A 72,089-nucleotide genomic window follows, 5' to 3' on the forward strand; every position below is an offset into this window, starting at 1 on the left:
GTGGAGGAAGGAGTCACAGCAGCACAGTTCCAACTCCATCCAGACCTGCATTCCAGCTTTCTGTGGGTTCCTTTTTTTTTTTTTTTTTTTTGTCAACTTCTTAGATGTCTGTTGGCAACTTTAGATAGGTGAGAGAAAAGACTCCCTACTAAGGTTCTTTCCAAATGTTCACATAGCTGCTGTTCAAAAGGATGGAAAGATACAAAATAAGCCTTGTTGACTTTATTTCCCTTTTTAAAAATACTTTATGAGTGACAAATTTTAAACTAATTACAGAATAAATAGAATTTCAGTGTAATTATATGCCAAGACACTTAATGTTCACGAAAAACTTTTATAGTCTACACATGTATTTTAAAGTTATCTTGAAAGAATGATACATAGAGGGACCCCCAAAAAAGGTCAAATAATACACAGCTGCAGATTCTAGTCTGCCCACCTAACTTGTCTAACTTCTCAGAGGCGATCATTATCATTGGTTTCTCGTAAACGTATAGGTAAACGTATACGTATACAAATGTTTACTTACAGAATACCTTTGTTTTACACAAATGGCAGGATGCTATACCCAGTTTCCAACCTTTTTCTCATTTAATTACCTTGGAAAAATTTCTTGCCAATACTACAATACCTGTCTCATTCTTTGCATAGTATTCCATTTTTATATTACCCTTTGCTGTCTACTAGCTCATTAATCTTATTTTGTATCCCTTTGTCTTACTTTGTATCTTTTGTCTATGTGGAGCGGTGAGTTGCTTTGCTGGCAGAGGAAAAGAATTCCTTTGTGAATCAGGTCAAGCCCCCAAACCGTAGCCAAAGAACAGAGATGAACTGCACCTAAGGGAGAAAGCGTGGAGAATGACTGATCTGGTCACAACTGTTAATTCCAGTTCTGTCACCCAGCTGTGTAAACCTGCACAATCACTTAAGCCATCTAGATTGATAAAATGATTTCTAAGATCCCTTTCAGCAATGAAGTTCTAAGATTTGGAATTCCTAAGAAGTTGCAGCTAACATATCCTGTTTAATATTTTACACATTAAAAACATCTCATTTTGTCTCAATCAGGTCAGCAAAAAAGATAAAATTATTTTGCATTTAAACACTCTACAGATTATGATCAAGGAAATAATTTTAAGTCTTCCCAAAGTGTTCGCTATTAGTGTTCTAGATATAATTTAATACTGCAACAAGAGCCATCTCGTCTGAAAGCTAGCATCAGCCATCAACTGTCCTTGCCCTGAATTACCTCTTTGTATTTTTGCAGCAACCCCAAAAAGTACAAGTTTAAAGATGAGGAAAATAAGCTTCATAAAGATTGTTATGGGGCGCCTGGGTGGCTCAGTGGGTTAAGCCGCTGCCTTCGGCTCAGGTCATGATCTCAGGGTCCTGGGATGGAGCCCCGCATCGGGCTCTCTGCTCAGCAGGGAGCCTGCTTCCTCCTCTCTCTCTACCTGCCTCTCTGCCTGCTTGTGATCTCTCTCTGTCAAATAAATAAAATCTTAAAAAAAAAAAAAAAAGATTAAGTTATTTAACTCACCTAAGGTCTTCCAGTTTGCTTCCCAAATAAACTGAATTAAAATGAATATTCATGGAAGATTATCTCAGTTTTACTTCCAAGTTTCTACATGACTCTGGATATATACTTTGTACTGATTCTCTTACTGGTTTTTAAAAAATGAAAACCAAGGAGGGTTTATTTAAAAGCTGACTGTAAGTACTGTTAAAGCTAACAGAGGTTTTATCTTTTTTTTTTCTTCCCAAAGGAAAAAGAATCATTAAAGAATTTCTTTACTTAATCTAAGAAGTAACCAAAAATGAAAAAAAAAAAAACCAACTAATAATTAAATTGAATGTAACAATTCCTTTTCTAACAGACCATCTTTTCACTTTCTGACCTGAGTAACTTTAATCTCTCTTCCTAAAGACAACTAGGAAGTTCAAAATAACTTTTTATGTATTTTTCCTTTCTTATTTATTATATTGTTTTTAATACCTGAAATTGATCCAACTCCAAACATAGGATATGAATGGATGAATTATTTTAACAGAGAAAATTATTTTCTTCATAATTAAAATGCACCAACTTGATGTACTCAGATTACTTTAGATGAGCACATTTGCATTCAGTAAATATTTCTAGTCTTTCTTCAATGACATTGTAATAGATTACTAGGTGCATAACAAAGAATGGCACAGAAACACATACAATGGCTCATTGTCTTCAATGATGACAACATTACTGGGATCTCTCCTGTATTTCTTCTTAAAAAAATAATTTCTCTAAAAAAGGGATAGGTGGAAAAGCATCTAGTGGGGAAAACTAACTGAAGTTTAGCTATAGGTATAAATTAAAATTAAGACAGATTTGAATATTTTCTGACATTGAAAAACTGAAAAAAGAGTCAGGACTGACATTGAGTGCCAAGAAAAACCAGGATCAGATTAAACATGTTTTGGATGAATCACAAAACTAATAATCCAAATCACTATCATCTGATCCAATCGTTCTAATCCTGATTATACATCAAAACCTATGAGGCTTACCAAATACAGATACTATACCAAACCCCAAATATACTAAATCAAAATCTACAAAGTTGGGGCCTAGACATCTGTGTTTTTAAAAAGCTCAAAAGGGGGTGCCTGGGTGGCTCAGTCAGTCATACAGATGTCTGCTTCAGTTCAGGTCACGATCGATCCCAGGGTCCTGGGATGGAGACAAATGCCAGGCTCTCTACTCAGCAGGGAGCCTGCTTCTCCCTCTCCTTGCTGTTCCCCCTGCTTGTACTTTCTCTCTCTCCATCAAATAAAATCTTTAAAAAAATAAAAAATTTAAAAGACAAATGTAGTAGATAATGGTTGTTCACCTTTTTCCCTAATCTGAATCCTGATTTAAAAAATGATCCATGCTGTCCCCATATATACCCCATGTGCCTCAGAGGAAGAGCATTCTAAACTCCTAGAGAACCAGCTGGACTAAGGATTATTCCATACCCTTTCCCAGTGACTAACTCAGGGATGGAGAGGTCTAAGCTCCTTTAAATCAATGAGACCCAAGGATTTGGTGGCAAATCCTGGGAAAGCTTTTGCATATTAAGAGAAGGCCCTTGGAATCCAGCCCGACTCCCCCACTGCATGTAAATGAAGATGCACGTGGCTCAAACTGCTACTGGCAATCATCCCATGACCACAAGGGTAGCCAGCCTTAGGATGATGCCAGTGCTGCGGTTGAAAATGGGAGGAAAAAAACTAGGGCTCTTGGTGATACCACTGAATCACTGGATCAGAACTACTAAAGCCCCATTCTATTAGCAGACTTCTGTATAATGATTCAATACACTTTATTAAGTCATTTTCAGTTGGATTTTCAGTCATTTGCATCTGAAAGCTCAAGTGGTCCCACCAAGGATAGCAGTCTTTGAACCATAACAATCTGTATTAAATAGAAACCACATAAACACCAATTCATATTTATTTAATCTACAAATGTCAGGCTTTTCCTTCCTATTTTAACAAGGAATGAATCTTCTAAAAAATAATTTATATGTGGTGATATTTTTCCAGTATTTGAGCTGAACTGTATTTAAAAGTTTGTATTCATGGCATCCACTTCATTATTTACTCAAAGTTTCGGCTATAGGCTTTATCTTGAATGTGTAAGACCATTCGCCGTGCATAGAAGTCCCTGTATTCCTCTGGTAATTCAGCCAGTGTTTTTAAAGCTCTGTCCAAAATTTGTGCAGCTCTTGATGCTGCTGTAGGATCTTTGTTTCCATAGGTATCTGTTTTGTCATAGCATTCAGATGGAAGGTGCTTCCAAAAGATATTCACTCCCACTCCAAACTCTTCAGAAATCACGTTATGGAACCATAAAGCTGGAGAAAGTTTAAAGAAAAAAAAAAGTTAAAAATAAAACCTAGAGTAAAAAAAAAAACAAACCCAAAATGTCAGCGAAATATCACAAATTGCATATAGCCAATGCAAAATTCTTGTAACTAGATCCCTTCGTTAGCACACTCCCAGCTTTTAACAGAATCATTTTAACTTTTATGAATTGCCAACCAATTTAAAGTGTCAATAACACAACCCTACTTTTAAAACCTTTGGAAACAGCAATTTTTCCTTTTAACTTGAAAGACATAATAAAGTTACATTTGTTTTGTAGTTCTGTAATTTGGGGCTATGTTTTGTGTTACTTGTTTACACTTCCTGAGTCATACAACCACATTAAAAATGTTTACTTTTTGTACACAGAACATTTCAATTATTTGAGGAGTATCTTTGACCTTTTCTGCCTCAGCACAATACTTTTGTTCTCAGATGTCCCATTCAAGCTGCATTTGGGTTTTTTTTTGTTTTTTTTTAAGATTTTATTAATTTATTCAACAGAGAAAGAGAGAGATCACAAGTAGGCAGAGAAGCAGGCAGAGAGAGGGGGAAGCAGGCTCCCTGCTGAGCAGAGAGCCTGATGTGGGGCTCGATCCCAGGACCCTGAGATCACGACCTGAGCTGAGGGTAGAGGCTTAACCCACTGAGCCACCCAGGCGCCCTTGCATTTGGTTTTCTAACTTGCTTAATTTTGCACTCATTGTAGCCTCCTTAGTTTTATACTTCTATTTGGAATGCAGTTATAAATGTCATATTTCTTTCGGCTCCTGTACAGTAAGTATATAAAACTAAAGCAAATATTTTGGTGGTGGAGAAGATGAATCAACTATCATATGATATAGCTAATTAATTCTTCACTTCCTCTAGAACGTTTATTTCTTTGTTTTCAATTGAGTCTAAATGTTTTCAGACTATAGGTGCTATAGGAATATGAAAGCACCATCACAATATAACCAAGACGAAATACTAGGAATGTAAATGGGGCACCGAGGTGGCTCAGTCCGTTAAGCATCTGGTCTGCCTTCTGTACTGTCATAATCTCAGGGTCCTGGGATGGAGCCCTGAGTGGGACTCCCTGCTCAGTGGGGAGTCTGCTTCTCCCTCTCCCTCTGCCCTCAAGCCTCAGTACTCTCTCTCAAATAAATAAATAAAATCTTAAAATACTAGTCACATCAAAAAATGTTTAATTTTATGAATGGGAAAAAGTAAGATTTACAAGATGCTAAATTTTAGAAACAAACTCATTCTAAGAGTGCTCTAGGAAAAACAAAAGCTTAAAATATTTTGATTTGCAAAACTAGTTTCAAACATGGATTTAATCTTAACTATTCTTTCAGAATCTTTTTCCTCATTCAACATAACATGAAAAAAGCTAACCATTCTGTTAAATTTAAATGCAAAGATGGGGGTTTTGCTTTTATTTCAAAATATATGCAAATGTTAAGTATTTCTGGCTTTTTTTTTTTTAAGTTTTATACAGAATAAGAGAAACTGCATAGCTCTTAACCATTCTCTGAAGATATGAAACCAAAAAATTTAAGCAATACTAATGGATTTAAAGACTAGTGTGTTGACTGTTTATAAAAAAATCAGAATAAGAAATTAATGTATCAAATTTTTATAGACAATCAATTATGTTAAAGACATTGTATCAGGCCCCTTGGAGAATACAAAGATTGCTAAAATACAGTTCCTTATCCTCAAGCAATTTATAATATAGCCCCAAATGGGATCATCATATTTTTATTAATACTTTTTTTCTTAATTCTGTCACTGAAAAAGAGGCATTTTTTCCCCTAAATTTTATTTATTCATTTGAAAGAGAGAGCACAAACAAAAGGGGGAGAGGCAGAGGGAGGAGAGGCAGACTCCCTGCTGAGCTAGAAGCCAGGTATGGGGCTCTATTCCAGGACTCTTAAGATCATGACCTGAGCCGAAGGCAGATGCTTATTCCATCTGAGCCACCCAGGTGAGGTATTAATGATTAAAAATGTATTAACTTAAATATGAGAAATGTGACTATACAAACAATTTGTTAACACATTCCTTTAATCTTAATTATGGTTTTTATAATCTTAAGGTATTCACTTTTGAATAATTACAGATGTTCATTACATCACTACTAAAAATGAATACCTAGTTATTGTACAAAGAAATTAAGTGATACTAATTCAAACCCTAGAAAATAATGCACACATAAGACATCATAGGTGTTGGGATTATAACAATTTGATATTTAATAAAATCTCTAATCTGTTTTGGCTTTGAAATACACTTACCATTTCTTGGCAAATACTTAAGTGACTTAGTTCTAAAATATGCAATTTTTTTTTTTTTTTTAAGATTTACTTATTTATTTTAGAGAGACAGAGAGAGGGAGGGGAAAGTCTTAAGCAGACTCTGTGCTGAGTGCAGAGCCCAATGTGAGGCTTAATCTCACAACCCTGAGATCAGGACCTGAGCCAAACAAGAGTTGGATGCTTAGCCCACTGTGCCACCCAATATACAAATATTTTAGAAATGATTAAAAAGAACAACAAGGTATAATCTTTTCCCAGTTATAAAATACCTTGTTTGATGTCATTTAACAACATAACTTAAGAGTATAATGTTATATTATAGATTGCTTTTGAAAAGCAAGATTGTTAATTTTATAAGAATTTGCTTAAGCAGGGCACCTGGGTGGCTCAGTGGGTTAAGCCTCTGCCTTCGGCTCAGGTCATGATCTCAGGTCCTGGGATCGAGCCCAGCATCGGGCTCTCTGCTCGGTGGGGAGCCTACTTTCCCCAGCCCCCGCCTGCCTCTGCCTGCTTGTGATCTCTGTCAAATAAATAAATAAAATCTTAAAAAAAAAAAAAAAAGAATTTGCTCAAGCATACTTTAAACACACATACACAGCTGTATATAAAAATCAACTTGTATAGGACAGAAAACATGTAACATACACTTCTGTACTCAAAAAATCATGTAATGGATGAGTGACAGAGCATAGATTTTATAAAAAGTAAATGAATGAGGTCTAGAAATCTTACCAGGAATGAATAATACATCTCCAGCTTTCAGGGAACATTCATACCTTCTAGCCTTGGAAAACAGTGGATATTTAGTTAAGTCTGGCTTATCTATATCCAGCACTTCTGATTTAGTACCTTAAAAGTTCCAAAAAAGAATAATATAGAGTAAGTAAAGTTAGCATTTCTTAAAAGGTAACCACAAATATAGACTTGAAAATGTATTCTTCTCTGTACCATTATTTATTGTATCCACAATGTAAGAACTGTTACTATTCTCCTGAAACCTAAGATGATTTTCAATGATCCATCCTTTATGACTGCTGACATTCATGTACTATAATTAAGAAAACCTGAAAATTTCATTGTTCATATAGCCTATCATTACATATGTACACATGGAGAACACAAATACTTCATTTAGAAAGAAGCCTTTAGATGTTTTTCTATGAAAATAAAGAGGTTTCCCAAAAAGTGTAACTGAACAGACTAGACTTCAGAAATACAAACCTAAAAGAGAAGTACCTGATAAATATAAATACTGGGCATCTCGAGGACTGAAGAGCACAACACGCTTTTTTCCTGTCACTTGTATTAAGAAGTTATCCATGACCTGAAGGACAATAAGAACTTACGGAGAAGCAATATCTAAAATTTAAATAAACAGAACCAATGGTATATTCCAAACAGTTAAATGTAAATCCTAGAGACTTGACTCACATTATCTAAAACACTTATACTAATATTCTAACAATGCAAACATTTGTACTGTAAATACAGCTGTACCTTTATTAAGGATGTTCCTGCAGCACCGCCTTAAAATGGAAAAGCCTGGCAAGCCATCAGGAAATCTGAGCACTATTTGCCCCTGCCCCACCACTCTGACACGGAGGCTCTCCTTGGTTAGTTCATACTCATCTATCAAGGAATGCTGTATAGCCAATATCAGGCAACAGACTGAAAGCACTTGGGAAATAACTACCTTTTCCCAAGGTAGTTAGACCTTGGGAAAACAACACAAGGTAACTGCTGTAATCAACCCTTAATTAAGTTAAAACTCTTTAAATATATATGGGCAACCATAATTTATTTGCAGGCATCTTCATTTCTAAATTATTTCTATAGGATTATAACCTGGCAAATTTTTCTTGATGTACTTATTAATGGAGTAATCTTAACTATTTCTGCACTTTGTGGAAAATGTTAAAAGGCAGAGATATGTAATTCTCAGCCAAGGAATTAAAATACATACTAAGCAAGATATATTCATAATTATTTACATATCACTTCTACCTAAGCAATTTTCAATACTAACCCTTTTCTTATGTAAACTTTAACTACATAACAAGCATTCCTTTGACTTATTTTTAATGTAAGAAAAGCTATATAGAATTCTATTATAAATCTAGATAAAAGTGATACTAGTTAAAATTTAAGTCACACAATACAATTAAAAATTTAAGTTACCACATCATTTTTTCACTATATCATTTATGTAAAACCTTTAAAAAATAAGTTAAGAATTTATGTTTATCTCATTTAATTAGTTATGATGTTAAAATCCTCCCAAGGGGTCCTCTGCTGAATTATAACATAAAACTTAATATAGCTTGATTTAGAGTTTTTTAAAAAATTATCTTTAGAAACCTATTAGGTATTGCTTTAGCTTCCTATACTCCTCTACCCAATACCAAACCATACACAATATTATACTTTTAATGTGTTCATAATATTTATATGCATATATTTAAGCAAGTAAAATTATAATACCATAGAGTAAATGATCAGGGGCAATATTCTATACATCTTCCTGCTCAACAAATACAGTGTACATTTCACATTCTCAAGGGATGTATAATCTAAGGCCATCAGAAATCCCCGAATTCTTATACCTGGAAATGGCTCTCCACAAACTTCTGCTTTCTCTTGAGTAACAGTTCCATCTAGTTACGTCTATCATTTCCACATCCTCATTGTCACAACCTTACTGCTTTTTCCACTTGTACAACTTTCCCCCTCATCTGATGGCCATTTTTCACATACTCAAAATCCGCTTCATAAAACTTAACACACACATGCACAAAATATAATAAATCAAGAACACTATCACAGAGCAATGCAAATGTGAGACACTAACTAGGCTACGGCATTAAATAATTTATTCCCATATCACCAACTTGCAGAGCCCCTGTTTTCAAATCTCATGTTTCAGCAAATTATGTCTGCAAGATCTTTAGGGTAATCTACAGAAAGTTGAAACTGTAAATGCTATGTCTCTAAAGACTAAATATCTACTGTAGCTTCAGATTTCTCATTAATGTAGCATACATCATAGTGGGTCCAAAGTTGTAATCCTGGTGAGCTAATTCGAAAAACACTGGAGAAGAACTGCTCCTCCTTGAAAAATTTTGGAAACTTAATATCTCCTTCCAGCAAAGGAAACTGCTTTCTGATATCTGCAACATCCTGCATTGAAAGAAACATGGTAAGAATTTTAACAATAATTGCAATTTTAATGTTAATAATAAATGCAATATTTATGTAATGCTTGTTTTATCTCAGACTGCCATCAGATCCCATGGTATTAAGGAGGAATGGGGTAAAACTCTGTTCACTGCTGTAAAATACTAGTAAGGGACCACAGTCAACACATGAGCTTTCAAATGAAGGAATAACAGACCAAGCAGCAGGCTGCAGACTCAACGCCATCAGGACCGTTAAGCTTAACATGCTTCTTTAATAGGTTCTTCCTATTTAGACAACAATCATACACTTGCCATCTACTCCAATAACAAGGATTTAAAATTTAGCAGTCAACAATCTGAACGTTATCAACTATGTTAAACCTGTGGATTTTACCGAGGGAAGAGGCTAAAAGAAGTTAAAGAACTAAATGGAGACAGAAAAAGGAAAAAACAGAATCTCACTTAATCATTTTAGGGACCATTCCCTAACACCGCACCATATTAATATGACTCTGAATACATGTCAAAGCTTGTATTAGTAAATTATTCAGTATTTTAATAATTAATTTAGATTATATTTTATTAGCTGAATGGCTATCTGTAAAATATAGTAGAAAGGATTTTTTGTGTTGAGACTAGAGGAGATGACTTTAAACACTAAGATACTATGGTCCTACTTAAAAACTAATCAACTTTTAATAATTTTACTTCTTTTCTTCTTTTAAAGATTCACTTACTTATTTTAGAGAGAGAGCGAGCATACACGCATGCAAGCAGGGGAGGGGCAGAGGAAGGGCAGAGAGAGAGGGGGAAAATCCTCAAGCAGACTCACTGCAGAGTGCAGAGCCTGACTCAGGGCTTGATCCCAGGACCCTGAGATCATAACCTGAGTCAAAATCAAGAATTGGCCACTCAGCTGACTGAACTACTAAGGCACCCGCTAATAACTTTACTTCTTATTCAGGGGCAGAAATCATTGAGAAAAGAATGGGAAAAAGAAGAAACAGGTCATATGTCAGGCAGTAAGTATAAAAACCACAGTGCCAGTTTAAATATATACATCCATTAGGTTTTAAGCCTTTGTTTTACATTCAGAATTCTTACCTTTCTAGGGTCTTCCCCAAGCGACCGTAGGTAGTACTTCTCATCCTTAAACACCCGAAAGAAAAGTAACATAAATATTCATGTAAAAATAATAGAAAGTAAAGACAGAGGAAATGAGTTTTAAAATCTAACCCAGTTGTTTTTGAAACAGTTCCGTCTTCTTACCCTTTCTACTAATGCTCTCTGGTGGCCATGTGAAGAAATGTCTTTATAGGCTGTGTGTAATAATGACTGGATCCATAAAATATTACATAAATATGAAAGGCAACACACACCTACTATATCTAAAACGCAATGCTTAATTTGCACTTTAAATTATTTAGACTCTTAACAGCAAGTCTTAAAAGAATTCTCATTTGTAAAACATACATGATCTCAAGGTATTGTTGAGGTCAATAACAAACTTGTTAATATAATGCAAATGTAGAATAGATGATAAATAAAATAATTATACTTTCAGTAATACATTTTTTTAAAAATCTGGAACACTGCATTTTACCAAATTAAGCCTACCATGGACATATAAATTCTCAAGCCAAATCCTTTACAGTCTGCTCATGTATGAATCAGAAATATGTCATTTCAAAAAAAAAAAGTCATTTCAGAGTAGTACATTTATGTTGATACTTGAATTGAAAAAACTGCCCATTGACCTTCACTGAGTAGTTATAAGAGGGAACTGTTTGAATTATAAAGCACTACTGTTGTTTGCATTTCCTCTAAGAAACAGGAGAACTGAGATGCTGGGTCAAGCACAAGGGCAATCCAACTCAAGAATTCTGCCTCTTTTATACCTACACTGACCACTATAACACAACATTCAAAAAAATCCATGTTATTTACTTTAACAACATATTATAAATCTATGACCAAAAATTTAACTCTATTCTCAGATCCAGTGTTTTTCTATTTTTAAGCAGTACCAGATAATTTCTATAAATTCATTATTGGCTAAATAGGTTTCAAAGTATGTTCTTCAAAATTCTAAAAGTTTTCTACCAGTTCTAACATTTCAGGATTGGAAAAAAAAAAAAAAAAAAGACTCATGAGGTGCACTGCTCAGAACCCCTTCAAGAAAGAATTCATCTCTAGCTGCAAAGAGTGTGATTATCTTCTGGCTGCCAGCTCTTAATTCTTCCAGGTCCACCTCAGCCTTTCAAGAGCCTTTCAAGGCTCTTCTTGGGGCAGCCCCAACCGCTGACTGAGCAAGATGTGAAAGGCTTAGACACTGCCACCCACACGAGACTCCTCTAACAGGCAGCCTTTGCTTAGGAGTTCCAGCGTGAGCTGGCAGAGTCCATCGATCTTGGTCACCGTCTGACGGCTTCCCCCTACCCAATCCCCCCCTTTCCTTTCAGAGGTATTATTCTCCAACAAACCTATCGGCACTCCTAATTCCATCTTAACACCTGCTTCCTGGAAGACTGAACTGACAGTCTATGTTCATCTTATTGACATACTTCCATCATTTTAAGATGTAAATATACATGTATAGTCAGCTGCCCTTTGGAACTTTCCTGTCCAAGGGTAATGTAATGAGCAGCACAGATTTAAAGAGCCATGAGATGTCAAGTGAAGTAAAAGAAACAAGAGACACAAGATAAAGGATTTATGTCTAAAGATTATGGAAAGTATATAAAAGAATATACACTGTTAGTTCAGGTATCTGCTTAACTGATTCCATTAACTCTGTGAGTTAATCTAATCATACCACAGAATCACATCTTCGTGGTCATCTAGTGTAACCACTACCTGTTGAGACAACTAGGAGCAGGCAGCACCTGTCACTACCAAACTGGCCACCAGCCCAGCTGGCTCAAACGCAGACAACGGCTTTATTCAAAGCTTGAAAAGCAGTTCATTTTTAAAATGTGCTTTTGAGATAACAGTGAATTTTTTAAAAATATATATATATAAGCCTCAATGGTTTTTTTTTGTTTTTGTTTTTTAAAGATTTTATTTATTTATTTGACAGGCAGAGATCACAAGTAGGCAGAGAGGCAGGCAGAGAGAGAGAGGGGGAAGCAGGCTCTCCGCTGAGCAGAGAGCCCGACGCGGGGCTCGATCCCAGGACCCCGGGATCGTGACCTGAGCCGAAGGCAGAGGCTTTAACCCACTGAGCCACCCAGGCGCCCCAAGCCTCAATGTTTTATCTCAAGCTATTTAAATTGAATTATTTAAAACTGGATTATAATGTAAATAAATAGAATTCTTCTGCATTTAATCCTGAACAAATATCATAACAAATACAACAGAAGTCACATTGATAATAACAATAATAAAATATAAAAGTAGTCTGATGGTCAATAAGATATGAAAATAAAGTTCTTTGGCATTTGAACTTTGCACATCAGACCAAAGCATTTTCTTTCCTTTTTTTTTTTTTTTTTTTTTTTTTACGGCGAAAGTGCACAAGCAGGGGGAGCAACAGGCAGAGGTAGAGGAAGAAGCAGGCTCCTTGCTGAGTAGGGAGCTCAATGCAAGTCTCAATCCCAGGACCCCAGGATCGTGACCTGAGCCGAAGGCCGCCGCTTAACTGACTGAGCCACCCAGGCACCCCAGAACAAAGCATATTCAAAGAAAGTATGATTAATCGCTAACATTTAGGGAGTAGTTTCTACATGTCAGGCATTGTGCTAAGTACTCTACAGATTTTATTTAACTGTCACAGAAACCTTATTAAATAGGTACTTTAACTGTTCCCATTTTATAGGTGAGTATACTGAGGCACAGAAAAATAATTTGGCCAAGTTTGAGATCTAATAAATAGCAAGACTAGATCTACTGGCATACAAAACCAAACCTTAAAAATAGAAGGCTACAGCTCTTTTATATCTAATATTCTTGTATAAGAAAATCCACCTAATATGTACATATTAATGTTTTCTAAAGAAAATAGGTTCAAATCAGTTACCTCTGAAATAAAGAATTCTTCATGCTTTTCTTCAGCTGCCCTCTGAACCAACTTATCAAAAGGTAAAGTTCTGAAATAAAGACAAAGAAGCCTTGGACTCAATAAATCAACTAGTAAATACCCTTATCACTATACATATAGGCTTGTCGCAGTTGTATATGTTTTGCTGTTTTATAATGGCTGTCATTTTATCATAACCTATTATGTGGGATTCTAAATTTTCAAAATTCTTTTAGGTCCTTTCTATTTGACCTAGATTGTCTAAAATTACAATTTTATCATAACCTATTATGTGGAATTCTAAATTTTAAAAATTCATTTAGGTCCTTTCTATTTGACCTAGATTGTCTAAAATTACAATTTCAAAAATTAAGGACTTTTAAATCTATGCGACAGATGAATCCTTCTTATGTCAATACTCTCCTATTCCAAGTTACTGTTAGAAAAATATTTCTGTGGTATCCGCTTACCTCTGGATATACAAACTTTCAAATGTGCTACTTCAAGTGTCATGGCAAAACAAGTCTTGTGACTGTGGAATGGGACAAACTACAAAGTGCCCCTTTGGAAGAGACCCCAGGCAAATGGTCCAGAGAGATCAAGTCCTCACTATCTCACTCATCTTCCTGCCTTTTGGCACTACCAGTGGAAACAGAAGCTCACAGCACTGCTCTCACTCTCCTTCACCACTCTGTCATTTGAAGTCTTAGGAATACCTCAAGGAGAATTCAGGGAAGTGACCAAGTTTTATTCTTCTTCATTATTTCTGTTCAAATGGCTATCTCCTTCCCTTGTGGTAAACAGGGCTGAACATCACATAAGCAGTCGTTTCCTTTTATGTCACTCTTGAGCCTGGAGGGCTACCATTTTTCTGGTTCCCATCCTGTCCCTTCACCATCCTAGAAGCAAAAGTAGGGACCCTGACATGAAGTTGGTAATAGTAACATCAAGACAATGACCTCCTAAAAAGCATCTGGGTCAAAAGCCTCTCCCCCTAAGCCTCACTGCACTCCAGCCTCCAAACCTCTGATTAAGAGTAGAAGTCTTTTCTCTTTTTTTTCTTTTTCTTTTCACTCTTACCACCAAGTATCTTTCCACTTGAACTCTGTACCGAGGAAGTGGGAAGAAAAGGTTAGCAAAAACCCTTTCTCCTCTGTAAGAAGATGACCTTGGGCTTACCTTTTCCTAGCAATGCTTTTGTAGAAACCTGCTGGGTTAAGATAAATCTAGAGTGTCACCTGTGATATCAGTTAACATTGTTTGTTGTAAAAAATGACCCCTGATTGATGAACTATGTCTAAACTGAAAGGCTGATGCGTGGATTATAACTATTTGTTAAGAAGGGAAAGATATGGCTTCCCTGTGTGGTGTAACTCTTGTCATTGAGTTTCTCCCTTGGAGGAACCTAGAAACTAAATTTCATGGGCCACTTCATGTCATTGGTTTCTATGGACTAGGTGGCTTAATTTAGCCAAGGTGTTTCTATACCCATCTTTATAGTCATGTTCCCTTGCAAGTAAGCTGTCACTTGGTGAACCCAAAAAAATGGCTCCTGGATTGGTGTAAGGACTCCCACTGATACTATACTGCTAAAATGTGGATTCCTGTGTAAAGCTAAGTGAATCTGTTGCCAGATTATGGACTAGTGGGTCCTGTGGGCATGAATGTCAATCTGAACTTGAGGACACTGCTGATGATTATGTGTAAGAGTGAGCACTGCAAGAGAGAAGAAAGGAGTCTGCCACCTGAAGACCAATTTGCTGCTACAGTTTCTAGTTAATTATATCAACAAATTTACTTGGCATCCTCCTATGCAATGTTTTCCATCTCTTACCTCATCACAAACCCTTCATTCCTACTAAAGCAACTCTGAAGAGTTTGGGGAAAATATGGAAGCCTCTCCGGTCCAGAGATATCCCTTATTTGGTGCAGTTGTCTCGGCTTATCTTTGTACTAGATACTACTTGAAAACTCTAAAGTGTTTCAAGACCTTTCTAAGAACAGGGCAGATAGAGTAACTCAACCCAGAGAAGCAGAACTTGAGTGCTCTCAGCAGTTTTTTCCCTTGGGTAATGGCGCCTGTCAGAGCTGTAGAAGCAAAGCTAAGAGAAGAGGAAATGAGGTAGGAATTAGGAATTCCTTAGACTCAAGGATTTAATCTATCCCATGCATGTTTCAAAAAGAAGGACATTTGCCATGTAAGTTCCATCCGTCTGGACTGGTAAACAGACCAGTAAGAGAGGTAGTATCAAAGAAGGGGTTAGGATCATGGGTTCTGTGGAGTCAGGCTAATTTGGGTACAAATCTGGTTCCATTATTTCAAGCCGTATGGTCTTGGGTAAGTTACTTAATGTTTTTAAGCCTCTATTTTCTCGATTGTATAATTATTGAAAACAAAACAAACAAACAAAAAACTACCTCACAGACTTTCTAAATTAAATGACTAATATATGATCTAGGATGCACGGCACAGTACTTGGTATATAGTAAGCGCTCAGTAAAGGACAAGTGGTGGGGTTAATAACAATGGTAATATACCCTTCAGCAGGACAAAAGTAGTTACCAACATTAAGAAAAAGAAAAAAAAATCTCACACGGTCCTGTTTCTCATTTGCAAAGGCTGCTTTAATAAAAGTATAATAAATAATAAGAGCAGGATGATGAAAGGGATTAGATGATGTGATAGACAGAAGCAATTAAAGCTGTAAGAGTCAAACTGATTTATTTCTTTAGATCTATGACCTAAATACTAATACCAACAGTATTCTTACCGCACAATACTCTCACGCATAGTACCCCGGTTCTGAGAGCCACCAAGAAGAAAGAAGTAAAAGCTAAGACCTGGAAATGTATTGCTCTTCAAATATTTAAGTAAGCAGAAATGCAACCTGGAACTGAAGTGATAACAATGATTTATGTGTGTAGGAGGATTTCTTCCTTCTAGACCCTTTCTGACCTAGATGCCTCCCTTCTTTCCTACTCCCTGGTAACTGCCAACAATGACTAAATCTATTTTTTTTCTTGCACTAAGAAAATAATCTTGCAACTCTTCAGTAGCTCCAGTGAAAGGCTTGAAGAAAGCTGGGATAGGAACTATTACATAATATATGTGATTCAAAAACAAGTTTTGAAAAGTTTATGGAACATGACAAAACAGCAAAGCAATTCAAGATGAAGTTTCAATACCCATTTGTTATGGCTTTGGACTCTCTGGAAAATAAACATCATTAACTGCTGGCTTAAAAATGTTCACCATTCCAGCACTTTCTTCCACCTTTTTGATTTAATAAAAAATGAAAAGTTCTTACACTTAGAAAAACTTACGGCAATTAAATTCAATTCACGGCCTATTAAAAACCAAAACTATAATGGTGAATATTCAAAGGATCAAAAACCAAGAAATACTTTGGCAAGCTGCTATATGAGCCTGGAAAACTCTAATGAGAAAGGAATGGCTCTGGACATTAGAAGCTCTGTTTAACTCATCTCTAAACTCTGGAACGAACAGTGAGAACCACCTTTCTTTAAAAATCACTCTTTTGTGAACTACATGGTTTTTCAATAGACTGAATTTGCTGGAAACTGCACATGCCCAGAATATAATTTGTTTTTTAGCATTTTTAATGAAACATGGGAATAAATAACGTATTTATAAGATTACAACATTTAAAACTTTCAAGGTTGGACATTCAGCAGTGTTTAACTATCTTTTTTACTTTTAAGACATCCCAAAGCATAAAATGACAACCACAAGGGAAATTAAAAGTATTAAAGGTTATTTTGTCAAAAGAGAAAATTTAGTGTGATTTTTTTTCCAAAGCTTTGAAGTTGATGAAAAACTGTATCAAACATAACAACTACCTGTCCTTTATTTCTGAAGAGGGCAGAAAAAGAAAACATGGCTTATGTATCTGTCACAATTATGAATTAGAAAATCTTCTAAAAATAAGAGCATTAAAAATCAGAATAGGTTATGAGGGAAAACTTTAGAGTTCATTACTCTATAACAATTACTAATGAGGTCAGATCTATTAATTAGTGAAGCAGGAGTGAGGATAGCACACCCAATGTTAGAGGCACTCTAACTCCAGTTACAGAAATCCAGTTCCTTCCATAGCTCCAGAAGTTATAAGCCAAATACCCTATTTGAAAAAAATGGTCTTTGAAAATGTCTTTCTGTAACTGTGTGAACTCAGAATTCGTGTCTTTTAAAAGCTATTCTTTAAAATTACAAAGCTATTCTGTGACGATATCAAAGTAGCCAAAAGGGGAAATGCCATACAGTCTTTGTAAAATAACACAAAAATATCTGCAAGGTTCAAAAATAAGTTACTTGTAGTCCCAGAGTAAACCTCAGAAGAAAATACCTATACACAAAGTTCTTACTAATGAAGTCCATCTGGGCAACCGCGGCGACATGAATCTTTACTTCTTTTCTCCCTCCAACCTGGCTCAGGTAATCCACTGTCCATTTGCTTGTACATGCCCCCAAGTCAATTCCTTCCAACACCAGGGGTTTTCTCTGTAAGTGGGGAACAGCATTCAACAAAAAATTAGGGAAAATGAACAATATATCCGGAATTATATTTATATTATATTATATATTAATTATATTATTTGGCCATAGAAGGACAAAAACAATTAAGAAATTATTCTTGATCCTAAAACACTCAAACTCACACCTTTCGACAATGCATGCTATAGAGCAGGAGAACAGCAATGTAATAAACTTGGAATGAAACTTTAACATTAGGAAAACAAACTAAATGAAACAGCAGTACCATCAGTAGCTGAGAACCAGAAATCTGAACATTAGTTAAAGCATTTCAGGGTAGCTGGGTGCCTCAGTCGGTTGAGCATCTGACTAGTGGTTTCAGCTCAGGTCATAATCTCATGGGTCATGGGATTGAGGCCCACGTCTGGGCTCAAGTGCTCAAGGGGGAGTCTGCTCAAGATTCTCTTTCTCCCTCTGCTCTCCCCACCCTCACACTTACTCTCTCTCAATTCAGTCAACCTTTAAAAAAAAAAAAAAAGGCATTTCCACAAGTGTTATTTATGACAAAATATAAATAATGATTAAAATTTGTATTTTATAGTCAAATACTGTTCGTAATTTTTTATTTTGATACTATTTCAAAGTTGTGGAAAGTTGCAAGAATCCCCATATACCCTTTACTCTGGTTCACCAACTGTTAATTTAACATTTGCCCCATTTACTTTATAATTTGCTCTCACTCTCACTATGTGTGCATAGAGAGGAACATAGTACTAAAAATAATTAAATTTTTTCTTAACTAATTCTAAGTTGCAGACATACTCCTTTATCTCCAAAAACTGAAGCATATTTCCTGAAAAAAAAAAAGACCTTTTCTTACATAGCCACAGAGTAATTATCAAAATTACATTTAGCACTGATGTAATACTACAACTTCACAGTCCATACCCAAATTTTCCTAACTACCCTAATATTATTCCTTATAGTGTTTTTCCCCCTATTTCTGAGATATCACATTGCATTTAGTTGCCATGTCTCAATCTGAACAGTTCCTCAGCCGCCTTCTTCCATGATCTTGATGTTTTTGAAAAATATAGACCAGTTATTTTGTAGGATGTCCTTCAATTTCGGTTTATCTGATGTTTTTTCATGATTGGATTCAGGTTATGCATTTTTATTTTTATTTATTTTCCCCAAAGATTTTATTTATTTATTCGACAGAGAGAGAGACAGCAAGAGAGGGAATACAAGCAGGGGGAGTGGGAAAGGGAGAAGCAGGCTTCCTGCCAAGCAGGGAGCCTGATGCGGGGCTCAATCCCAGGACCCTGGGATCATGACCTGAGCTGAAGGCACACGCTTAACCACTGAGCCACCCAGATGCCCCTGGGTAATGCATTTTTAGAAGGAATGTACCACAAGAAGCAATGTTGTATCCATCTCAGTGTAACACATCAGGTAGCACACGATGTTTTGCCCTATTATTTATGGTATTAATTTTGATCAACTGGTAATTCATTCCTGAATTAAGTATTATGATGGAGGCAAAAATTATGATTTTTAAAAACTCCATCATCATCTACATTAATTGGCTAACGTCAAAACGAACTAATTTATCTCCACCTATTAATTTTATTCACTTGGTTATAATCTACTGATATAATTTTGATGCTCGAATTATCTTATATTTGGCCAGGAGGATCCAAATCAAGCTGGCTCTTGTGACTTTTTACCTTAACACTTCCTTATTTTATAGCAAAAAAACCCCACAATCCAGAATCCTTTTATACTCTTTCATTCCCAGCTCCACAGTCATTTCTTCAAGCAGCTCTGGTTTCTTTTAAAGGTAATGCTACTTAGAAACCATGATCTGGGTGTTAGAGGTGTTCATTGCTATTGAGGTTATCATTACTACCAGGCCTTCTCAGTGGACAGAGCTAGGAAATATGTGCAAGTCTGTATACTCATCCCCCCTTTTCCCAAATATGCGTGCGTGTGCATGAGCACAGCCCCTCACCCCACCTATTTATATGTATCATATAGCTACCGTTATCTATTTATCTCTCTCTCCAAGCACACATATATACTACACACACACACACACACACACACACACACACACACACACAATGGATATACGTATGAATGAACCATAATACTTCTAATACTGATACCTCAATTCCGATCTTATATCACAAGACTCATCTTAATTTTTGCTTATATATTTGTAACCCTTTTCTCTTAATGAGAAACCTCACTCCTATCAATGATTCATCTTTAATTAATTAAATTGCATAAATTCACAGTAAGTACTTTTAGAATTGCTAAGTCACGCCACTATAAAAAGCAAGTCTATTAACTAGAGCTCAGTGTTTGTTTAATATGTTTGTTTAATATGTAAAAGTGACTTGGGTTTCTTATCTTCCTCCGAGTTTTGGGTTTTTCAATCATCCTTACCCTTGCTAATTTTATTATTACTATTACTTTAGAAGGTAAAACATTAATGGGATCCCAAAAGTTGAAACTATACAAAAGGGTCACCACAGCCACATTCTTCTATCCCATATTCACTCATCCACTGTAGTTAACCAGTCTCATTTCCGGCTTATCATTCCTGTTTTTTTTGTTTTTTGTTTTTTTTTTCAAAGAGACCAAAAACATATATACTTCTTTGTTTCCCCTTGTTTCACAAAAAGGTGACATGTTACATATTTTCTTTTGCAATTTGATTTTTTAATTTAAAAACATACCCTGGAAATCACTGCTATCAGTTAAGCTAATCTCCCTCATTCTTTTTTACAGCTTTGTATACCATGTGTAATGAGTAATTTAATCAATCACTCTCCTACGCATAGTTTTTTTTTAGGTTATTTGCAATAATCATCAAAGTAAACTCCTAAAAGGATGGCTGGATCATAAACATATACACAGTCTCATTAGATATGCCAAATTCCCCTCCACAAGGGTTGTACCACTTGGCATAAAGTGTGAGAGTGCCAGTTCCTTCACAGCCTCACCAAGAGTAGTATTACTAAAAATCAGCCTTTTGATTTTTTGCCAATGATGGATAAGAAATGGCACATCAGTGTGGCCTGAAGTTCTCTTATTAGGAAGGTTGAACATCTTTTCATGTTTATAGGCCATTTGATTTTTTTTTTTTTTTTTTTTTTTTTTGTCGACTGCTCACATTTTATCAGATTTTTGGCCTTTCACACCCCACCCTGTATTTTTAAAAATTTCTTAAATACACGGGCTTTTATGGCCCTTTTATGAAACATGTTGTCAATATTTTTTCCCAGCTTGTATTTTATGTATTCAAATGTTAATCTTTTACTACATCTGAATTTTCATAGTTAGAAAGCCCTTTCACAGGCCCACAATATAGAAGAATTTACCCGTGTTTTCTTCTAGTACTGTGTAGTTTTTTTTATATTTGTTTCTCTGATCCATTTAGAGATTACTCTTGCATATGGTGTCAGATATAAATCTAATTTTATCATTTTTTCAATGACAATCCAGTTGCCCCAGCATCATTCATTTAAAAATTCCTCTGCTCCAGTGATTCTGAACATCTCACGTTCATCACATACTTAAATCTTTATTTCTGGATATATGTAGATCTCCAGACTTTTGGTTTTATTTCTCTGGTCTATCTACTCATGCACGTATTATCACACTGTTAATTATTAAAACATGTTAAAAATATGAAGACTATGTCCCCTCGTAGATTTTCTTTAGTGTTTCCAAGTAGACAGATCTTGTTTTCCCATTTCATTAATTTCTAATTTTACTACATTGTGACAAGAGTGTTGTCTGCAATTTTCCAGTTTATGAAACTCTGTGATGCAACAACAGACCATCCAGCATTAGATCCACAAATAAATGAAGGCTTAGATCCTCTCTGTAGGTTGCCAACTCCTGAAAGAAAAAACTTCATTCCTGCTTCTTTAATACTGAGAACTGTACTCTTACTTGTAAATACCAAGTAAAATTGCGGGGAGAGAGGAGAGATCAACCGTAAGCATACCAACTATATCCTTGTGGATTATTTTTTCTTTAAATACCTGCTGGGCTATTTAGTCTCAGTTTCTCTCAAGTATGGGTTCCCTTACAAAGCAGTGCAAGGAGAAAGATTTCTCTTTAATATTTTCCTCTTGAGTATTCTCGAAAAGAACAAAGGTTCGAATTGCACAAATAAGAGCTTCCAGTGCCTGAACTAGAACCCAGGTTAGTTAGAATCCAAGACAGGTGGAAGTTTCCTGAGGGATTCCCACTGCTCCCCCTTTAGCTCAGGGCAGTGAAAAACTGCTCTTCTGAATCCAACAACTCGAAGAGACTAACAGGCACCTTTTGCGCCACCAGCGGGGCGGTGAAACCTCCTCTAAACTTCAGGAAACCCGAAACAAGATGGGTGGGGGTGGGGAAGCTCCCTTCGTTGCCATGGTAACGGAAAGAGCGTCATAGAGTCCCAGAGAGGCCACTCTTCGCAGTGAGCAAGCCGCTTCTCGCACTCAGGTCTCCGCTGTCATCCTGCTCCCCACAAACGTGGAGCTGTTCTCTCTGGAAAACTCAGCAGATGAGCCATTCGTCATCCCCCATGCGCCCTCTCCCCTAGCCACAGAGCCAACCAACCTTCCTCAGCCGCCCGCTGCCTCCTCCCCATACTCTGGGTCTCAAGAAACCAACCTAGAGCCGCCCAGGTGGTAGAGAGGGGCTCACCTGTGGGTAGAGGTGCTGCACGAACTGTTCCTGCGAAACGCCCTCAAGCCGAGGCACCGGGATACTCTGCCAGGCCATGGTGGCTCGCGCCAGTCCTCTTCCAAGTCCGGGAAACCCTGGCCTGACGCGTCCCTCAGAATACCGTCCGCCCGGAAACACGAGCCGGAGAGAAAAGGCCCGTGGCAGCGGCGGACGCGCGAGCGTGGCCGGTCGGAGAGCGAGACTGGGGGCTAAAAGGCCTCTACGTGAGCGGCGTGCTGCGGGGCGGAATGGGGCCGACTCACCAGAGGTGGCAGCAGCAGGGCAGCTTTACTCACCGGTCTCTCTCCCCGGATGCTGCGCTGCTGGTTTCCCGCCGGCTTTAATTCGACACAGCACAGACGGGGACTGGGGTGAAAAGTCATAAAAATGGCGCTGGCCGTGCGTCTTTTGCCCCGCTTTCTGCTCTATCCGCCTCTGCCCGGCGGGGCCGCTCGACCCCTGACTCGCGGTGTAGCCGAAGTGGGGCCGCGGTTGGCTGGACTCTGCTGCTTCTGCCGCCGCCGCCTCGGCTCCGGAGCGGCCCCATTTCCTCGCGTCACTTGGGCCTCGGCGCTGCTCGCTCGCGGCTCTCCGCGGCCCCTGCTCAGCCCTCCGGGACCCCCCGCCGCCCTCTCCGTCTTCCCTGCCTACCCTCGGCGCCGCTACAGCGCGGAGGAGCCGCCCCAGCCGCGCCAGAAAACCAAGATGATCATTCTGGGCTTCTCCAACCCCATCAACTGGGTTCGGACTCGAATTTACGCCTTCCTAATCTGGGCCTATTTCGACCAAGAGTTCAGCATCGCAGAATTCTCTGAGGGAGCGAAGCAGGTTTGTTTCTTGACTTGGGGTTGACCCGTTAGCCTCTCAGGCATTCGGCTGTTACCACGCAGGAAGTCTTGAGCGAAGAGTTTTCCTCCCTGGGTACCGGGTCATCCAACGTGGGTAGTGACCCAGGCACCGAGCCCCCTGGCTGCTTCTGGACTTGAATTAAGCTTCAGCCTGTTTGCATGGTCGCCGACGGGGAGGGGTTCGGAGGAGACACCAGGGTCAAGTCCCCCAGTTTCTTTTTCCGCTCTGCAGGTTTTGAATTCGATAGAAAAGGATTCGACTCAAAGCCCGTTTTCTGCCACTTTAAAGCTTCATGGCTTTGTCTTTTCTGAGTGTGATTTTCTGCAGAATTAAGACAGTGCCTGGCACACAGTAGACACTACACAAATTATTGAATGAATGAATGAGTAGATAAGATTATTTCGAAGAGTAAACCAGTATAGTATTTTCCTAGTGCAATAATGTAATTTTGGTAGAAAAACGAAACTTCCGGCTAGCTGTTTGATGGAGCTTCCTTGCCCCTCTCCCTACCCTGCAACCCCTCCCTATCATCCTCTTTAAACAATAACCTAGAGCGAAGCAGTTTTACCTTTTCCAAGAATTTGCTGAGACAACCTGGTCGCTGATAAGCGCACAGCGCCCTGCGCACCGAGAAGTTTAAGCCCTGTCTGTTCTGTTTCTTTCCGAGTGACTGGTAATACCCTGTCTGACCCTTGTCACACAGTGGTCACTTTGGGCCCTAAGATTGCTCATGGATTTTGTGTGCACATGCATTTTTCTAGGATGAAAGTGCATCTATACATTTCTTTTGAATCCCTTTGAGGGTTTGTCATTCCCAAGCGTTTCAGAACAGGTGATAAATAGAAGTCGTGGTTTGTTTCCCAGTTCGTACTGCCATATACCTTACACTTACGCTATTAGTGGGATCATTTCGCAATACCGATACATTTGTTCCTAATTTATTCAGATTATTTCTGTAAACTACAGCCATTTATATTTATTTGTGTGACCCATCAATCGTAAATCATTTCCAACTTTATATAATCCGTGTCGATATTAACCCCTGGTTCCTGCTTCCCTGAGTCAACTCTTGACTGCTTTATGTGTTTATAAAAAAATTAAAAAGCAAACGCCAAGCTTGACTTACAGCATTATAAGAGGTAAACCTCTGCTCATATCAGTTCTCAAAATCTTTTGTTCATGCAGAGGTCAAGTGGCACGATTTTACTCTCCTCTGCAGTGCTCACTGATGATATGTGAGTTTGTCTGCCTCATAACATTGTATAACTGTACCAGCTCATTGATACCAGTAAGGAATGAAATCCTCTCCCCAGACTCAGTGGGGGATGCATGGAACACTTTTTAGCCACTCTCTCATCCTGTTTCCCCTGTTAGCTATTTTAGCCCTCCTCCTTGCTATGAAGTATCTCCACCCCCTAATCAGCCAGTCTGTAAACAATTTTTGCCTCATCGAAGTCAGTTTTTGTGCATTCAACCACTGTTATTTTCAAAAGCAATATTGGGTCATCCATGGCAAATCAATTCCCTTAAACCACTGGTTACTTAACATTCCTTTTATATCAAGCAAATTAGTTCTTCAACACCTAAGATTTAAAAGGACATGGCAAAAAAATCTTCTCCCTCCTAGATCTCTTAGTGCAACTGTATCTTTTTTTTTTTTACATGGGTTACATACATACATACATAATTCTAGGGCTTGGGAATAATCTGGTGCAAAAACATTAGCTAGTTCATCTCCTCTCATGGGCTCCACTTGCCCTTTCTCCTTAAGCTAACCTCCCAGCAATAAAATCTTATCTTGGGTTATGAATATCAAGTGATCATTAGATCATTTTCATTCAGGTCTTTTTTTTTTTTTACATCAGAGAACATGAAAACAAAAAGGCATCTTAAGGGTCATGATTCTAGTCTAACTCTCCTTTGCCAATGACAAAACAGTGGCTCAAGGATGCATTGTAAGCCCTGTGCTGTGACCCAGTCTACAAGCAGTCTTGGTCCTTCAGTCACTAGAAATTGAGATGGTTAAGTACAATCTAGTCAAGTTTTGATTCATTACATCAGCCAAGGGAATAGGTGATCCAATGCTAAGCTTTATTAGCGCCATAGACCCTGCTTTTCATTAATATGTACACATAACAGGGGGCGCCTGGGTGGCTCAGTGGGTTAAAGCCTCTGCCTTTGGCTCAGGTCACGATCCCAGAGTCCTGGGATCGAGCCCCACCTCGGGCGCTCCGCTCAGGAGGGAGCCTGCTTCCTCCTTTCTCTCTCTGCCTGCCTCTCTGCTTACTTGTGATCTCTGTCTGTCAAATAAATAAAATCTTAAAAAAAAAATGTACATACAACATGATATCTTCCCTATTACTGCCAATAAACCACGTTAGTCATATACTGTATGTTTTCTTATATATCTTGTTTGTAAGTTTTTAGCCTTTTCTATGAAAAAGGGCTATTTCCTAGAAGACTCTCGAGGTTAGACACTCCTGTGTCATCAAGGCCTACCTCATCAAGGCATTCTACAGCAGTTCTGACGCTAACTCCCTGGAATTAATGCCCACAGGTTAGGGCTCAGTCCCAGATGACTGCCTCCATTTCAGATGCTAATCATAAGTCAGGGCTCCATTTGACTGGCCAGTGTACCTTACTTGGTATTTTCAGTTTTTTCAAAAGGATACAATTCAGGAACAGCCAAATAGAAGAGATGTATAGGGCGAGGGATGTGGGAAGGGTGTGGAGCTTCCGTGACAGCAGTCACCTCATTAGCCTAAACTCAGCTAGGGTTGAAAGGGGCTTGTTTTAGGAGCTCTGTGCCAGAAATCAGAACAAAGAACAAACTTATATTTTCTTCTGTCACAATATAACACTACTGATGTGTGCATATGATCTTCTTCCCTGTTACTGCCATCAAACCACATTAATCATACAGTGTTTATTTTCCTGTATGGTGCTCGCATGTTTTAGAGGACTATTTCCTAGAAGCCTCTTTGGGTTAGACAATCCTGTATTATCAAAGCCTTGTCAGAGCAGCCTCCTAATGGTTCATTATTATCAGATAATTTGCTCAGGTGGGCTCTTTGGCCCCACAAATATCACACGTTGGCCACAAACGAAAATATAATGGTTGGGTTTCCCCATGATCACTGTGGTCTTCGTTTCTTCTTACCTAAATACCACCATCTTCCTCACATGAAGGCTTATTAATATATGTATAGTGTCTCTGAACCCTCAGGGCCCCTAAAATGTTTGCAAGGGGTCCTTGAATCTGTTTGGATATATGCATTTTCTCAAAATTCAACGCTCTCATTGGCCGGTTTGCCAGGGCTGGTATAACAAAATACCACAGTCTGGCTTACTTAAACCACAGAACTTTGTTTTCTCACCGTTTTGGAGGATAGAAGTCCAAGACCCAAGTATTGGCAGGTTTGGTTTCTTCTGAGGCCTCTGCCTGCCTTGCAAATGGCTGTCTTCTGTGTCCTCATGTGGTTTTTTTTTTTCCCTCTCTGTGTGGGTGTCAGAATTTCTTCTTATAAAGTCAGGTTGGATTAAGGCCCACCCTCATCTTAATCACCTTTTTAAAGACCCTCTCTCCAAATATAGTCCCCTTCTAAGATGGGAGTTAGGACTGCTGCATATGAATTTGGGGGAAAACTGTTAATCTGGTAACATCCCATCCCAAACACCTGCTTGTCCTGCTAGTTCTTCAGATCTCATCTGGGATGCTCCTTCCCTTCAGAGGCCCCTCCCTGGTCCTCCCAGATTGGCTTAAGTGGCTTTTCTGCTCAGGTCATCCTGTTCCTGCCCCTGTCACAGTTCTTGAACTTGTCAGTTTACTTGCCTCCCTTCTCAAACAACCTGAAAGCTCCTTGAAGACAGGTGGAGTCTTATAACCGTTTACAGTCTCACTGCTGAGAATATGGAGGAGTGCGGTTGGTTCCCCCCTACTTTACAGTGGCATCTCATACTTCAAAGTTTGGCATCCACTTAGACTGTAAACTCGTTCGTTATCTTTTCTCCCACTTTCCCAGACCTGCCTTACCAATCTTTTTTTTTTTTTTTTTAAAGATTTTATTTATTTGGTTGACATAGAGAGGTCACAACTAGGCCGAGAAGCAGGCAGAGAGAGAGGGGGAAGCAGGCTCCCTGCCGAGCAGAGAGCCCTAGTCGGGCCTCGATCCCAGGACTCTGAGATCATGACCTGAGCCGAAAGCAGAGGCTTAACCCACTGAGCCACCCAGGCGCCCTGCCTTACCAATCTTAACGAGGGTCAGATTGCAACCCAAATCTCCAGACTCCCAGTACAATCTAGATTGCCCTGTTTCTCAAATTCTTTGTGTTCATGGTTAAGGGGGGGAGTGTGTCACATAATAGTCATTACAGTAATAACAGTGATTACTTCATTATTATTGCAAAAGGAAAGCTATAGGAGGATTTGTGTTGAGAGCTGATGTGTACACACACACTGTCTTTCCCCTGGTCCTGAGAGCGGAGACGTAATTGGCAGGGAGCTCATTACTGTATATGTGGGAAGGTCATATGAGAAGAGAAAAGCCAACCAACTTTGAAGGACTCATGCCTGACAATGGTATCAGATTGGACATTGTTTATCACCTTTATCATAAAACAGTCTTTGTGATACTAAGCTATTTATGTATGAGCATTGTACATTATATGGTATTTTACACGGTATTTTGAAATAACGATTATCAACCTCTCCCCACTTTTATTTTTTTAAGGCTTTTGCTCATGTGTCCAAGTTACTGTCACAGTGTAAATTTGATCTGTTGGAAGAACTTGTGGCCAAAGAGGTGAAGTATACTTTTAATTTTCCTTTAAAAATAAATGTATTATTCTCCTGCAATAGAATAATACATGTTACCTTTATTTATGCTTAAAAGTAGTATGTGTGCCATCAGCCGAAGTAGAGTCCCTGTATCTTTACTTTTGGGTACTTTGGGTCATATAAACGCATAGAATGATTTGCTACTTAAGGAATAAGTAAGCAAATGCGATATTTTTCAGTTGTGTTTATACTGAATGTGCTGTTAGGAATTACCTATTGAACAGTTTGATGCCTTTCAGCCTTGCTTTTGAATATGAGTAAATATGGTAGTACATTTAAAAATAGGCATAGAAAAATTCATTCCGTAAGGAACTCATCTGCTTTTTGAAAGGCTTTTGAAGATTCAGCGGGTGAACTATGATTTGTTTTTTCCATACTTAGGTGCTCCATGTATTGAAGGAAAAGGTCACTTCACTGCCTGACAACCATAAAAATGCCCTTGCTGCTGACATAGATGAAATTGTATACACATCAACAGGAGACATCTCCATTTACTACGACGAGAAAGGTAATGCTAGAGCGTAGTCAGTTTAAATGATAAATAATGGCCCAGGTAAGCTAATCTAGTGGGTAATCATGAAATAGTGGGGATTTTGTTGGTTCAAGCAGACTTCAGGAAAAATAATACATTCATTCTTTCAAGACCTAACTCTGGGAGAGTTAAGATATGGTAATAACTTAAGCTCTTCTATCTAGGACCTTTCTCTACTACTGTTCATTCACGAGAGACGGTATCATCACCTAAGTTCATGAAAATTGTTTAAGGCTGCTGTCATGTCTCAAAGAGAAAATACTTGGGGTTTCAGATTTCCTAACTTGAAGAAACAATTCAGCATTACCTTTTAAATATATGTTAAATGTATTTTAAATATATGTTAAATAGAAGGAATAAAAGAAAAAGTAGATAATATCAGTTAATGACTTTTTTGAAAGTAAGACTGGCTGTGGAACTCCCACATTGGATTTGTTTGGAGACAATGAAAAGGTTAAAAGGAACTTTAGTAGTTATTTCGTTCTTCTCCTTGGCCGATGCATACATTTTCCCTATAGCATTCCTAAAAAATGTATTGACTTCATTTATTTCTTCTAAAATATTTGCAAATGTATTATGTGCCAGGCACACAGGAAATCTAGCTTTTGCTTACATACTTTGCAATGCAGTTCTGATATAGGACTCTTTAATGTTTAAGCATTTTTCATACACATGTTAACTTAAAACATTTCTATAGATATGTTTAGTGATAAATATTTTCTTCTCCCCTAATATTTCAAATTGCATCTCAGCATCATGGTCACAACCTGATTTTAACATACTACATTGTTGTAATCATTAGGCACATAGTAAAGTGAATTAGGGTACATAGTACATGCTCAAGAAATCCTAACTGTTATTTCTGAGATGCAGAGAAGAAGGCAAATACGTCATCAACGTTAAGAGAATGTTTTAAAAAAAAGTCACCGATGTTAGTATCATACTAGACTAGACTGAGTATGAAATATGATCTGTAACAACTGTGTAGCTATTGCCAACTTCTATTTCATTTTGGATATATGGATGATAGATTTTTGTGATTTGTATTTGTATGTGTGTATGTGTGTGTTTTTTCTCTAAGGAAGGAAGTTTGTTAACATCCTGATGTGCTTTTGGTATCTAACCAGTGCCAACATCCCCAGTGAAACTTTAAGTGGAGCCAGTGTGTTCCAGGTTAAGTTGGGGGATCAGAATGTGGAAACTAAACAGCTTCTTAGCGCAAGCTATGAGTAAGTCTAATCTCATTTCATTGTTTCCTTTCTCTAGAAAATGGAAGGTAGTATGAAGGAAGTATGAAGGTATGAAAGCTAAAGGGAGCTTTAGGAAGAAAAGGATTGACATTTAACAAGTTATTTAAGAAGAGAGAAAGTCATAAAGACATACTGGACATGAAACAGAAGTGTTGAGAAGTTAGAAAGAGGTAATATTGCTGAATTTAATTAAAGGGCGTTGAAGCTGTCTATTGCTGTGTTATAAACCACTCCCAACTCAGTCACTTCAAGCAGCTGTATATTTTGTCTGCTGTTTTACTGCTCAGGAGTTTTGGGAAGGCTCAGCTCTGGGGTTTTCTTTGTGGCAGGGGCTGGAGGATTCATTTCCATAGTGGCTTTGTCACTCACGCGGATTCCCTTGGTGCTCCTTGACTTTTCCACATAACGTCTCATTCTCCAAGGCCTCTCTTCGTGGCTTGGGTTTGTGGCAATCTCAGGCTATTCACATGTTTTATGTGGTCATTGGCTACACCAGGTAAAGGACTGTGCCCAGGATGGGAACATTTTCACCTTAGTCTGCTTGTCAAAGCAGTCCTAGGACCCGCACAGTTGAAAGGGCAGGAGAGACTCCACCTCTTTATGGGGCAAAGCAGGGTCACATTGCAGAAGAGCATGTGTGATGGGGCATATGGTTATAACCATCCTTGGAAAATACAATCCGCCACAGTTGGCACATGGACCATCTACTCTTTAGACATTTATTAATCATTTCCTGTTTACCAGGTACGCTGGTAGGGGTTCACATATAAAATTGAAGTGTTCCTATGTATAAAGAGGTACTGTCTAGTAGGTTAGCAACTTATTTAAAAGAGACACTATCGTGTTTTTTTGTGCTAATAAAATTTGGAATAGTGAACAGGTCAAGCAAGTCAATGGAGACATAATTTAATATTCATTTAAAAGAAGATACTATTATGTTGCCAAAACTATGTAAACTTGATTTAAAATAACAAATCCCGAAAATGACCTAAGAAAGAAAATATATTCTGTTTCACTAAGGTAAAAGGTAGCCTTACTTTTTCACTTTTCTTGAAAGGACTGCTTTTTTTCTTTTTCCCTTTTTTTTTTTGAATTTTGTTTTATTTGTTACTATACAAAATCTGAATCATCTCCTTTTAAAGACATCATATATAATTAAAGAACGATATAACCAATACCTCTGCTTCTTCTGATTTTCCTTATTAAGACCACAGACAGTTCATAAACACTCTTATTTCCAAGACTGATCTAATGTATATAAACCAAATTCCACTAAAGTACCCTTTCCATTACGATGGTCCAATTTATTTTTCTTCATATTAGACATTTGTGATAGCTATTATTTAACGGCAGAATAATAATAATTACTATTATTATTATTACTATATAATAATAATTACTATTATTATTATTACTATATAATAATTATATAAGGATAATTACATCCTTCTCCTAAGGTTGGCAGTTCTTGGACTGTCTATTAGTTGATTAAGATACTCATTTTAGGGGCACCTGGGTGGCTCAGTCAATTGTGGTCGATTCTTGATCTCAGCTCAGTTCTTGATCTCAGAGTCGTGAGTTCAAACCCTACATTGGGCTCCATACTGGGTGTGGAGCCTACCTCAAAAAAAAAAAAGAAAAAACTCATTTAGTGGAGAATATTATTGTAATTTTGTGAGGATTTTTTTGTGATTGAATTGGTAAATTAAACTTGTTTTGTTTTGATGTTTATTTATGATTAACCATTAGCTGTTGCTAAAAACTGTCTCTAATGTACACTTGCAAATTATATAGTTACCCAAGAAATATTTGGACTAATGTTAAGATTCATATTATTTGTAATTTTTTGCCCTAGATTTCAGAGGGAGTTTACACAAGGAGTAAAGCCTGACTGGACCATTGCACGGATTGAACACTCAAAGTTACTAGAATGATCTTTCTTGGAAAAACCAGCTTATTGGACTTCTGGCAATTACTATGAAAAATTAAGGAAAGAAATTTTGGATGAGTTGATCTTCACTTAGTCAAGACTGTGGCTCACTTTTGTATTATTTTGAAATATTTCTTGTAGTATATCGGCAGGATACAATAGAGCATTTTCCACAGATGCCACTTTCTATAAAAGAGATCAAAGTAAAAAATGTCCAACAACCCATTGTTGGTGTCATATTCCATGTCATTTCTAATGTTACTTGTACACAAACTAATTTTATAGGCATAAAGAAAGTATTGAAAAAACTACACACTTCTAAATAAATAGTCCTTAAATATTTGTCATTAATACATTTAAACCAGTAGTTCAAGTACGTCTAAGATTTATTTTTAAAAATCATTGCTGCTATTTGATTACTTCTGGTCACTAGCTAGATGAGAAGGACTGGATGGAATTGTACCAGATTGGTCACAGCAGAACCAAAAAGATCAGTGAACTTACTGATCTGAAAAGATCAGAAGCTTACTATAGCACCAAAAGAAAAAAATAACAGTAGTGCCTTAGCCACCTATGGGATAATAACAAGTCCTCTAACATACTTGTATTTGGATTCCTAGAAGTTTGGGTAAGGGAGGCAAAGACAATATAAGAAATAATGTCTGAAATTTTTCCTAATTGATGAAAACTATAAACTCACAGATCCAAGAAATTCAGTAAGTAGGGTAACATAAAGAAAACCTCATTAAGGTATACCATAATCAAATTGTTGAAAACCAGAGAAAATTGTAAAGTAGCTAGAGGAGAAAAAAAACCCATTCTTTACAGAGAAGGACGATATTTCTTTCCTCCAACTGCGAGTTAGAGACCTTGTTACAACATCTTTAAAGTGTTAAAAGAAAAAGCATATTAACCTAGAATTCTATATTCAGCAAAAATACCCTTCAGAAAAGGTGAAAAAAGGCTTTTTTCAGACAGGGAAAAGATGAGTGAATTTGTTGCCAGAAGACCTGTTTTATAGGAAATGTTAAATGCTGGGACCCCTGGGTGGCTCAGTTGGTTAAAGGTCTGCCTTCAGCTGAGGTCATGATCCCACAGCCCTGGGATCGAGTCCCTCATCGGGCTCCCTGTTCAGTCTTTAAAAAAAAAAAATTGTTAAGGGCCAATCGACAGAGTCCAGAAATAGATCTATGCCTATTGGATAATTGGTTTTTGACAAAGGCGCCAAAGTAATTGAGTGATGGAAAAGTAGTCTTTTTAACAAATGAAATAACTATACATTCAAATGGGAAGTCACCTCAACTTTTGTCTCACACCATACATGATTTTAGTGCAAACTTTGGATTCCAAAATGGGTCATAGACTTAAAAGCTAAAATTCTAGAAATTGTAGAAAGAAACTTTGCTATCTTGGAATAGACAAAGATTTCTTAGGACACACAAAGCACCAATTGTGAAAGAAAATAAGTAAATTAAAATATATTGAAATTAAAACTTAAACTCTTTGAAAGCAGAAAGAAAGTGAAAGCTGGGTCACAGATTGGAAAAAACACTTGGAAATACTTGGAATATTTGACAGAGGACCTCTATTTGGAAAATACAAATAATGCTTATGAAGCTCAATAATGAAAAGTTAACCCACTAAATATTGGGCAAAAGATTTGCATAGATTCTCCATGAAAGATACTCAAGTTGCCAATAAACACATAGAAGGGTGCTCTATATCCTTAGTCAATGGAAAAATGGAACTACATGCAGACAAAACCCACTACAGACCCACCAAAACGGCTTCGATAACAAAAACTGCCAGTACCAAATATTGGCGAAGATCTGAAGCAACTGGAATTCTCAAATATCGTTAGTAATAATGGAAAATGATACCAACAACTTGGAAGATATTTTGGCAGTTCCTTAGAAAGTTAAGCACATGCTTTTAGGATCCAGCAATTCTGTTTCTAGATATTTATCCAAGAGAAGTGAAAACCGACATCTATGCAAGGTGTTTTATGTGACTGATCATAACTTTGTTCTTAATGACCCCAAACTAAAAAGACCTCCAAACGGTTCAGTAGATGAATGGATAGACAAATGAGTGAAGGAAGCCAGATACAAAAGAGTACTTAACTGTACAATTACATTTCTGTGAAAGTCTAGAAAAGTTTAAACATGTTCGTTGTAGCATTATTTACAATAGCCGAGACACCAAGTTGGAGGCAAGTTATTTTACCTAAAGGGACATAAATTTGGTTTGACTTCTAGCTAGTTTACTTTTTAAAGCTCTTTGAAAATGTTCAGTTACATGTTGGAACTCTCCAAATTGGCAATTTTCCATTTCTTTGTACTTTCTCTGATTAAGTCCCCTATTTTGGGTGTGAGCCCGTTGACAGAGAACAAAGCCCCTTTCAGGTGTTTGGTGTATGGTGTCTCCTCTGTTTAAAAGTTTCCTGAATGGGGCGCCTGAGTGACTCAGTGGGTTAAGCCGCTGCCTTCGGCTCAGGTCATGACCTCAGGGTCCTGGGATCGAGTCCCACATCGGGCTCTCTGCTCGGCAGGGAGCCTGCTTCCCTCTCTCTCTCTCTCTGCCTGCCTCTCTGTCTACTTGTGATCTCTCTCTGTCAAATAAATAAATAAAATCTTTAAAAAAAAAAAAGTTTCCTGAAGTTTATTCTTAAAGTCTGTTGCTAATATATCCTCACTTCCTTTACAATTTTGAATCTGCCTTCAATTACACGTAAAGGAAAGACTACATGTCCCCAAGTCATGCATTTCATATATGTATGTTCCCCTTTCAAAGCCATTTTCTTATGTACAATTGGACTATTTAAATCTCCTCCTGCTCTTCCCCATCCTGCTACTTTTGATCATTTTTTTGCTTTTTGAGAGGCTAGCAATTAAGCAAGCTAACTATAGATAGCCCAGGAATGAGCATATATATATATATATATATATATATGGGATTTAATATATAAAATATATCCTATTATGTATGTGCTAATATATATGTGATCTATATTATATATAATAAATATATATCTTCTTATATATGTGCTAGAGAGGGAGAGATAAGGGAGAGATATTAGGGAATTGGTTCATAGGATGTGGAGGCAGGCAAGTTAAAAATCTGCAGGATAGGTGGGCAGGCAGGAGACTCAGAGAAGAGTCAGTGCTGCAGTTTAAGTCAGAAGGTGGTCTCCTGACAACATTCATTCTTACAGGGGAGAGGTGTGGTCTTCTTTTAAGGCCTTCAACTGACTAAATGAGGCCCACCCCATAGTATGGAGGATAATCTGCTTTACTCAACTCTGCTGATTTAGATGTTAATCTCATCTAAAAATACCTTCATAGAAACAGCTAGAATAATGTTTGGTCAAATATTTGAGTATCATGACCTAGTCTAATTGACTCATAAAATTAATTGTCGCAACTACGATATAGACGACATACTCTCCCCTTAGAATCAAAATCATGAACGTTTTGCTATATTGTTTCATCTCTCCGCCTCCTTTTTTTTTTTTTTAAGATTTTTATTTATTTTTTTGACAGACACAGCGAGAAGGAACACAAGCAGGGGGAGTGGGAGAGGGAGAAGCAGGCTTCCCGCCAAGCAGGGAGCCCAGTGTGGGGCTCAATCCCAGGACCCTGGGATCACGACCTGAGTGGAAGACAGAGGCGTAACGACTGAGCCACCCAGGTGCCCTCTACCCACCTCCCCTTCTACACACACAGTTTTTATTTAAAATATTTGAAAGTAAGTTCCAGACATTGTATATTTCACTCCTAAATATTTCAACATGCATTTCCAAAAATAAGGACATTATCCTATGTAAATATGAATATTAGCAACAATTCCATAATATCATCTAACATTTAGCCCAAGTTTAAAATTCCACCAATTATCTTTTTTTTCCCCACCAATTATCTTTTAACCAAGATCCAATCAAGGTTCACACATTGCATTTAGTTATTATGTTTCTTAAGTTCTTTTAAAAATTTTTAGAATATCCTTTTATTTTTATGACCTTGTAATTTTGAGGAGTCTAGGATGGTATAACATATAGCCTAGTAAATATATAGTATGTCCCATATGTTGAATGTGTTTGATTATTTTATTATGGTGTCATTTCTCTAAGCTGGCTGAAAGGTCTAGAGGCTTGATTAGATTCAAGTTAAACATTTTTGGCAAGAATATCTTACAAGTGATTTGTGTACTTGATATTATAGAACAAATATGTACATATATATGTGTGTATATACACACACACACATTACACATACATATACATACACCATACCTAGCAGTACGCTTATAATAGTCTCCAGAAATGTTTATATCCTAATGCCTGCAACCTAGAATATGTTACCTTACATGGCAAAATGGGAATTTGCAGATATGATTAAGGATCTTGTGATGGGGAGAATATCCTGGATTATCTGGGTGAGCTCGATGTTATTGCAAGGGTCCTTATAAAAGGGAAGCAGATAGGTCAGGGTCAGAAGGAGATGCAGTAATGGAAGCGGAGGTGGGAGTGATGTGAGGCCATGAAAGCCAAGGAATGCAGACAGCATCTAGAAAGTAGAAAAGACAAGAAACAGATTTTTCCCTAGAGCCTGCAGGAGGAAAGCAGCCAGACTTCTGACCTCCAGAACTGTAAAATAGTAAATCTGTGTTGTAAGCCACTAAGATTGTAGTAATTTGTTACATTGGCGACAGGAATTAATATACCAGATGATCCTTGCATGAATTCTACCATAGTCTGCAAAATAATGATTCTCTAATTCTTTAACACACCTTCTATTGGCATTCTATAAAACAGTGCCCCTTCCCTTCAAAAAAAGAAATCACCACTCATAAACTTTAGTCATCCAATGTAATATCAATGACAGTTACTATTCTCCTGATGCTTAAATAGCCCCCAGTTTGGCCAGTGGGAGCCCCTGTAATTTGTTCACTGTGACAGGTGAAGACTCTTATGACCATAGTAGTCAATCCTTACATGGTTCTGTATTTTTTGGCATAACAATATGTCCCAGGATCTTCATGTTCATTTCCCGCCTCAGACCTGAAAAATCAGTGTTCTGTTCAAAGAATCATGATTTCTTTTCAGGGTGATTGCTATAGACGGAATGTGTCCTTCCCAAATTCATATGTTGTCATCCTAACCCCCAGTATCATGTCATTAGGAGATGAGGACTTCGAGAAGGATTTAGTCATGATGGTGGAATCCTCACGAGTGGGATTAATGTCCTCAAAAAAGAGATCCCAGAAGTTCCTTTGGCCATGCGAGGACACATCTACAATCCAGGAACAGGGTTCGTACCAGACACTGAATCTGCTGTCCCCTCGATCTCGAACCTCTCGCTCTCCAGAACTGTGAGAAATAAATGTTGTTCCAGTCTACGGTATTTTTGTTACAGCAGCCTGATTGGACTAAGACAGGGCATGGACAAACCAAGCTTTGGGCATTTTGAAGCATCTTAGCATTTAATATATGCAAGAGAATGCTCATATTTATATATAGATTTGAGACTTGGGTCATTTTTCTAAAGTAACTTTGGGTGAGTTAAATGTAGACTGTTTGCCTTTATTTCTGTCGACCTTATTTAAAACAATTCCTCCCCCATCACTCTCTATGCCCTAAACCAGATTTATCTGCCATTGTAGTATATATTACTTTGTCGATTTATTCCATTGTCTATCTTTCCAACTAAGGGAAGGGCTTTATCTTGTTCACTACTGTATTTCCAGGGCCCAGAACAATATCTGGCATATGGCAGAACTTAGTAAATATTGCTTGAATGAATAAATAAATGAGCAAGCCTCGCCTCTATTGAGTTTCCTAGCTCACATGGCAGGAATATTTTCCCTCTTGCTTTTTTTGGTGTCCCAGCAACCTGGATGTGGTTTCTTTTATCATGTACAAACCCCTTCTCAATGGGTAAATGATATCACTTGGTAAGTGACCTTGCTTTTATAGTCCCATAATGAATGTCATTTATCATAAGTACCACACGGTGGCGCTAATTGTGCATGGAATCTGAAGGCCAGGATGGGCAGTAACATTTGACAGGGTCTGAAGTCACGGAGAAATGGGAGAATTGCTTTGCTTACTGACAGATTTTTGTAGGTAGATGTGTGGTAGGAAACCGCTTAACAAAAAAGCCTCATGAACAGAATTTATTAATGTTAAAGGGGTTAAGTGCGTGAGTCAAGTCAGGGGGGGAACTTACCCACATCTCTCCTCTTACTGTTGGAACCATAGATTGCATCATTCAGTTCTGCTGTGATCACTCCCATCTTCAGAAGGGTTTGTTCTGGATGGGGTAGTATATCAGTCAGGATAATGCCGATTATGCTGCAGTAACAAATGATCTCCAAATAGCGGTGGATTGAAGCCATATATATATGTAAAATATGCTTTTTGTTCACACGACTTATCCAATAAGAGATGCCTGGGGGCTCTGCTCAGCAGCGATACCGTGTCACCTGCCCTCCTGGACACAGCTGACGGGCCGCCACTACCTGCTATGATGCGAAATGAAAACTACAACTCTGCAGGGGCTCACATGAGCAATTAAATACTAAACTTGGAGTGATACAGCTCATTGGCCAGGACATGACCCTGCTCAACTACAGAGCTCCATCAAATGCAATTAATCATGTGGCTGAAAGGCAGGGATTGAGAAGCATTTGGTGAGCGGTAACGATCGGTACCACATGAAGCAAGGAAATACGCGCCTTGTTTTAATGCTAAGATTGGCTATTGTGGAGCCAGGATACTATTGCATCAAAAAGATCGAGAAGCTCGGCAAAAAAGAAAAATAAAAGGGACTTCCCAGATCTTCTGGTGACTTATTTTCAGCTGAGGATTATTGATTACTCCGCTGTAGGAGCCTGAAGATGAGGGGCTCTATTAATGTATACCAGTGATTGCAGATGCCTTAGAGCATAGAACACCTGAATTCCATTCTCTTCTGTGATGAGACCTGCCACGTGTTTTAAAACACCCTTTGGATTAATGGGGGCACCATGTGGATTCAAACTAAGACCTTACATAGTGTCAATCTTATTATAAGTTGTTCATTGTTCCAAAATAATAATTCTAAGAAACTTAGATAAAATGAGACTTTATGAGAGTACTTAATCTTGGCCCTTCAATCTCAATTTAGGTAGATCATGCAGATATTGGTGTATCATTTAGGATTAGTTCTGACTGCATGAAACAAAAACTTTTAAGACCATGACCTAAATAATACAGAAGTAGTTGATTTCTCTCACACATAAAAGAAATTCAGAGATAGGGGACTTCGGGCTGGTATGTAACTGCACAGAATCCTTCCAGTCAGGCTCCTTCTAGGCTCCTTCCAGTCAGCACTGCCTTCCTTAGAGTATGACCCTTGCCCTCATAGTACAAAATGGCTGGTAAAGCTCCAGCCATTATATCTATATTCTAGTGTCAGAATGGGGGGAAGGAAAGAATAAGCAAAGGGTATACATCAGCTGTTGTTTAAGATGCTTTCTCAGAGATCACACAAAACACTTCCATTTAATTTCATTGGCTGGGAATTAGACATAGGGTCATATGATGTTTTGCTAGGACTGGGAAATACACTCTTCTTGCTGGGTACATTTTATTGCCCAAATAAAACTAGGGGTCCTAAGACTAAAGGAAGAGGAGGAGGCAACTAATAATTTGTCCTAATTGGGTTACTTGAGTCATGTGTCGGTGCGGACTCTGGTTAGATGGCCGACAGGTTTGCTTTTCCAACTTCACTGACCGAGACCACCACATACTTTCCAGCTGGGGTCTTGTAATAGTCCTAAACATTACCAGCTAATTTTTAAAACCTGGATGTAATACAGCACCTAGAGAAAAGTCAGAGCCCACAGCTGCTTAAGAATGCTCCAAATAGTATGGAGGGCTCACTTCCTGTTGTTTATGCCACACACACATTCCTGCCTGGAGGACTCTGGATATAGTTTATCCCATCTTCAAAAATAGAAACCTCTTGACTGTCCTCCCCTTCCCCCATTCTATAAACCAATCAGGCTATGGGACATTCTATCAACATTGACTTCATTTACTTGCTTAACGAATTACAACTCTGGTTCAATTTTGTATGAGAGCTAGTTAAAGTATCCTGTGATACTTTTTGCCTTTTGTGAAGAAATCCATCAGGAACCGTGGAAAACGTAGATAATCAGATCCTGTGATGAGCCTTCCTTAGCCTCGGACTGAACATGGGGAACTATGGGCAAAGCTGTACAGGTTCAGCAGAGCACCTCCCTGTCCTCCTCCCCGCCCCTTATCCTGACTTAATTGATTCTCAGAATGTGCACTGTAATATAACATTAAAAGCGCCAATAGAGCAAAGTATGGTTTATCTCAAAAAGGAATAGCCAAGGGGCGCCTGGGTGGCTCAGTAGGTTAAGCCTCTGCCTTTGGCTCAGGTCATGATCCCAAGGTCCTGGGATCGGGCCCTACAGCAGGCTCTCTGCTCGGCAGGGAACCTGCTTCCCTTCCTTTCTCTCTGCCTGCCTCTCTGCCTGCTTGTGATCTCTGTCTGTCAAGTAAATAAATAAAATCTTTAAAAAAAAAAAAAGGAATAGCCAATTCCAATAATTAACCTTGTTAACTAATTTATTGCTAGGGAAGAGACTCCCCATTATTGCTCCCTAAGGAGGAAATAAACACAAACTTTAAAACCAACTTAAAATTTTTACCACACAACAAATCACATATTTTAGTTACCATCAAGTACTTTTAGGCACTATTTTTTTCTGAGGAGTAACACCAAGAAGTAGCATTGTCCGAAAGGAGCCATTCCATGTGGCCTTATAGGAATTTTACTTGCCTCCCTACCTGCCCCTTCCCACCAGTCGCTGGCCTCCCATTCTTTCTCTTCCTCACGCACATCCAGGTTGTCCCTACCTTGGCATCTTTGGAAGAACGATCCCTTTGCCAGTTAGATGCTCTCTGTTCAGATCTTCACTGGCTGGTCACTTCTTGTCATCCAGGTTCCAGTTTAAATGCCTCCTCCTCCATGAAGACTTCCTGCTTGTCTGACCTAAAGCAGTCCGACCTGATCATGTTCTGCTGTTTTATACTCACAGCATTTACTGTCACCAATAGTTTCTTTTTTTCTCTTTGTTTATTGTCTGGCCTCCCTCTGCTAGGATGGGGGCTTCCCATTTCAAGGTAGTGCCTCATCATATCTGGGAAAATATCCTTTATGTCACCGGTGTTCAGTTTAGGGCAGAGTTTCTCAGCCTTGGTACTATGGACACTTGGAGCTACATGTTTCTTTATTGTGGGAGCAGCTGTCTTGTTCCCTATAGGGTATTTAGTGATTTCTCTGGCCCCCTAGTTGCGACAACCAAACACGTCTTTACATTGCCAAGTGTCCCCTGGGGAACAAAATTGCCTGCAATTGAGAAACACGGGTTTAAGCTATTGGCAGCTGCGTTGTGTTAGGGTTCGGGAGGTGATAGTGTCGTCTGAGAGGGATAGTACCTATCGTTTATTGATTGCCTCCAGATATTGGGCAATGTTCTATGGGTTCTACATATAATCAATGCAACATCCCTTATCATAGGTACTATTATTATCCTCGTTTTACAGTTCGGGGAACTGAGGCACACAGTGATTGGTTAAATTTTCTAAATTCACACCGTTCATATGTGGTGATGCCCGGGATTCAAACCAGACAACAGCCTCCAGAACTTGGTGCCAAGAGGAACGGGCACTGTTGTAGGCATCTCACCGCCCTACATTGGGTGGAAGGGACTGGGCATCAGATGGGCTCCCATCCCTCCAAGCCACACAGCTGTTCATCCAGCGACCATGGGCAAGTGACAACTTTCCTCTCCAAGCCTCATTTACATCTGCATATAAGAACAAACAAATTAATTAAAAAACCCCATGCAGAGTTGCTTTAGGTGATTACAATGTCTATCTGTAAACACCCTGGTTTGTGACACACAGTAAGTCCCAAATTCATTTCTGCTCTCCTTCCCTTCCCCTTGGCTCCATGCTCCAAGTACTGAAGGCAGGTCCTAAAAATCTTGGTTAGACAAATCCATGGGGATATCTAACCTTTAAACAATCTACAGGATTTTTGTTGTTGCTGCCCAGGAGCAGGTGAAAGTAGCCCTCTTCAAGACAGCCTGCCCAGCTGACATCCTCGTCTGCTAAAGACCACTAGCCACAAACCATCAGAGCTTCCCAGGAAGCCACACAGAGATTTTAAAACTGTACTGATTGGCTGACGAGTAGCTTCCCAGCTTCATTTCTTGATGTGAGTGAATGAATTGCCTGACCTATTGTTTTCTAACACCACCAATTACTGGAGTTTGCAGATGACTGGCTTGAGCTCTTTGGCCAGCAGGGGCCCTCCTTTGCCAACATAACCGAGTCAGTGCTCAGGCTGGTGGGCAGAGCCCCACCGGAAACTGAGTACCTTTGAAAAGTTTGCTTAGAGGAGGAGGAGCAAGATGGTGGAGCAGTAGGAAGCCTAAATTTCATCTGGTCCCAGGAATTCAGCTAGATAGTTACCCAGCCATTCTGAACACCTACAAACTCAATAGGAGATGGAAGAGAAGAGTAGCAGCAATTCTATGAACAGAAAAGCAACCACTTTCTGGAAGGTAGGACATGCAGGGAAGTGAATCTGAGACGATAAATGGGACGATAGACCGTGGGGATAGGGAGCCGCTGTCAGACGGCTCCTGGCAAGCAGTAGAGCAGCGGAGCACAGAATCAGAACTTTTAGAAGTCGGCTCCACTGAGGGACGTCGCTCCAGAGGCTAAGCGAAGGGTGAAGCCCTCGCAGGGACAGTGTAATCTCAGAACTCAGGGTCACAGAAAGGCCAGGGGTTCCTGAGTGGCAAAGCTGCCAGGTATTGAAGCAAGGAAGCCGCAGCAGAGATGGAACCAAAGAGTGGGCTCTCAGCTCAGGGTTACCTTAAACCATGATCCAAGGCACAGTTGGGCCACTGCCCTTCGAGCAGGTACCCCACAAGTGGCAGTGCAAAGAGACCCCCTTCTTCCTTCCCTGGGGGGAGTGGCATGGGAGCACATGGCAGGAATCTGCTGGGTTTGGAACCTCTAAATGGGGCTGTGTGCCAGAGATAGGAATGCTCGGTCACAGGCCAGGTGAGCATGGATTGCGGCTGGAGACCAGGGAGATGGAAGTGATTCAGCGCTTTTCTCTGAGGGCTCACTGAAGAGTGGGGGCCCAAGCTCTTGGCTCCTCTGGGCCAGAGACTGGGAAGCCGCCATTTTCATTCCTGTCCTCCAGAGCTCTACAGAAAGCATTCAAGGAACAAAAGCTCCTGAGAGTGAACCCGAGCAAATTACTTAGCCCAGTCCCTGGCAAGGCTGGTGCAATTCCATCTCGAGCAAAGACATTTGAGAATCACTGCAACAGGTCCCTCCCCCCAGAAGATCAGCAAGAACATACAGCCAAGACCAAGCTCACCGATCAATGAGAACTACAAAACTCCAGTGCTAGAGAAATACAGCACATAGTATTTATGGCATTTTACCCATGATTCTTTAGTCTTTCAAAGCTCATTTTTAAAATTTTCTTTATTTTATTTCTTTATTTCTTTTTCTATTTTTAAAAATTTTTCTTCTTTCCTTTTTCAAAAAACATCAATACCCTTTTAAAAATCTTTTTGAATTTTCATTTTTACAGTCATATTCTATCCCTTCATTGTATTTAACCTTATTATATATATATATATATTTTTTTTCTTTCTTTAAAAATTTGGGATACAGTTTCTTCTAACAGACCAAAATATACCCTAAATCTAGTGTATGGCTTTGTTCTAGTCTCCAGCCTGATCACACTCTCTCTCTCTCCTTTTTTTTTTTTTTTTTTTTTAGTTTTTTTCTTTCTTTTTTCAACCAGCTTCTTATCTTATTAATTCCTTTTTAAAAATCTTTTTAAATTTTCATCTTTACAGTCATATTCTGTCCCTTCATTGTATTTACCCTTAGTTGTGTGTGTGTGTGTGTGTGTGTGTGTGTGTGTGTGTATGTTTTCCTTCTTTAAAATTTTGGGACACAGTTTCTTCTAATGGACCAAAATACACCCCAAATCCAGTGTGTGGTTCTGTTCTCTTCAGCAGCCTGATCATATACTTTTTTTTTTTAATTCCTTTCTACTCCCCGTCCCCCCATTTTGAGTCTCCTCTTATTTCTTTAGTGTACATTTTTCTGGGGTCATTGTTACCCTTTTAGCATTTTGTTCTCTCATTCATCTGTTCTTCCCTAGACAAAATGACAAAACAGAAAAACTTACCTCAAAAAGAAGAACAAGGGGCAGTACTGACTGCCAGGAACCTAATCAATAGGGACATTAGAAAGGTGTTGGAACTAGAGTTCAGAATAATGATTATAAAGATACTAGCTGGGCTTGAAAAAAGCATAGATTATACTAGAGAATCCCTTTCTGGAGAAATAAAAGAACTGAAATCTAACCAAGTTGAAATAAAAAATGTTATTAATGAGGTGCAATCAAAAATGGAGTCTCTAACTGCTAGGATAAATTAGGCAGAAGAGAGAATTAGTGATATAGAAGACCATGATGGAGAATAAAGAAGCTGAGAAAAAGAGAGAAAAACAACTACTGGATCAGAAGGGAGAATTTGGGAGATAAGTGATACCATAAGATGAAACAATATTAGAATGATTGGGATCCCAGAAGAAGAAGAAAGAGAGAAAGGCAGAAGTATATTGCAGCAAATTGTAAGAGAGACTTCCCTAATCTGGGGAAGGAAACAGTCATCAAAATCCAGGAGACACAGAGAACCCCCTTAAAATCAATAAAAATACGTCAACATCTAACAGTAAAAGTAAAAGTAAAAGTCTCAGAAACAAAGAGAAAATCCTGAAAGCAGCTCAGGACAAGAAGTTTATAACATACAAGGATAGAAATATTAGATGGGCAGCAGACTGATCCACAGAGACCTGGCAGACAAGAAAGGACTGGCATGATATATTCAGGGTGCTAAATGAGAAAAATACACAGTCAACAATACCATATCCAGCTACGCTGTCAATGAAAATAGTAGAGGAGAGAAAAAGCTTCCAGGACAAACAAAAACTAAAATAATTTGAGAATACCACATGAGCCCTATAGGAAGTATTGAAAGGGGTCCTCTGAGCAAAGAGAGAGCCTTAGAGTAACATAGACCAGAAAGGAACAGGGACAATATACAATAACAGTCACCTTACAGGCAACATATGGCACTAAATTCATATCTTTCAATAGTTACCCTGAATTTATTGGGCTAAATGCCCCAATCAAATGGGCATCACAGGGTATCAGACTGGATTGAAAAAACAAGACCTATCAATATGCTGTCTGTAAGAGACTCATTTTAGACCCAAAGACACCTTCAGATTAAAGTGAGGGGGTGAAAAACCATTGACCATCCTAATGGACAACAAAAGAAAGCTGGGGTGGCAATCCTTATATCAGATAAATTAGATTTTAAGCCAAAGACTATAATAAGAGAGGAGGAAGGACACTATATCATACTTAAAGGGTCTGTCCAACAAGAAGATCTACCAATTTTAAGTATCTATGCCCCTAACATGGGAGCAGCCAATTATATAAGCCAATTAACAACAAAATCAAAGAAACATATTAATACAATAATAGTAGAGGGGACTTTTAACATTCCCCTCACTGAAATGGACAGATCATCTAAGCAAAAGATCAACAAGGAAATAAAGGCTTTAAATGACACACTGGACCAGATGGACATCACAGATATATTCAGAGCATTGCATCTCAAAGCAACAGAATACACATTCTTCTCTAGTACACGTGGAACATTCTCCAGAATAGATCACATCCTGGGTCACAAATCAGGTCGCAACTGGTACCAAAATATTGGGATCATTCCCTCCATATTTTTGGACCACAGTGCTTTGAAACTAGAACTCAATCACAAGAGGAAAGTTGGAAAGAACTCAAATACATGGGGGCTAAAATGCATCATATTAAAGAATGAATGGGTCAACCAGGAAATTAAAGAAGAATTTTAAAAATTCATGGAAACAAATGTAAATGAAAACACAACTGTTCAAAATCTTCGGGACGCAGCAAAGGTGGTCCTAAGAGGAAAGTATATAGCAATACAAGCCTTTCTCAAGAAACAAGAAAGGTCTCAAATACACAGTCTAACCCTACACCTAAAGGAGCTGGAGAAAGAACAGCAAAGAAAGCCTAAACCCAGCTGGAGAAGAGGAAAGTTTGCTTAGAACAGAGGTTCTAAATTTGAGGGCCACCCATCTCTGTGGATAGAATTCTGTGAACTTTGGTGAGGAAAAAACTGTGTGTTTATTTTCAATATCCTCTTATTAAAATTTAGGATTTTCTTCAATTATGAATGTAGGCAACAAATCATAAGTTATTTATAGATCCCACCATAGGGGCTGCAGAGATCTTGAACTATTGCTTGTATCCCTCATGTCTTCAAAATTATGGTAGCAAGAGGACCTGCTGCTGGAGCTTGTGATTTAATACAGTAATAAAAAAGCACATATGGACCATATCATACATTTGTTGCTTTTGTTGTTGGTATTTTAACATTGACATCATTAGTTTGCTATTTTATTTTACATTTTTTTTTAACATATTCTGAAAAGAGGTCCATGAGCTTTACCAAACTCTCAGAAGTATTCATGGTGCAGGGGTGTCTGGGTAACTCACTCAGTTACACATTTGACTCTTCATTTCAGTTTAGTTCATGCTCTCAGAGTCATGAGATCAAGCCCCATATTGAGCTCTATGCTGAGCATGGAGTCTGCTTGAGAGTCTCTCTTCCTATCCCTCTGCTCCTCCCTCTGCTCATGCTATCTCTCTCTCAAAAGAAAGAGAAGAAGAAAGAAACAAAGAAAACCATGGTATAGAGAGAAGTTTAGGAACACTTGGCTGAGAGGTCACTAGGCTAGTTTCTGGAAGAAAGAAGTTAGTCTTCAAAGGATCTTGATACTTAATAATTTTTAGTTGTGCCTCACTTCTTGCCCTTCCATCTCCTCTGATGACATAAAGATGTGTCAAACATGTCAAAACTACTAGTTACAATGCTTGGCAGTGTACAATTTATATCAGAATGAAATTTTAGTGTATTCAGAATTGTGTTGACTAAATTTTAGACCATTCAGGATGCTAGTCATTCTGGCCTTGGGGAGGAAGGGGCCTGGCTTTTCTAGCTATCTCTGACTTCACATTTTTTGCTATACTTGGTTGATTTCCAGGGCTCAGGAATCACCTGAAATCATGAGTTTCTCTTCATGCTCAGCTCTGAGAGATAGAGTCACTTTTCAATGAGAAAGCCTCAGCTCATGGGAGTGTTGCTTCCAGATTCTATTTCTCTTCCACTCCTGTAAGAAATATTCTGAAATACATATATCGGAAGTGGGGATGTGGAGAGTTCCTTTCCCCAGATTCTTCTGTTTCTTTTCCCTCAGCGAAGTAAAGCCAGTCTGGGCCAGGTGTCTAATTTTCCCAACCAAGGCTGATAGCTTATCCTGGATCTTGGCCCTCAGAGGCACAGAAACCAAGCAAGCTCACACAAGTAATTGTCCCTTTAGCACTTTATCCTCTCCCTTTCTGAATCTCCTACTTTCTCTCTCCTGGGTCTTTATGCTCTCCCTTCGCCTACTACTCCTCAGGCTTGCCCTTTCATTCCCAGAACAAAAAAAAAAAAATTTTTTTTAACTCCCTAGGAAAACAATGGTTCCTGCAGCAGCAATAGTAACAAAACCAATAATAATTCCTTTATTCGTTAAACATCTGTAACATGCAAGCGTTGTATGAAGTACTTCTCATTTAATGCCCCAAACAGCCATCACAGGTTGATGGTGACTATACCCCCAACCCATTCATGTCTACTTGCAACCTCAGAATTTAACAGTATTTGGAAATTAGGCCTTTGCGGATGTAATTAGTCAAAAATCAAGATGAGATCATGAATTAGGGTTGACCTAAATCTAACGACTGATGCCTTTATAAGACAAGGGACACAGAGAAAAGAAGGCCATGTAAAGATGAGGCAAAGATTGGAGTTATGCTGCCATAAACCAAGGTATGCCTGGGGCCACCAGAAGCTGGGAGAGGCCAGAAATGATTCTTCCCTAGAGCCTTCAGAAGAAACTTATTCTTGCTAATGCCTTGATTTTGGACTTGAGCCTCCAAAAACTATGAAAGTAAATGTTTCTGTTATTTGAAGCCACACACTCTGTGGTACTTTGTTACAACAGCCTTTGGAAACTAATAAACCAGCCAATGAGAGGGGTTTTATTGCTCCTCTTTGTCAAATGAGGACACCTAGGCTCAAGAGGCTATATACCTGCATAGATCTGTAGAGCTGGTAGACCTGGGGCTTGAGCCCTGATCAAAGAAACCCACCGTGCCTTCAGTAGAAATATTAGATTCAATTAGTTGTTGACTTTGATGGTTGGTTAAAGTAATTTCATTTCCACGTTTGAGGGAGACATTGGGCACATTGTAAAGAGGGTAGAGAATTCCCGAAGGACCCTCCCCCAACCCAATCTATCTGTAGGGGGAAGAAAAGAAACAGGAACAGCTCTCCACCTCCTTGCTCAGCTGTTGCTGGAGTACTGACATGGAACTATGCACTCCAGGACCATTCCTTGGGAAGGCTTTCTCTCCCCTCGCTTTCTTACCCAAACTCTTTCTGGGGCTCTACAGATGTTCAGATGAAGAATCATGATCTCTCTCTGAGGCAGGCCTCTTGTTATTATAGTGAATGCTCTATTTCCAAGGAGATAGTGTCCAAAAGGCTAGTGGGAACTTTATCATAATCCCAGTGTGGCACTAGAAATGTTTTGGCTAAAATCATCGGAGGGTGAACAGAAAAGGCTGGCTTTGTCCCAGGTGCACAATTTTTTCTTCCCATAGGAACATTTCTAAGAAAATGGGTGTCTGTCCTTATAAAAATCACTCCATTCCTGAGGCTCTTAGGGGTTTTGTCATATTCTACATATCAGGCCCAGTAGTACGGTGTGAAGTTCTTGGGGACACTGGACACCTATGGGCCCTAACAGCATGGTGGGTGGCTAGGCTGTGACTAGCTTTGGTGACATTTTCAGGGATTCAGTGGTATCAGGTCATTTGGCTGAGGGGCTGGCAGTTTGTTAATGTCCCTATCCCTAGCTTGTCAAGAGTTACAAGGTTACACAGTGACAGGAGCATTTTTATTTAAAAAACAAGATTTCTAAGACAAGATCAGTTTTAGCCTTGGCAGCCCTGGTACTGTCACTATAGGTAAAACTCATCACAAGTTCAAATCCCAGCTCAGTTCTTACCAGGTGGGTGTCCTCAGGCAAGTTCTTAAGCATCCCTGGTTTCTGGACCTTTCTGTTTTGAAAATGCCAACCCATCTCAAAGGCCTGTGGTAGACTGAACATTTAAAAGCCAAACAGGATATAAAAATGGGAAAAAGCAAAGTAATAAAAAAAAGTGTGTTATCCCCTCCACAATAATATTAAGGGTTATAGTCAGAGGTGGAATGACCACAGAGCTACACCCCAAAAGCAAGAAACAGATTATCCTAAATGACTTTTTTTTCCCTAAAAAGCTGTTGATCCCCTTCCTTTTGTTTCTCATCTAATTCCTAGCAGGGGAATGGATGGTGGGGAATGATAACCTCTATCGAGCTGGCAGGTTTTGTACTTAGGTACAAGATGGTGCTATTATTAGTCTTGTGAGATCAGGGGTCTATAAATATGTGAGAGAGACTTTCTTTGTTGTTATGTTTTAGTCAGGGCCCTTGAGTTCTTTTGTGTTAGGATCCTAGGGTCTTGCAGAAACAGCCTTCAGCACCAGCTGGTCCAAATTCCTCAATTTGACAGAGAAACAGAGGCCAGAGAGTCATAGCCTCTTCAGGCTTCATTTGCCTCATTTGTAGAATGAGGATGACAGTCCTAACCTCAGAGGGTTTTCTGTACTGTAGGGCCTAGAAAGGTGTCTGGCATGTGGTAAGCCTCACATGAACAAGTGAGAGGTAGCAAACCTTGTAGAGAAGAGAAAAATCTCTGTATCAGACAGCTGAGTTCATACTCTGGTCTTCATCCCCCTCCTTCTTTTGTGGCCTTGGGTGAATTAACTCAAGTCCCCTGTCCTCACAGAACTGTTGGAAGGATTAAATTAGTTACTACACATTAAAAAAACAAAACCAAAAACACTTAGTGCCTGACACCTGATAAGCACTAGACAGGGATTAATTCTTACTATTGTTATTTTAAAAGAGATTACATCACTTATATAAGATTGCGCATTTAGTGGCAGAGCCAGGGAAGGTATAAATTCTGTTAGCTCCGAAGTGCAAGTGCGTGCACTCCCCACCAAACCAACGCTCCTTTCCAACGAAACTAGTTAGACACTAGCACAGCTCCTCTTTGAGGCCATTTCCGACTCCTAGGATTAGGGTAGACCTGAATTGTTTATTTCACCCACGAAGATCCTAGAGTTTGCAATACAACTTAGTAGGGAAGCTGTGAGTAAAGTGCATCAACACGCTGTGCGCAGTTCCCAGGGACTGAGAGAGAGGCTCTGCCCTTTATCTCCATTAGGGGGCGCCAAAGGGGAGAGAGGTGGCAGGAAGAGGAAGAACTAGCCGCTTCCGGTCCTTCCTGTTCCTGTGGGGGTGGCCCTTCTGCCTGATTCTTCCCGGAGGCATGGATTTCAGCTTTGTCATTTTTCGAGCCTTCCCTGACACCTCTAGTGGGAGATCTGAACTCGTCCCCCAAGTTCCTGAGGGGCCAGCACGGGCCAAGCTCTCTTGCACACTTTTGAAATGTAATGATGCCGACCTCCCTTTATTCCCCCGCCCGAGGTGGTGGGTGCTTAGTGCAGTTAGTGCCTCTTTTACGCTTTTAATTCTTTAACGCCTAGTTAAAAATTCCTTATGTTAAATTCTCACTACAAAGGAATTGGGGTGGTTTATGTCTTCTGAGACTCTGGCAGATACGCACGTGAGCATGCATTTACAAAAATAAAAAATAATCCACGAATGGGGCAAATCAGAAGCCCTCAATCATCTCCTCTACGTTCTCACACTCCATACTGGATGTGGTCATGCAGATGAAGTCTTTTCTGAGTGTCTATCAGTTACTCCATTCCCTGGAGGAAATCCGTTATTAGCAGGTGTCTGTCCTTCCAGAATTAAAAATAAACAAATAAAAATTTACATACATATCTGCACACAGTCATATATTGTAGAGTAGGATTATCTAATGAAAATATGATGATATAATGTAGCACAAACACAACGATATATTAGCATTTAAGGTCCCTTTTCTCTTTCTTAAGAAAATTGATTTCTTCCATTTTTTTCAAATCTTAATTAGAGTTAGACCCCAGCTCTCTCATTTTAATTATTCCTGTTTTATTTCCCCACTCAAAATGCCATAGTCTTTCATTTTTTTCCTTTGTTCTTGATGTGACTTATGCTAGGTATAAGGCAAACGCAGAATAAATGGTGTCAACGAAGAGAAGAGAATGCCAGAAGAGCTCAGGATAGGAAGAAATCACTTGCAGCTGAAGAAGCCAGCAAAGACTTCTTAGAGGAGAGAGAATTTGGGTGAATCTTGAAGGCTGTGTTGGACTGGAAGTAAGAAAAAAAGCCAGAGAGAACATTCAACAAGCCTGAAGCATGGGATCTAGATTCTCTCACAGTGAGAGACTTGCCTTCGGCATCCTCTAACAGGATTACACAAAATTTGCAGTGAGGTTGGTCCAAAAAAAAAAAAAAAAAAACCAACAGCAACAACATGTCCATACAATAAAACTATGAGATGGACCCAAGGAGAAAAATACCTATTTCTAATCTAGAGTGGGATGACTCTCTACGGCCCATGTCAACATGCTGTAAGATTCATTTTCTTCTTTGTTTATGCTTCCCACCCGTTCGGACAGTAGCTCCATTGTCTCCCCCCTTCCCCATTCAACAGCCCTCAAGGCCCCTCCCCACTTCAAAAAGCCCAAACCCTCCACCAACAAACAAACAAACAAACAAACAGGAATTTTATTCTTTTCTCTTCTTTTTTTTTTTTACATTTTTCACCTGAATTTGCAGACCCAGGTCTTACATTCAAAAATCAAGCAGCCCTGTTGCATTATCATTTGTAATCCCTTTAGATTTTGCCTTAACATCTCAATGAAATTCTCTCATAAATCCCCTTCTTTGCTGACCAAGTGCTGTGCAGTTGCTGATTTTGCAAGATACGTGCTAATGTAAAGTATGTCTCCTTTGAGTCTCTTTATCACTTGGTTGCTCTCTGCTCCACCTTCTCCATATTTATGTCCTTATCAGAGCCGCACACAGTATTTCAAATGAGCCTCAGTGTTCCTCCCGCCGGGCCAGAATATTGACGGTAACCCGATAGCCCATCTCAAAATTGGTTTGGGCGGGGGAGCGCTTCTTTTTCTCATTGTGGTTAAAAGAGCTTGCCTTGTAAATGCCAGAATATATTTGTGCAGATTAGGGTTTTTACGAAGAACGGTGTCACATGCTTTCTGGAAAGGTGTTTAAATGATTTGGAGAGTCCGCTTCAGCCATGAACATGTTCTTTGCGGCTTCACCTCGCAGGTTTGGAAGACAGTTTCCCCACTGAAAATGGGTGCTGATTTCTTTGTAATTAAACCTAACTTTCTTAGCAATTCCTACATTCAAGCTGTGGCTTAGCGCTTCAAAACACTTTTCCCCTGCTGTTGAAATCAGGAAGCCCATGGTCTCCCAGATACTCTCTAAAAGCCTCTCTTAACAGAGAAGAAGCCTTCACAGCTTCTGTCTTATTCAGCTGTTGCCACCGATAATTTCAAAGACATATTCACAGACTCTGCTCGGCCTCAGGCAGCTGTTCTGCGGTTACTTGAGTGTTTGTGGGAGAGTTGGCGGCTTCGTGCCTCCTTTCAAGTTTCCACTTGCATGGAGGATTGTCTGTTTGAGGAAGGTTTTGTACTTTCCCCCCAACCCTCCCCCCCGGGGGGCAGGGTGTTTCCTGTTTTCCTTGGGAGGGCTCTGCGCTACGTGTAATCATTTTTCCATTCCAAGTGCCTTCCAGGCCGATTTACTTAACTGTTTTGACGCCTTCTCTGTGTCTCAATTTGCATTTCTGCAATCCACTTTTGGTGTCTGTTTCCTACGGGCAGAGCGCATTCCACTTGTGTCTCACCCCTATCGTCTCCCTCTACTCACTTCTTCTGTGCCCAAGCCGCCTCCTTCCAGACCCGAGACCCAAAACCTCAGTTTCGCTTTTCTACTGCTTGGACTGATGTCAAGATGATTTATAAAGCACTCTGGTCGCCGTGCCATGGGCCAGCGATAGCATCGGTCTACCAGCTTCTGGACGGCTTACCTGGACCCGCCTGTTGATTGAGACCACTACCAGAGGCAGCTCCTGCCCCGAGGTCCATCCAGCAAGTCCCGGTTGATAAACCAGTCATTGACGATGGGCGTCGTTTCAGTCATCATGGCCCCATGCGCCCGTGGCCCTGTTTTGATTCACATTCACAGACTGCAGCCACCCGTAATTAAATCCTGTTGCTGTGGTGTGAATTTTTTATCTAGTCCTATTTAATTCACCTCTCTCTTCTTTTGGAAATCTCAAGTGAGCTTCAGGCTTCGTCCTGTAGATCTTTTGTCTATTTCTGAAGCTAAAGCTAGATTGATTACACATTCTGGCCTTTGAATCCTTTGTGCTAGTCCTCATGCCAGGAATAAAAAGCAACCTATTACCAATCTTGTTTTCCTCTTTCTTTCTTTGGCATGATCCACGGTTTTTCAGATCACTGCAATCCACCCGAAAATGGTTGAGTGTTCCCCGAGACCAGTGCCTCTCAACTGGGATGATTTTGTTCCCTGGGGTCCTTCGGTGGTTTCTGGAGACATTTTTGGCTGTTTACAACCTCTGGGGAGCGTGATACTGGCTTCTCGTGCACAGAGGCCAGAGATGCTGCTGAACGTCCTGCAATGCACATGATAGCTTCTCACAACAGAGGATTTTTCAGCCCGGAATTTCAATAGTATGGGGGCTGAGAAGCCCACCCTTAGACCTAGGGTTCTAGATGCCCTTAAATGTGGTAATGATATATCTCCACACGTCCCTTCCCACATCCCTGATACCTGTTCTCTGGGTTCAGATGCCATCAGACTATTCCTTAATAATAGATCTCTACTTCCAGCCCCAGCTTCAGGTTTAGGCGTGGGAATGGTTGCAACTGTGTGTGCAGAGCCCAGATTTGCTGTTCATCCTGGCTACTACCCTCTTCACTTAGTTACACGTGATTCTTTTGACCAGAAAAGAAATAATACAGCCAGCCTGTGGACATTCACTCATTCATTCATGGGAGTTTTTCGAGGGTCTATTATGTTGAGCACTGTGCTAAGTGCTGGGAGACAAAATCAAAATGCTCTTTTGCATTCTTGGAATTTACAGTCCAGTCAGGAAGCCTGGCAAAATTCAGGAAAGCATTATGAAAAAAGCCCAGTGCGGTGATACAGAGTAATGGGAGGGAAGGAGAAGGGGGCATGGGAAGTGCTTCTTGGCAGGGGGGCGGGGGGGTCAGAGAAGCACTCTCTGAGAGGGTGACATTGTGGCCACGAAGGATCCAGTCATGCAGAAGCAGAGATGGAGGGCAGAGCATGTGCTAAGGACCCCAGGCCAGAACGAGCTCAGCTTGTGGGAGGGACGAGCATGTCCATCCCACAGCGAGCAAAGGGACAGTGGACCTATTTCAGGACAGAGAGAAAGAGGAGGGCTACCCCATGCAGGTGTTTTCAAGCCATAGGATACAATAGATTTTATTCAAAGTGGTGTGAGGTTTCCTCCATCCCCCATAACCACGTCAGTCCTTCCTCCGCTCATTCTTCAACAGCTGTTTCCACAGTATTAGGTAAGTGATATGAAACAGTCCTTCCAACCTGCACAGACGTTCTGAAGCTGCCAGTGCATTGGAGGTTTTAGTAGGATAGAGGTTATCATCTGATTTGCATTTTAAAAGATGATTCTGGCTGATGTGTGGAAAATGGGAAAAAGAGAGAAGATAAGGAAGTGTCTGGAATTGCTGTCACCAGTCTAGGTTTGGGCTGGGTTGGTGGCAGTGGGGATGGGAGAAGGAGGTGTGTTTGAGACTATCTAGATAGATGTCTTGCTTATGTACTGAAGTTGGAGCAAGGGGAGGGAAGGGAGGAACCATATTCGTGCCTGCAGTACTATAGAACTCCTCAGTGAAGGAAGTAAAAGGACTTTGGGTCACTATTGACTACAAACATCAGTCCAGAAGCCCCCTAAGTCCTTCTGGATCTCCCAAGTGAGTTATGCTTGATGGCAGAGAAGAAGAGACTGAGGAGGAATTCATTGAATCACGAACTCTGACCAAGTGACTTCTGCTCACCTAATCTAGCAAGGTAGCACTCAAGAAGACAAGAGGCAAAGAAGCAATAGAAGTGTGATAGTGTGAAAAGAAGTGTGAAAGAAGAATAGAAGTGATAGAAGTGTTGGTGGTAAAAGCCTTGCAGAGAACATGAGTACAGCTCTCCTTGTCAGAGGGACTGCACTGGGCCTCCAGTAGACAGGCCCCAACTTCCTTCAAAGACTTGGCTTACAAAGGAAGAATGTTGGGAAAGGCAGTGAGCTGGGGCAAGGATTGGCTCTATTTGCCATTTGGGGGTAAGAGGAGAGCCACAGGAACAGCAATAACCCCTCGTTTCTCCACCTTACCATGGATGGTGGGATGGTCCTATCTCTATTCTTTCTAGAATACCTGGCATGTATCTCACTCAGTAACCCACAGAAATACTGATGCTGACCATTCCATTTATAACACCATTCCCCATTAATTTAAGCAAGCGAGCAATGGCTCAACCTCTCTATAAAGTATAAACTCTTCTGTATTTAGAGAGCAGGTATTCTTGGCTTGAATGGTCTAGAATACATCAACTTGTGCTTACAGCAAAAGAGAACCCACATCAACTGCAGAGTGCACTTTGCTCTGCGCTCTGGGGAGTCAGCTGTTATGTTCCTTGGGTAATCTAAACACGACCTTTCCAAATGTTTTCATCTAGAGCAAATGATTTCAATCTCTTTCACCAGAGGAACATAGTTCCTTTTATTATTTTCCTTATTCTTTCTGAAATGTGTGAGGTTTCCTGTGTGCTTGGAGCTGTTCTTTGGAAATCAAGTCTGACCATTCCCATTGGTGTTCCATACTTTTACATCCAAATGGGGATTCTTATTTTTCCTTGGCTCTAATGTTAGCTTGGATTTGTGTGAATGTCTTTAAATCCTTTCTACAGCTCACAGTCTACCAGATTTGGTTACTTGGGCTACCTGAGCCAACGTATAACAGGTACAGCGAGAAGGGGTGGGGGTTGGGTGGCTGCAGACCCAGTCAAGAGGAATCTTGACTCCAAAGTTATGACTCACTGAGAATCAAATCTGTGGGCCTCTGGCCTTTCCACAGGAGTGTTTTGGAAAACAACCAAAATAATTCCCCAATCATCTCTATTTCTATCTCTGTTTCTGTCTCTGTCTCTATCTGTCACTCTAACATCTCTGTCTCTCTCTATGTCACTAATAATGTATGCACTTGTAGCAATCAATATACTTCTCTTAATTGGGGCACAGAATAAGTAGGTAAAATAGAGTAAAAAATACACATTTTTTTTTTGAATCAAAACAACCTGAAGCTATTCCATTTCTAAGGGAAATTTCTAAGGCCTGTTTCTTTATGTGTATATTTGAAAGGCAAGTGTCACCTTTCCCCCTCCCCATATGCTCCCTCCCACCGCCCTTTGGTTTAAAAGAGCAGGAAGAGAGCATTAAGCTGCTCTCCAAAACCAATGACAGGGAGAAGCATGGGAAAGGAGAATAGGGGCCATGAAATGTCACCCGTGAAAAATCACCAATGGCAGGGCGGCAGCGGCGTCTCCAGAACTTGTAAGGACAGGAAAGTTCGATGTTGACATTTAAAGCTGTTGTTTCCCTAGTGCTGTAGTGTAAACAATGTTGCTTCCCTCGCCAACTAAGGTTCCAGCACCTCTGCTTTATCCTCAAACCCTGGTCAGGTGGTGTTTGAGGCCAGTGAGACAGAGAAAGCCGTTTCTCATCTGCGGCATGTTAGAGCAGAAATCTAAGAACAGCTTTATGAGAAGAGTGTGAATGAGGCTGAGAATTTACAGGAGCAGCAAATTAAAACCAGAAGTGCTCCTGAGAACATAAGACACCAGGAATTCGTAAACATCCTGGGGAGGACATTGAACTTTTGCAGGAAAGAGAGTTCCTCTCAACTGTATGTAAATCTGAAGGAATGGGGACCTCAGGCTGATATCTGAGTTATTTCACATCCATATAATTGTGAAGTAGGACCAGATACCTTAAGATTGCACTTGTAATTTGACAGGTGAAGCGCATCTGAGTCATTCCTTCATTCTTCAATAAATACAATATAGAGCAAATGTTGGTACCCATACCAGACCCAGGAGCATATGGTGGTGAACAGGACAGACACAGCCTCTAGTTTTATGGAATTAACAAGTGTGTGGGAAGAATAGAGAAAGAGGTGGGAGAGACAATAAATATTTGAACAAATGGTCAAAATAATGATAGATTCTACTCAATGTTAATTGCAGTACTGTAACAGAAAATACCAAGGTGGGCTATTTTATGTAGGGTAGTCAATAAGGTCTCTTGAGAAAGTGATATTTAAGCTGAGACCTAAAGGCTGAGAAAGAATCCTCCATTCAAAGAGAAAAGAGAAGAACACTCCTCGGCAAAAGGAACAGTAATTGAAAAGGCCTGAGGTGGAAGGAAATTGGAAATTTCTAGGACTTCATGGAAGACCAATGACTGAAAGTTAATGAGAAAATTTGAAATGGTTATGAAATGAGGTCAAAAACTTAGAAATAGCCTTTCAAGTCTTTGTAGGCCGAAGAATGGAGTTCATATTTCCTTGAAGCCCAGTAGGAAGCCTCTGAAGGATTTTAAGCAAAGGAATAATATCTCCTGATGCTGTAAAGAGAACGGGTTGGCAAGGAGCAAAAGGGGAGGTACTAAGACAAAAAGAAAGGCTACTTCAGACATCCAGGTGAGAGATCATCCGAATAGTGGCCATGAGATGAAGAGTCATGAGCAGGTGGGAGTATGGTTTGGATTGGACATGTGATTAATCAGATTTGCTGATGAATTGGATGTAGAGCATGAGAAAAAATAAGGGAATCATTTATTCAACAAATAAATATTGAGTGCTTACTCTGTGCCAGTCACTGTTCTAGTTGTTTGGGATACATCAACAATGAAAATAGACAAAGATCCCTTCCAGTGTGTGGAACTTAAATTCAACAAGGATCACTGGCCTGAACAACTAACTGGGTAGAAGTGTTACGCCTTTTTCTTGCTTGAGGAAGGCTAAAGAAGAAAGAGGGGCTTAAGGGAATCAAAAGTTCCATTTTAGCCATTTGCAAATGTCCATGAGAAACTCAATGGAGAATTCTAGTAGTGAGCTGAGTCTACATTTTGGGGTGAAGTTGGAGGAATATTTGTGAACTGAGGAGTAATCAGCACATAAATGGTATTAAAGAGATCTAAACCCATGAGAATGGAGGAGACATATCTGGCCCTCAATAGAGTATGAAGAAAAAAATGAGGCTCTGGACTGAGCAAGGAGAACTCCAATATTTAGGGATGGATAGAAGAGGGTAGACTAGCAAAGGAGCCAGAGAGAGGGTGATTAGTGAATAGAGATGAAAACCAGGAGACAGCTGATATTACAGATGCCAAGGAGGGAAGGTTAAAAGGATAGTGGTCAATGTCACTGAAAGCTGATGTGAAGCCAAACAAGATGAAGATAGAAAATATACCCCAAGATCTGTCAATGCGAAGATCTTTGGAAGTCTTGATAACAACCGTGGCAACAGAGAGAAAGAAACGGAAGCCACAATGGATTGTGTCATGGAGAGAATGGGGATGAAAAAGAAGAGACAGACATTACTGACAATTATTCTAAAAGGCTGTGAGAAATAGGATAGTGGTTGGAGGGTGATGCAGAGTAAGGAGAGGATGTCCATTTTGTTTTGGTTGTTTATTAACTGGGAGATGACAAAGTATGTTTGTGTGGTGTTCGGAATGATCCAGTCTGAGGGAAGCGTTCATGGTGAAGAGGAGAGAGGAGGTAATGGAAGGAAACCACTTCAAGGACTGGGATCTGAGCCCAAGCAGAGGGCTGGCTGTAGGGGTCCTTGCCCTATGCCTGGAGGAAGAAGAAGAGAAGACAGAGTCCCCAAGTGTGCCTTGTTGAGGAAGCAAGTCAGGATCAGGAGCAAGCTCTTCTGTGTCTGCCACTCCAGGCCTCCATTGTTAACTGGACTGGGTGTGGCCAGGCTCCTCTGGCCACAGCTAATGTCACTGGCCAGAAGCAGCTGATAGAGGAATAAGGAAGGATGAGCTGCAAACACATGCAACAATCCAGAAGGAAGTTTCTGAGGTTCCAAGTTCTCCAGGTAGCCCTGCATCCTGCTCTAATCCAAGAGAAGATTTTTGTCACCGTGGGGGTGTTTTAGAGGGCCTTCAGGATCAGGGGACATTCAGTTACTAAGACCACATGTTTTCACAGCTGTGGATTTACCGTCCCCTGGACCAGCCAAGCCCAGGTCATCTGGACCGAGGTATCACTTAGCCAACAAGCAGTTTTTTGTGGTAGGAGAAATTAAAGACTTCCTCTGTATGTCTCCCTGGGGCAGGGAGAATTTGATGCAGGCCAGGCAGCTGCTGAGAAAGGACATTCTGGGGCTGGTGAGAAAGAATTGGATAAGTAAGGGTGGGGCTTAGCCAGAGTTACAAATAGCAGCAGAGAGGGAATTCGTTGTTGGGAATGGTGGGGGTGGGCAAGGGTTATCAGATACTGCAGGTCTTCCTGGGTGAGTCCTACACATGACTCAATGTTTCCAGTCAGGGAGAAGGGACAATGGAAGGAAATAACAGCTTGGATACCTGACTGGGCCAGAACTGCTCTAGTGTTTTACACGTACTGTCTTGACTTGAGCCTAACAGCAACCCTGTGAGGTATTTCCCCCTCCCCTTTATTTCACATGCAGGCAAATTAAGTCTCAGAACGTTACTGACTTTGCTCAGTGTTTCGGACTCCATAACTAGTAAATAACAGATCTGGAATTTTAACCTGTTTCTACTTGGCTCCAAACCCTGTGCATTTGCCATAATGGCGCTCCGTCATGGTGGGCCTATAGTGAGTGGTAACTGGTGGAAAGGACAGATCCATGAGATCATCGTTCTGGTGAAGGACTTACCAGGTGGGGCAAGTTGGTGCTGGGATTCAGCCTGAGTGGCCATGTTGCTGGTGTCCCAAGGGATCTGAACTAACATCTTTTCTTCCCTAAGCTGTTGCATGATGACATTCGGAACACTTTCATCAACAAGCTCCCAGAATGTCTTTGACTTTGAGGGGCTAATCAGAAGGAAAAGGACAGAATCTCAAAAGGAAGACTCTGCTCCCTATTTTCCCCCCTTTTCCTCATTTCAACTCCCTCTCCTTCCCAAATTTGCCGTATTGGGTCTGTAGGATTTAGAACCGTCCCTCCACCCAAGAACTGGATTAAAGCCCTCCCAGGACCCATTTAGCCGAAGCAAACCTCGTATGAGTTAGCCATGCAGAGCACATCCTCAGTGTTTACATGTTGAATAGTTTATGATTTGCTCTACATCTGATCAGGCAGAGTCAACTACCAAAACTGCTGATCCGTGGAAACTTCACAGCCTTTCCGGGCATAATAATGGCTACAGCTCATTCAAAGAGAGAAATAGCCTTTGATGAGCAGAGCAAGGACAAATTAAGACGTGACTCTCACCCAGTATCTAGATAGTAGCCTACTGTTGCGGGCTTCACTAGAAAAGAAATGGGATTGGGGAGTGGGGGAGGTTTCCGTCACCCCCTCCTAAACAGCAGCAGAACCAGGGTGGAAAGGTGTCCAGACCACCGAGGACTTCTCAGTGTATCAGAAGCAACGAGAGGCTGTTGCTAAGGCAACTCTCTCTGTTACGTCTTCTCTTCCAACCTGTGGCAGAGTCCCTAATTGTCTAATTGTCCGTACGTTTCCGTTCTTTTCTTTAGCAATCAAATCCCTCACATTTAGGAGAGTGAGGAGGAAATCCTAGTTGATTGGAATATATGCTATATTTCCCAGCCTCTTGCAGTCAGATATGGCCATGTATCTAAGCTCTGGGCAATGAGATGACAGTAGAACTGTCCCATAGGACTTCTGGGAAATGTTCTTTTTTTTTTTTTTTTAAAGATTTTATTTATTTATTTGACAGACAGAGAACACAAGTAGGCAGAGAGAGAGGAGGAAGCAGTCTCCCTGCTGAGCAGAGAGCCTGATGCAGGGCTCGATCCCAGGACCCTGAGATCATGACCTGAGCTGAAGGCAGAGGCTTTAACCCACTGAGCCACCGAGGTGCCCCAACTTCTGGGAAATGTTCTTAGAGGGAAAGGTATATACTTTCTTCTTCTTCTTTCCAGCTTGCTAGGATGTGGTTGTGATGACTGGAGCCTGAGCAACTACTTTGAATCATGAAGTGGAAACTGTTATTCAGAATTATAGAAGCAGCCTGGGCTCCTAGGGATTGTGGCACCAATTTTGCAGCCTCGACTGCCACTCTCAAAGCCACTGATATTTTTTGGCCCTTGTAGTCAAATCTAATCTATCTAAGTGTACTTCCCATAAGCACCTGATGGCCCCTGGAAAGCCATGTATCCTACGAAAACGCCGTATCAGGAGAGGTAGAGGCAACCACCTTTGCACCATGAAGAGCAGTGATTCCAGGGGTACTGCAAAGCTCCACTGTCTTTAACAACATTTTACCATCTGTCAGCTGGTATAGAAAATTCCACTTAATCTTGTTTCTTTAGCTCAGTGTTGTTCGAGTTTCTGCTGTTTGTAGTTTTTCGATCAAACTTTACATCCATATTTCTAGAGGTTTGCAGAACATCTCCGTATGGGGTTCTGCCCAGCTCTTCAAATTGGACACCTCTAAAACCAGACGTCTTGGTTCTCTCCCTCCTAACAGCCCCTCAGCATGGAAGAGAAGTTCGGTTCTGAATTTTCAATCTGGACTTCAAGTAGACTAGGAGGGTATATATGTCCAGGTAAGGTAATAGAATGTGCCTTATTTAGCATTAGTTGGCTTAGTGTATAACTTGAAAACATTTAGATGTACTAGAAAAGGATCTCCATTCTTACTTCTACTTGCGGCCCAGGTACTCCAAGTGACACCGCCTGGGACGCAGGGGCCTGTTGCCCCAGGGAGGGCATTGGGAATCCCACCTCTCCAAGGTGGGACATGACTAGTCAGGTGCTCTAACTGGGGGAGCAAGAGAGTGTAATGGAGCTCAGGTCAAAATGAAGTCAGGACACAGGTTCTGCTAGAAGCGGCAATAGAAAGAGCGCACCAGGGAAGACGACCAGGGCTGGAAAGAAGGTGGAGCAGGAGGTGCTGAATTCAGAAATTACAGGACTGGAGGGATGGGATGGGAAGGAGCTTCTAGTCACAAAGGTGGAAACCAATGGTTATCAAGGCTGGAAACAGGGAGGGCAGAAGCCAGATGTAGAGGACGCTGCTTGAATCACAGTCTTGCTTCTGCTTCTCTGTTTTTGCATCTGGTCTATCCATATAGCTAGTCTGATGGCTGTCCGGTACCCAGGAAGTGAAGGGGAAGAAGAACTCCAGACAAGCTCGGTGGGGCCCATGCCAGTGGCTGGGGACGAGCGTGGGGATTCGGGCAGCAGGTTTTGGCCCAGCGCAACAGGTGGTGACACTACGACTCATCTGGGCATTTTATTGATGGAGGCGTCAGTCCTGGAAGAGGAGCTGGGAAGGACTTGGACAGTCAAGGACAGTCCAAGGACACTGGGGGTCAGGGAAGTCTTCCAGCTCCAGCGAGCCGACAGGGGCAGAGCGTCAGTTGTGTGGACTTGGCCAGCGTAGCGGGGAGAGGGACAAGCTATGAACAAACAGAGAGAGAGCGAGAGCCAGAGAGAGCGAGAGCAATGCCAGCTCCAGGCAGAACTAAGGCCATAGCAACTGCTCATAGCCTGTGTCTATTTTTGCCTGTAGAACGGTTGGTTGATTGGATGGTACTTGTGTTATGTTTGTTTTATAAGAGCTTTACTATCACCATCAATCTCTTCTCGAGTCACAGCTTGCTTTTGAAGTTGGAGAAAGGGAAGTGGTAAACCTGACAGCGGAAGGGATTCCAGGAAGTGAGTCGAAGGAGTCTACAGGACCAAGGGAAAGTAGCCATGAAGGGGTCCCAAGATTCCCCTGCTGGACCGTACTCTAGGTATCTAGATTCTAGAAGTCTCTGCCCAAAAGGCCCTTACCCTACTTGCAGGGCCCGTGCAAACCTCTGTCTGGGTCGGCCTTACTGAGTGGGGACCATACACCCCTGACACACACCTCAGCCTTGCCGGTGGCCAAAAACACTAACTTTGTGGGGAGTGTGGGTAGAGCTTAGGCATGAGAACAGAGATGTCCGCCTCAAAGTGCAGAGGATGAAAGAGAAAGGGTGAGCCCGAAGCCAGCATGTCCTAGGAAGGAACTCTGAGGTCTGAAGAATTCTAAATTTGGAACCAGCCTTCAAGGTCAACGTGAAGGTGTATTTGTCAAGATAGGAGAATGTACTGTATTTTACTTAACCACCATATTCAGTTCTGTGATACTTCAAAAATATTTAGACATAAGGCAGCTGAATTTCCATTCATCCTCTTGCCCCAGACCCCGCAAATGTCAGGGGTGTGTGTAAGAGGAGTGGACAAACTTTTTTGGTAGAAGTATCCCCTGTAGGCCCAGAAATGGGCCTAATGTCTAATGATCTAATGTCACAAATAAATGAAACCCATGTGACCCCTGCTCGAAAGACCTCCCCCAGCACAGCAACAGGGAAATTCAGAGCAGAAGGTGGTGGCACAGGACCCGTCTTCCCAGCTGCTAGGACACCAAGGCTTGGAGGGCTTGGCGTGGGCTCCTTGTCTCTGGGAAGCACGGCAGCCACGGTTTCACTAACCTATTACTGAGTGTAGGTGAAATTTTATCACCAGAGACAGCTTTTTATAAACAAAGCTTCAGTGGCCCAGTCAACACTTGATAATGTTGACATGCATCGCTTTGAAGTTTTCATCTTGAGTTTTCAAAATCCCTTCAAAAGCGTTACCTCGTTTATTCCTCACACCCAGCCTGTGAGTGGCAAAGCAGGTTCCATCATTGAGGGGAGGTTCAGTAACTCCAGGATCTCAGAGAAAACAGAGGGAACGGCCTAGCTGGGAAACCAGGCCTGGTTACTCCTGCCTGAGTGCCCCTGTCCCCTCATGGAGCCCCAGCTGAACTCAGAAATAGCAGGGCCAGAAGAAAAGTCCAGAATTGCTTTTCTGAAATAGCTCGTGGACTGTATTTGCTCAAAGGTTGGCATGTGTATTTACAGGACTTCTTTATTCCCTTTGGTTAATGATATTTAATCACAAGTACCTTGCAGTAAGCCGGCATAATGGGGAGAAATGCATAAGGGTCAAATAACAACATGTAATTTGATCAAACCCCGAAGCTTTTAGGGAGCAAAACTGATGCATTATATAAGGTTTCATAAGCCAAAGGTAAAATTAAAGTCAGAGAAACTGCCTAAAAATGTCAGGTAGGTGTACTGGACCGTGAAGTTTCTTTTTCTCAGGTGGTTTCAGGATCTGATAACTTAGCAAGATTGAAACCTTTATGTGTGAAAGTTGGGTATATAAAACAAGCCAGTAATCGGAGCGGCTGGCGTTCCTCTGGAGAAGCTGGGAACTTTGATATCTCCAGTGAGCCGGATAACGAAGCTTTCCACCTGCTATCCGGGGGGATCGCGCAGCGGCTATTCCGAGGTGAGGTTCCTGTCGCTGAGAGCTAGAGTCACTACATCAGTTCACCTGTGTCATGTAACAAACCGTCCCCGAACTTAAAGGATTAGACCAGCAATCACTGAGTAGCTCCTCATTCTCCACGTTGGCCATTTGGGCTGGACTCACCGAGGCAGTCCTGCCGGCTTCCCCGGGGTTCCTCCCTCCTGCGGTTACAATCAGCTCCTAAGTGGATGGGGCGGCTGTGGCCTATTCAAGTTCAAGCTTGCTTCCATGGTTTCCGAACAGCGATTCTGAACCCTCGTGTGCAAGCCCATTTCCAGCTGCTTCATGTCTGCTGTGTCCCACTGACAAAGGCAGCCCCCAGGACCCAGTGTTAGTGGCATTCAAAGAGAACGGGACCCTTTTTTTGCAAATCTACTACGGTCTTCACAGGTCACTTGAAAGTCTCCTGTCATTTTGGTACCAGACTTGAAGTCTAGGATTATCATCGAAGTCAAGTCCTGCAGTGGACAGGCAGGTGCTTCCGACAGACTCCTGCAAGGAGAGCGCCTCTTCCTCCTGAGACCTGTGAGCTAGAACTACAAGGATCTCCACCCCCATCCCCTACTCACACCCACCCTGCATCCGTGGTGAGACGGGAAGGACACACCAAACACTCTCATGTGTCAGGATGAGGGGTAAAGAGCAGGCACTAGTCATAGCAATTCTGAAATCCTGAGGGGGGCGGCATGCCGCCAGGCTCCCCGTCTCTGGAGTACTCCCTGGGAGTGCTCGCCTATCCATCGTCTTGTACCGATCCTGTGAGGAAGCACAAGATAGGTTAGAAAACATCCCTGCCCTCACGGGCGCTGGCTGGCTCAGGTCCTGATCCCAGAGTCCTGGGATGAGTCCCACGTGGCGCTCCCTGCTCAGCAGGGAGTCTGCTTCTCCCTCCCTCTGATTCTTGCCTTGCTTGTGCTCCCGTGACCTCTCTCAAATAAATAAATAAAATCTTTTTTTTAAAAAAAAAAGATCCCTGCCCTCAAAGGGCTTAACCACTTAGATTATGCAAAAGTCACAGAAGGTCAATATTAAATGTTTAACCTGCAGACACAAAATATTCTAGAAGGTCAGAAGCACAGAATAGAGAAGTATCAGATGCCATGTGAGTGGTTTCTCAGATGATGCAACCGAAAATGGGTTAACACTTTCTGTCCTGGACTATTGATTAAAACCCGGCAGGTCTGGCCTGTAGAGGTTGGTACATGATTTTGGTTTTCAACAATATAGCCACTAGCTCTCTAAATCAAATGTCTAGTCATTCTTATTTGCTCTTGGCTTAAATTATTTGAGGGACCCTCAAATTGTCCCCTCTCTCCCTGCCCCCAGATTTGAGTCTTATAGGCTTGAGACTTTTACCATTAAATATAGGCTGGAGACTTTTACCATTAAGACTATGAAGAGACTGCGTAAGGGCCAATTAATTGATCCTTATGTTTTAAATGGTATTTCATACTAAGATGTCCTCATACAGTGGCTCTCAAGGATGCCTTCCCCTAAGACCTTTTGGAAATATGGAGGAGAATTCTCAATTGTCACAATGTTTGGGGGTACAACGGCCATCCAGGAGATGATGGGTGCCAGGGATTGTATACTCTGCATTATTCAAGACAGTCTTGCAGAGTGAATAATTGACGCATGATCTACACGCCTTTTAAAGTCCCAAAAGACATCGATGTAGGTGAAAAACCCGTTTATAATTATCTAAGCCTAAAGGCCAACTCTACTTTATATTAAAACAGACTGTATTAGGGATAGTTTAAATATATACTGAATTTCCCATGAGTGCAACTACCATGCAAATGGATGGAAAATTATACTTTGCTTTGTTGGGAATTTAATAAAAGTTGTTAGCCACTCCAGAAAATTGTATCACTGATAGCAACACTGCTTTAGGGCACTTGAGCTGCAAACATAGCGCCTGTTACAGTTGGCATTTTTAGCTGTTGCAATCATAGTAATTCTACATATAGGTACAGACATCTGACTTTTTTGTTCTTTTAATACAGGCATGTCTGAACGTTTACAAATTGAAATATATATTATTTCATTATAAACTTTTATTTCTTAAAATTACAGCTATGGCATTATATTGATTTTTTTTAGTTACGAGTGAAGATACATTATCTGTGATTATCATTTCATGATAGGAAAGGAGATGTTATAAAATATTTGCTCATAAAGGAAATACTGCATCTGTCCAGGTTTAGAAGCACTACCCTAATACCCGAGTGTCTTTCAGAGGCCTAGGTGGCAGAGTTTAAATACGATAGGGGCTGTGCCATTTATGAAGTTGGACCCAGGCTCATGGGTAAATAGCAAGCTATCCTTAACACTGGAGATGCTTAGAAACTCGATGAGGCTCTGATAGATTTTCTTAGCACACTACTAAAGAAAGCACATGATTTTTTAAAAAATAGGAGTAGAAGGGTATTTTCTTATTAATTTTTATGTCAGCACATTCCAGAATTTAGCCACGTGTTTGTGATCTCCTTAGATTATTTCAGTAAATGACCTTGGGTTCCAGATATGTGGATGCAACTGTCCTGAGCTCAGTTTCTGATCCCCCTCCTCCAGACCCAGGCTTGGTTGTGAGGTTGGAGCTGTTTTCGCCCCGGCCATGGGGAGCGACGCTTTGCAGCTAGGCACTTGCCTGTCCCAGTGCTCCGAGAGAGGGTGGACCAATCTGATGCCTGAACAAGCTGGTTCTCGTTCCGAAGCTGGCTTGTCTCCAATTCTGCCCCACATCTTGTTTCCTGGGTTTGACCCACATTTTGGCCATATCGACTCTATTGAAGTTAACCTTCATTAAGTTACAGCTCCTTTCTGGGGCTTTTGGTATCTCCTACTCCAAAAAGGTGGACGAGAATACATATGTGGTCTGTGATATCCCTCATTTTAGATAAGAAGTGGAAATTTGGTTATTTAGTTCCAGAGTCATTGTTTGTCCCAACTTGTGAAAACGAACCTTAAACGATCTGGATTCCCAAATCTGGACTGACTAGATTTGATCATGATGGATGGCAATGTTTTCATCACAATAGAAAGAAGTTGGTCAGTGCGCTCACCCAGCCCCTTTTCATCAGCTTGGGTCCAAGAGGAACATTTCACTCGCTCGACTTCCAGACTTGCCTTGGCCCAGCAAAGCTGTTAATCTCCCGTAGATAGTAAATCAGCTATTTTACTTTTTTGACACCTTCCTTTTCCATCTCTGCAGCACAGATAGAGGCTATAAACTAACCCGCTGGCATTTTAAAAGAGCCCTTCTTCCTTCAATCTTAAATTATGTCTTTTGGGAGGTAGATGTATCTTACTTGGCTTTAGAAGTTTCCTTTTTCAAAACTTGGTCTATCATGCTTGGTGGGTAGATTGTAATCCATTGCTAGCTTTGCACTCTCTGTACCATGTCAAGGTGAGTCAAACGACATTTTTAAAGCCATGAAAGCATTTGGGCTGAAGAATGAGCCATTCATTTGGGATGGAGGGGCAATACTTCCAGCCACTGGTGGAAGTGTTATGGCAAAGTACCAAAGAAATGGTTGCCAGGCATGGTTCTATTCAAAACAATAGACAGAGGGGTTCCTGAGCGTCAAATGTTACCTCTCAGTTCAGGGCCATTTTCCCTTTTCTTTTAGGGAAATGCGCTACAGGAAGAGTGGGGGGCGGGGCAGGGACAGTCCTCAGCAGCCTTGTTATTTCAAGTAGATTTTCCTTCCTGCTGAAGCTGAACGATACAGCAGTCGACGCCTGACCTAAGCTAAGCAAATCAGATTCCAGAGGAAATCTTCGATTTGGGATTTTTGAGTGGAGATGCACAGAGGCGGGACCACTTGGAAAGGATCCACGCCAGTGGTGGCTCTGCAGAGAAAAAGTGCATGGACTCCTGCCGCTGAGATTTCAGCCAGCCGGCTTGGCTATTTTCTTCATCCTCAGATTTTGGGAGCTGCTTCAGCATCCTTTCAATAAATTACCTTTTTAACTTAACTTCGCCAGAGACTGTTTCTCTCACTTGCAACCAAAAGGATGTTAAGTAACACACAGACTACGGAAGGGAATACCAATTCTGCACAATGTCCGCCTCATGTAATGATGGAGAAATGAAGACAGACAGCTCTTCCGAAGCAGGGAAGTCTCTTCATCGTGGGCATACTAGTGACCTTGGTCTCCAAATTAAAAAGCAGGAAACATGATCTGACTGGTATGAATATGTTTATGGGGAAAATAGCCTAACACATTTGAAAGCAGAAGTCTCTAGGAATATGTAAGATGTGTGGTTACTTGATGTATAAGTGTACACACAAGACAAAGAAAAACATAATAGGGCCTAGCAAGGAGGGGAATAATAGAGGAAACCATTATAAAATTAAATGAAAAAACCCACTTTGCTTCACCCCGGGGATGGCCCTGCTTTCTCCTGGTAACCCCAAATTCAACTTTCTCCCAGGAGGAAAACAGGAACAGCATACTAATCATAGTTCGACTTTACATTCTTATGATCAGTGAGAACAGCCTCATATTCTCTTGATCACATGGGGTCACCTTCCTGTGCTGTTTGTTTGTTTTAAATGCAGCAGAAAAGCTGCTTTGTCTACAGCTCTGGAGGTCACTGGCTCCAAGGGAGAGAGGACAGGGAGATGGAAGGAGCTCATCACTGTTGCTTAGAAAGGTGCCTTTTCAGATGCAAAGGGTAGCTTAGCTTCCTAAATTTGATTATAGGGGGTCATCCCTAGGAGAACGTGCCTTACTCCTGGTCCCTTGAAAGAGTTAATGTTTCTCCCAAGTCCTGACTCAAAACAACAGAGTACCATGATGTAGATGCCATGGCAATATTTATGATTTGCCAGGTGATCCATTTTTCTTTGTAAATTTAATGTTTTCAGTTCGATAGGTGATAACTCTGATTGGATTTATGCATCCAATAATCAACTGGGAAATAGTCCTGATTCAATAAGATATGTTATACGGTTGCATCCATTTCAGTAAGTAATGTCTCTGGATTCCTGTACACTTCTAGGGAATTCATCAAAATTTTTTTAAAGAGGGCTCTATCGGATTTTTAGGACAGTATATCTATCTCAGAACAACGACAAACTATTGCCAGTCATATAAGCTGGCTAAGTTAATCTAGTTTGCAGTAATGTAGTCATTTTGAGGTCTAATTCATGGATGCTGTTGGTAAAACCTGAAGTGAAATGAAGATGTTCATAGCCTTTGATCAAATGAAGGATGAACCAATGAGAGTAAATGCACTCTTTAGTATTCCACTAGTAGTCTGGCTAGTTATAGTTATGTAATTTGGAGAAAACGAGCGGACACCGTAACCGCCTCAGTTAATGGGATGTTCACTTTACAGTCGTTGGCATGGGGAGTAATGCTTTTAACCCCAGCGGCGCCGCTCCCACCCAACTGTGGCAGGCAACAGTGAAACTGTTCTCTATTCACAGCCTCTTGATTTCCTGCGAGAAGTTCAGACTGCCTCTTCTCTCAATGGAAACCATCATTTTCAGGGAAATATACAGGCAGTTTCAAAAGTCCATATATCTCTTTCTTCCTTGGTATTTAAAACTTGCACAATAATGAGTCAAGGCATGAGGACCCACTTTAGAGTTCCTTTTTGGTTTTCTGAAAAAGAGGATTCTAACATTTTTCCAGTATTTCTTATATACCAAGCGCTTTTTAAGCACCTTGCATGTGTTAACACAATCAGTCCTTATAGTGGTCCTGCTAAGTGAGTGTTATCACTACCACCATCACCATTTTACAGTTGAGATGTTAACAATCTCATGTAGGATTTCATATATTTCATGTGTGCTGGAATTTCAAGGTCTATTACTGGGATCTCCAGGGGAAGCAGATACGCTAGGAACCTTGGAGTTGAATAGCAAGCAGGAGCATGTTTCCTCTGAATGTGCCCCACCTCCGCTCTCCTGTTTAACCCACCCTGCCTTAGTAATAGTTTTTGCTCTCTTACATATTTTTTGATCAAATAATGTCTTTACTTTCCTCTTGCAGTAAAGCACACCGATTGCAAGTGTAAAATTTGATGAATTTTGACAAATGTATGCACTTGTAAACCAATATCCCAATCAAGTTATAGAACATTGACGTCCCCCTAGAAAATTCTTATCCTAGAAAATTCTCTTCAAAGTCTGCAACCACTCCCTTTGGACAACTACTGCTCTGATTTATATCTCCATATATTACATTTGCCTGTTATCGAATACAGTTTAGGAGTCTAGCTCCTTTCACTCAGTAGTCTTCTAGAGATCCAAACACTCATGCCGTGATGTCTGTCACTAGCTTCTCCCTTTTCATATTGCTAAGAAGCATTCCACTGTGTGAATATGCCATAACTGGTTTACCCACCTTTGTGTTGATGGACAGTTTGATTCTTTCTAATTTTATGCTACAATAAATGATACTGAAATGAATATTCTTATTTCAGTATCTTTCTAGACGTGTTTCCATTTCCTTGGGGGTAAATATCTAGGAATAGAATTGCTGGCCCAAAAGGCAAATATATTGTGAACTTTATAGAAAACTGTCAAATGGTTTCCCAAAGTGATTGTATCATTTATCAATTCCATCAGCCGTGTATGGCGGATCCGGTTGCCCCATATAATCCCCACACTTGGTATTACCATTACTTAAAGGAAAAGAATTTAAAAATTCTTGACCACTTCTATCTCCTTAGGCTTGCAGTCCCACTTTTGAGTAGAGTAAGTTGACTCGGGCCATGTAAAAATAATGTTCACCCACTGCTTCCCTAATCTGATTTGAGATCCAAACCAAAAGTGAGGCAACTGCATTTCTGATAGCTGCTTTGCTTGCTTCTCTCTGAAATTCTGGCAGAAAAATGTAAGTTATTGCCATCTTTAGAAGTCTTGAAAATTAACATAGTGGTTGAACAGTTTCTTATGCGTGGTTGCAAGAAGAAACCCATTTAAGTTGGGCTAATTAAAGAGAAGTTTATTGTAAGGATATGGATGCATTTCAAGGTGCCCAACTTTAGCAAGTAGAGCCAAATTTTACAGAACCAAAAAATGATCAGTAAAATTCTCTTCTTTTGCTCACTTACTTTCCCTCCCTGTT

At 40.4% G+C, this 72,089-nt stretch overlaps 2 protein-coding genes across 2 annotated transcripts; one reads left to right on the top strand and one right to left on the bottom strand.

Annotated features, from left to right (window-relative positions):
* Positions 1–2,817: 2,817 nt before the first annotated feature.
* LOC111143829 (tRNA-yW synthesizing protein 5) lies at positions 2,818–22,724 on the bottom strand. Its single transcript, XM_022497758.1, has 8 exons — positions 22,597–22,724; positions 17,753–17,907; positions 13,386–13,455; positions 10,472–10,516; positions 9,231–9,368; positions 7,428–7,515; positions 6,924–7,040; positions 2,818–3,878 (listed from the first exon to the last, which is right to left on the bottom strand). The coding sequence occupies exons 1-8, from the start codon at positions 22,672–22,674 to the stop codon at positions 3,622–3,624; spliced, it is 948 nt and encodes a 315-aa protein (XP_022353466.1). The 5' UTR covers positions 22,675–22,724; the 3' UTR covers positions 2,818–3,621.
* Positions 22,725–22,991: 267 nt separating this feature from the next.
* Positions 22,992–32,326, top strand: LOC111142063 (matrix AAA peptidase interacting protein 1). The gene is made up of 5 exons (XM_022495011.1): positions 22,992–23,445; positions 28,197–28,268; positions 28,685–28,811; positions 29,917–30,064; positions 31,941–32,326. Exons 1-5 carry the CDS (start codon positions 23,005–23,007, stop codon positions 32,017–32,019), a joined length of 867 nt encoding a protein of 288 aa, XP_022350719.1. The 5' UTR covers positions 22,992–23,004; the 3' UTR covers positions 32,020–32,326.
* The last annotated feature ends 39,763 nt before the right edge of the window (positions 32,327–72,089 follow it).

The sequence above is a fragment of the Enhydra lutris genome, unplaced genomic scaffold (assembly GCF_002288905.1).
Source record: "Enhydra lutris kenyoni isolate GAN:26980312 unplaced genomic scaffold, ASM228890v2 scaffoldscaffold1, whole genome shotgun sequence".
NCBI lineage: Eukaryota > Metazoa > Chordata > Mammalia > Carnivora > Mustelidae > Enhydra > Enhydra lutris.

Excerpts from the sequence above, each read along its gene's own strand:
- LOC111143829 (XM_022497758.1), bottom strand. The coding sequence starts at position 22,674 with ATGGCCTGGCAGAGTATCCCGGTGCCTCGGCTTGAGGGCGTTTCGCAG. Across the intron at positions 13,456-17,752 it reads AGTAAGAACTTTGTGTATAG|AACTTTACCTTTTGATAAGT; the intron begins GTATTTTCTTCT and ends TCTTTATTTCAG. Across the intron at positions 7,041-7,427 it reads CCAGTATTTATATTTATCAG|GTACTAAATCAGAAGTGCTG; the intron begins GTACTTCTCTTT and ends GGAACTTTTAAG.
- LOC111142063 (XM_022495011.1), top strand. The coding sequence starts at position 23,005 with ATGGCGCTGGCCGTGCGTCTTTTGCCCCGCTTTCTGCTCTATCCGCCT. Across the intron at positions 23,446-28,196 it reads TCTCTGAGGGAGCGAAGCAG|GCTTTTGCTCATGTGTCCAA; the intron begins GTTTGTTTCTTG and ends TATTTTTTTAAG. Across the intron at positions 28,812-29,916 it reads CATTTACTACGACGAGAAAG|GAAGGAAGTTTGTTAACATC; the intron begins GTAATGCTAGAG and ends TTTTTCTCTAAG.